The sequence below is a fragment of the Nesoenas mayeri genome (genome assembly GCF_963082525.1).
Source record: "Nesoenas mayeri genome assembly, chromosome: 3".
Lineage (NCBI taxonomy): Eukaryota > Metazoa > Chordata > Aves > Columbiformes > Columbidae > Nesoenas > Nesoenas mayeri.
In genome coordinates, this window is record NC_137544.1 from 104,212,135 (window position 1) to 104,284,223 (window position 72,089).

The following is a 72,089-nucleotide window of genomic DNA, read 5'->3' on the forward strand; positions in this document are numbered from 1 at the left end:
CCAGGCTTGTAGGATCTGGTTTATACCCATTTACCAGCTGTGATGGGCTGCTTTGCCGGTGGAGGACAATGGCTGTTGTTTTCTTTTGCTCAGGCACTGTTCCTCCCTGCACACCCAGGAGACCCCGCTGCAGCAGAGCTCACTGGCCAAGGAGTTTGCCAACGCTGGCCATGTTTTCTGCTGACCAGTTTCACTGCTTTCCAGCTTGGCTTCCTCTGCTGGCACAGGGTTGCTGCGCTGTGGCTGAGATGCCCACAGGAAAGTGAGATCGTACCTGCCAGTCCAGCTCGGGTCCCTGGGCTCAGTGCAGCCAGGCCCAGCCTGGGAAGGCACCTCCTGACACGCCTTCCACCCAGCCCTGGATGCTCTCAGAAAGGTGTATTTTATTACCTCTGAACATCCACCTCTCCACCACCAAAACAGGGATAACAGCAATCCCTGTTTCCAATCACTCTGCTGCTCATCACAGCCTAGAGCACTGCAAAAATAGAGAAATAGTGCTAAAATTAGCTTTTGTCCTTTGCAAAGGGGAGCTCAGCTCCAGCACAGCTGTTCACCTGCATGGCTTTGGGATGGCCAACAGCAATCAGCTGGGGCTCACTCTACTGAAATTGTAGAAATAGAAATCAGCTGCTTGCGGCTTTGACTGAAGAGTGAAACAGGCTTATTAGTTCAGATCATTGCTAATCTCTTAAAAGAATTGTGAAAATTATTTCCTAGTCTTCAGGGCTTGTGTGTTTCTGGTTGATGTTCAGTTTGTCACTTAGGTTGGCTCTATCTGCAGTTCATTATCTCCCACCTCTCCTAAAAGACACCAATCTTCTGTTATGAATTCTGTCTAGGTATGATCTTTATTCAAATGGAGAAATTTCATCTGGGAAATGGTTTGTAACACATCTAGTCTCTAGGGAACAGATGACCCTTATTGCATTTGACAAGCAGTGGAAAGAAACCTCCATAACTATAAGTCAGGGTGGTTTTGGGAAAGTCTCTTGTGGCTGTAGGGGTAAAGTGCCTTGTCTGCCTTTGCTGGGTGAACCTCATGGAGTTCAACAAGGTCAAGGGCAAGGTCCTGCACGTGAGTTGAGGCAATTCCAAGCACAAATATAGGCTGGGCACAGGATGGATTGAGAGCAGCACTGAGGAGAAAGACTTGGGGGTGTTAGTTGATGAGAAACTCAACATGACCCAGCAATGTACACTTCAAGCCTCCAAAACCAACTGTATCCTGGGCTGAATCAAAAGAATTGTGACCAGCAGACCAGGGGAGGTGATTCTCTCCCTCTACTCTACTCTACTCTACTCTACTCTACTCTACTCTACTCTACTCTACTCTACTCTACTCTACTCTCATGAAACCTGAGTTGCAGGGTTGCATCCAGCTCTGGGGCCCCCAACATAAGAAGGACATGAACCTCTTGGAGAAGGTCCAGAGGAGGGCCATGAAAATGATCAGAGAGCTGGAACACCTCTCCTATGAAGACAGGCTGAGACAGTTGAGGTTGTTCAACCTGGAGAAGAGAAGGCTCCGGGAAGACCTTATAGCAGCCTTCTAATACCTAAAAAGGACCTACAAGAAAACTAGAGAGGGACTTTTTACAAGGGTATTTAGTGATAGGACAAGAGGTAATGGCTTTAAACTGAAAGAGGGTAGACTGAGATTAGATGTAAGGAAGTGAGGGTGGTAAGGCAATGGAACAGGCTGCCCAGAAAAGCTGTGGATTCCCTGAAGTGTTCAAGGTCTGGTTGGATGGGACTTTGAGCAACCTCGTCTAGTGAAGCTGTACCTGCCCATGGCAGGGAGGTTGGAACTAGATGATCTTTAAGGTGCCTTTTGACCCAAACCATTCTATGATTCCATGAGATGGTACTTGACACCTTTGGTTACTGAATCAAGGGATGCTGTTCTCAGCATCTCCTGCAGTCAAGTGTATCCCCAAATACAGTGTGCTGCTTTGCAACCTAAATTCCTCTGGTTTTAGCACTGTAGAATTGGATAGAGAAACAGGGATAGGATGAGGTCAGTGGAGAGCTTCCACTGCAACAGTACAAATGGAAAACTACAGGGTTTTCACTTCATATACCACAGTCTGCTCAGTGTTGCTGCTGTGGGAGTTAGTAGCAAAACTTGCATCTATTTGAATAGAGCAGGACAAGGTCACCATGCACCCCTGTGATGTTTTATTTATCATTTCCTCGTGTACTGAAAACACCGCCCTGAAGCCTTTGGGACTGAGTGTGATCCTACACGTGAAGGCTGAGGTGTGGGGCTGCAGCAGCCCTGCCCAGGCTCTTGCTGTGGGGGGACTGGCACAGCACAGAGACCACCACTGAAAGCATCTCAATTACACATCAGTCGTTAATTAGGCACCAGGAGAGCTGCTGTGTACCAGACACCTTTATAACCGCTGCACTCTTAATCTGCCTGTTTCTCCCTGACTTCGTGGCTATTGCCTGTCTTCTTTATCTCATCACTACCTGTCTCTCACTGTCTTCCCTTCGCCGTGTGGAGACAGTGTAGATGTTGGTCAGGAACAGAGGCTGGTGATGAGGGAAGCACCTGCTGCAGCTGGTGGGAGAGGAACAGGCTGTGATTTTTGGATGCCCTTCACATGGTCCTCTAGAAAGGCCAAACAAATAAAAAAGAAAAAGGTTTTTTTCCCTCAGAAATAGTCCAATTTATTATTTTTAAAAAATGTCTACACTAGCAAAGTCTTTTAATTCCAGCTAACGAGGAAAGTGGCTGCAAAGATCAATGCTCCTGAACGTGTGCAGGCAGAACACCTTTGGGACCTGGACGGCAGAAAACTTGATACAATCAGGTTGTGTTGCACCTGCTAAAATATTCACGTTTCTAGAAACGCAATCAGGAAAAATTTAGGCTTGAGATGATGTTTGGAATAGGTGACCTGAAGGCTGTGTGGATACACAGAGGTTAACCTGTTCCTCAGATGCCTTCACATTTCCTCAGTGGGTGGGTTAGAATGAAAAGCCAGCAGGAAACCTGTTATTTTAAGAGACTTGTGTGGCCTGTTAAAAATCACTTACAATCACCCCATAAGATGTAATAGTAATATAACCATGGCAGAATATTGGGTGTTTATGTAAGCTTAGCATAAATGCCTCCTCATTTTTAGCTTATGTTGACACTCTTGACTGAGAGTTAGGAAATGCTTGGAAAAACTAATATGTATTTTAAAAACATAAAGATTAATATATAGATAAAAATATATTAAATTCATGTTTCTAGGGACAACTTTCTGAAAATAATCTTTCCCCCCTGCCCCATTCTTCACCCTCCTGCCTTGTCATGTTAAAAATGTACACATTAGCAGACAAGCTGTGATAAATAAGGATGAGCCCCGATGGCAGAGCATGAGCTCAGCTGGGGTAAACCCAGCTCTGCTTGTAGTGGTTTCAGAGGGACCAGCCAGAAACCAGCCTAACAAATGTTCTCAGCTTCATTGTTCCCTGAATGTCAGCAGTTCCCACTTTAAAATGGACTGAGTGGCCAAAAATGCTGGAAAAACTGTTTAGGAAGATGTTGGTCTTTACCCAATTCACAGTGGAAAAGTACATGGATCCAAACAGGTGTCCTTGTTGATGTCCTGAAAGGAGATGGGCTCTTTGCTTCCCCCCCAGGCAGGACCAGTCACTGCTGTGGGTGACAGCACCTTTCAATAGGACCACTTGGGTGTCAAACTCACCCTCATATTCAGCCCCTCTGTGGGGACAGCAGCAGTTATTATAACCTGTATTTTTAGTAGCTTGCAGCTCTGTGTACTCTCCAGGTAGAAGTGCCCATCAATAATATATTAGGATGTGAAAGACTGAATTTATTGAGCAGCAGAGGAAGGAAATCCGTGTGGGGACATGTCACTTTGCTCTCCTGGGGGCAGCTTCATGGTCCGTGGTGTTTAACTGCAGCGGGGAAAACCTTTGTGGTTTGAATTAAACACCACACCACTCAAAAGGTGAATATTATTTACTCAGAGTCTCTCCTCGTGTCCTCAGCATCTGCCTTGCAGGTGCTGTAATGATGTTCACAACAAATTTCCTGCCCACATGAGAAAGCACTGAACCAGGCGGGGACAAGCTTCCTGAAGAATGATGCTCCCAGAGCTGCAGACATGGTGCATTAAACATTAATGGGGTACTAAAAAGATACTGGAGGGTATAGGGCTGGTGCTAATAATACCCAGCTACACTTTCTGGAGTTTTAAAAGACTTTAGAGCAAAGATGATGGACAATGCTGAATGGTGCAGTGGACACATCGTCTCCTGACTGTGTGGGGTGCTACTGGTGCTGCCTTGGGCATATCCAAATCAGCTCCAGCACTGGGAAACCTTTTCTTTGGCCCTGGGCGTTTGTGGGTACCCACAGTGGATTGGAATGATTCGCTTTGTGGAGGTTGTTTCCTTCCTGGCAGGTCATGGAGAGCACTCATCTCATGGCATCAGGTCTTCGTCAAAAGTGGGAGATGTGGGGACGGTGCCTGCTGCTGAGCCAAAAGGCTGATAGGCAAAGAGCTGCTGTGAGCAGCAGTGTCACCCTGAACACCAGGGTCCTGCCAATGAACCAGCCCTCTCGCCTCTTGTCCGGCAGAGACAATTTCTTTAAATCTCTTTAATCAAATTACATTCTTAGAAAAAACAGCTCCTGAGTCTCCTCTGCTGGAGTTGTTATGTATTTATTTGCTTGAAGGGCATCCAGGAGCAATTATCTGGGCACCAGTGCCAAACCATCTTCTGCTTACAAATGGGATGGGTGCTGATGGTGTTCTGGATGCTGCCCCAGGGCTTGCAGTGGAGCTGAGCAGTGATATAGCTCCTTTGCAAAGTGTTTGGGCTTCTCAGCCCCAAGAGCCATGGTCTGTGCCCTGCGGTGCTGCAGGTGACACAGATGCTCAGGAGCCAGGCTGAGAAGGAGACCTGGGCATCATTCTTGTGAGACCACCTGGAGTCTCGTGTCCAGCTCTGGAGCCCTCAGCACAGGACAGACATGGACCTGTTGGAGAGGGGCCAGAGGAGCCACAGAAATGATCAGAGGCTGGAACAGCTCTGCTGTGAGGACAGGCTGAGAGAGTTGGGGCTGTTCAGCCTGGAGAAGAGAAGGCTCCAGGGAGATCTTATAGCGGCCTTCCAGTACCTAAAGGGGGCCTACAAGAAAGATGAGGACAGACTTATTAGCAGGGCCTATTGTGATACTACCAGGGATAATGATTTAAAACTAAAAGAGGGGAGATATAAGGAAGAAATTTTTTACAATGAGGGTGGTAAACACTGGCCCAGGTTGCCCAGAGAGGTGGTAGATGCCCCATCCCTGGAAACATTCCAGGCCAGGCTGGATGGGGCTCTGAGCAACCTGATCTAGTTGAAGATGTCCCTGCTCATTGCAGGGGGTTGGACTGGATGACCTGTGGTGGTCCCTTCCAACCCAAACTATTTTATGATTCTATAATCATGGTGGCACCTGTTCACCTGCTCAGGGTTTTGGTCCTGAGGTGACCTGCAGATTTGATCAAAGTGAGGGAAAGGGAGAGATGAGTAAAACACCCCAGCTAATGTGCTGAGACCTCCACAATGCTCCTGTCCCTCTCTGCTAGGTCTGTGCAGGAGCAGCCATAGGAGAAGAGGCTGCTGAGAGGGACCCTGGAGAGCCCTCAAATTCAGCCCAAATCCCCTCAGAGGCATCTGTGTCTCCCCACATTTACCTTAAGGAGATCTAAATATCAGGAGGTGCACAGCCATGTGTATGATGCCCAGGGATGCTTTGGGCATCCAATCCCCGCATATTGCAATGCACAGTGAGCGTGTCACCCCTCGCCTGCATTAGCTGTTACCTCTGCCTGTCTAAAGCTGCATCTTCTGCTGTGGAGGTGCGAGGAGTGCGTATGAGCCCTCTCTGACGGTACTTTCTCCCTGCATCACTCTTTAGCATCTCTGTGGAAAAGCATGTAAAAGCACCCATGACTTGAGGCAGAATTTTGCACTGGTGATTTTTCCACTGGCTTTGGAAAATAAACTAATGTGCTCTAGCAGGAAAGTGGTTATGATATTTCTGAGGACTTCCAGTGGTGTCTGTCTGTGGCCCCGGATTTCTTTGTCATCTCTTTCATAGGTGAAACCATCCAAAAAAAAGTGAACAATCCCTCACAGTTGTTTTCACGTGCACTTTTGAAGTAACATTTTTACAGCAAAGCAGTGTAGATCAAAATGCTTTCAGGTTGGGAGGTGATACCAAAATAAACTTCTAAAAAGTTAGCTCATCAACTTTTCAATGCTTGGGTGCAAAGCAAAACTACAGTAATTCTTAGGAGAGCTTTTAAAATTGCTGAGAGATGCAGCTGTCTTTTCACTGGCAGTTTCAAAACCTAGAGCTAGGCTTTTTTTAGACTACTTTGATAAATGGATGTTTTGTTAAAATCCCACTGAGCTGAGCTGCTTTCTGACTTCCTAATTCTGATACCTGTGTGATGGGAGAATTCGTCCCCATAAGCTTTATGCATGGCAACATCTGCTTTCAGCTCTTTCATTTGCCTTTAAGAACACTCTCAAGTTTTCAGTGGTGTGGCCTGATACTTGCTTTTACCAGCTTTCTGCGCACAAGGGAAGCAGTTTGGGAAAAAATTTCGAAAATGCCAAATACTCTCCATTTCTGTTGGAGCCAAGGTGGTCAAGATTTGCAGGGCTGAGAGTCTCATCCTCATAATCTTCACAAGAAACCACATGGAAAAAAATGCTGCCTACAGCATTGGTCTGGGATTGGATCTGCTGTTAATTCTTGCACAGATCTCCATGCTATCATGGAAGAGTCCTTGCCTCTCCAGTGTCTGAGTTTCTGCATATAGAATCATAAAATCACAGAATCATTTAGGCTGGAAAAGACCCTTAAGATCATAGAGAAACATATATGAAATGGGGATGCCAAAAGCTTCTCATTCAGAGACCTGAGGATAAGCTTATGGCTTGTCATGAGACACTTGGAAATCATGGGCAGTAGAAGTACCAGAGACAGAAAGGAGCAAAGACAGAGTATTTAGATCATCCATGAGCTCCTTGTCACTGATAATGCTCTGAGGAGTTAGAAGAAAGGTGATTGCACTTCAGATGGGAACAGTCACTAAAAAATTATTCTTGATGGTTCATTTTTTTCTTTAAAGGGATGTGGATACAGCCTGTAACTGCCTATAATCCGTTTTTAATATAATGTAATTCCTGCTTAAATGATCTTGCAGATCTCAAGGATATGCTAACATTTACCATCATCTATTAGATCTACATTGGAATATTTCATTTATTCTGTAATAGCACAGCTGATGCTTATGAGAGGTTGCTTAATTATACCTACATTTTGGAAGATTAAAGATAAAAATAAATATTGGTACAAATCAAGATTTTACTTGCAATCATGAAGAGCCAAGAGCAAAGATTCAACATAATTATATGGGTATGAACAATCTTGTCCAATATTGGTTTGTTCCTTTCTAATTACTCATGGGTTTTACCTGATTTGCAGAGATTTCGGAGCGAGTGTTTCTCTCCTTGTATATTGCAAATGAATTGGTTTGATTTTACATTGCCAACCCAGCTCCTGTAACGAGACATGGACTGTTGCAGCTCCTGGCATGGACATGTCTTTGGCCAGGAGTGCAGGAGAAGACTTCAGACCTGGACTGACCAGGGTAGGAGTGAGCTGGGGAGAGCCCAAAGCACACAGATAGGGCAAAGTGTCCCTTTCACGTTACTCCAGAGGACTCCTGCTGGGTTTGGTCCCTCCATTAATTTCATCACTTATTTTGTCACGTAATTAAGCTGCTCTAGCTTGTCAGGCTAAACAGTTTTCGTTTTCTAGACATCACAGCTTAGCAGAAATTCCTCATTTGAAAGATGCTTACCGTCAAATCCTCACGTATTTCCTACTGAAAGAGCAGAGACTTGCAGTCAGTTATCCCATACAGTTTCCCAGGAAGGGGCAGAGGTGGTCACTGGTCCATGGCTCAGCAAGGATGGAGAGTTTATCACTGGTAACAGACAGAAGATCTGAGGAACAGCACAGAACTCATGTGCCAGAAGGACTGGCACACTTTTATTGGTCTGTCAGTATCCAAGTGTCTCCAGCGCACATGCCTGCTCTCAGTGTAAGATGTGATAGAAGATCAAACCATACTGAAACCAGAGAGATGTAGTTAGATGGCTACTCCTGTCCAAGCAAACCCAAGCACATCCGTTAGATCCACTCCACTGGATGTTTCATTATTCTTTTCTGTAGTTTACTGGGAGCATAAGAAGATCAGAAAAATTTCCTTGGCCAAGAGAGCTGTGGTATTTTGCCAACTGATTGACATTTCAGTTGTGACGGACATACGGACATAAAATTTTGCACAACATGCATCCACCTGCAATAACTGCAGCTCCTGGGGTGAGGGAAGTGGGCTGCCTCTCCTGTTACTGCAAACATGCCCAAAGAGAAAGTATCCCAAATCATTTGCCATCACTCCAGGGCTGAATCACTCAGGAAGCCATCTCTCTTGGTGTCAACATGATGTGTTGTGTTAGAGGCAATCAGCAGTTTTCACATGGAAGACTGCATAGGAAATAAGTTTTCCCTGCAAGCACATCTCCCCTGAGGCATGCAAATGTGTTGCTTCAGGTTCTGCTCACTTAGTTTACAATTAAAATGGAATAACACTATGAAAGAAAGCAGTTTGTAACTCTGGGAAGGTGAAACTTAGGGCCAACTCTCCTCAATTTTGACGGCACCTGACACCTTTTTTGTAGGGTCTCTCACACACATTCACTGGCCATTTGGGGATGCAGCAGATGACGTCTCTCCTGGAAAGGGACCTTATGTCTGTGCAAGACCTCATGGGTTGCAGGGAGACCAGCAGCCTCCAAGTCAATGCAGCAGTATAGCTGTGATTATAGACACCCAAATGTCAACAAATTCCAAAATAAAGGCTTAAAAACTTCATACATTAACCATTTTGAATGACTGGAAGTTGACGATCTAAATATAAATCTTTTTTTTTTTTTTAGCTGATTTCAGGCACATATGTACAGCTTTGGCTGACTTTCAAGAGAAGTCTGTGGGAACATCTGACAGCAAAATTAAGTTATATGTTTCTTGTGGGAGTTAGTTTCCTACGAAAACTGTAAGCGCCTTGTTTCCCTGGCACTCAGATTTTTAAACCTAATCCTAACAGGGTATGAACTGCTTTTAATTACCCCCAGTGACAGTATTTCGTCCTTTGAAGGAATCTGCAAGGGAGCAGAGGGGAGCAGGGAGGTTTAGTGCAAATGCGAGGGTGTGATTTATTTTTAGAGCTGGTGTGATGATCAGATCAGCTGCAGAGGTTTTGTCACCGATTTTAGCAGGTCACAAATTCACACATTATTTTTGAATTAGTTTGGGAGAATAAAGCAGTGGGAAGGAAACCGGAGACCTAGAAGCAGGCAGAGGAATAAATGAGGTAAGAGACCAATTAAACCGGACAAAAGCAAAGAGACAAACAGGGAGCATGGTGAGGGCTTTAATGACTTCCGCAGTACATTTCAAGGGTATTTCTCAGGTGAAACCTTTTTTGGCTTGCTCATTTATATAGCCTAATTTCTACCAAAATAACTAGTTACATGACTAAGGTGAGCAAGATTTTAATGTTCATGTAATCATCCTGTATAAATGAAATAGTTGTACTAATGCGCTTTCCAGATAGGGTGTAGACTTGGGAAGGAGGTGATGGAGTATTTCTTGGTGTGTGATCCAATGCCCACTGGAAGTGGAAGGAGAATCACAGAATCACAGAATCGACTGGGTTGGAAAAGACCTCAGAGATCATCAAGTCCAACCCTTGGTCCATCTCCAGTCCATTTACTAGATCATGGCACTAAGTGCCATGTCCAATCTCAGTTTAAAAACCTCCAGGGATGGCGAGTCCACCACCTCCCTGGGCAGCCATTCCAATGCCTGACCACTCTCTCTGTAAAGAATTTCTTTCTAATATCCAGCCTAAATTTCCCCTGGCAGAGTTTAAGCCCATGCCCCCTTGTCCTATTGCTGACTGCCTGGGAGAAGAGACCAATCCCCACCTGGCTATAACTGCCCTTCAGGTAGTTATAGAGAGTGATGAGGTCACCTCTAAGCCTCCTCTTCTCCAGACTAAACAACCCCAGCTCCCTCAGCCTCACCCCATAGGTCTTGTGCTCAAGTCCCTCACCAGTTGTGTTGCTCTTCTCTGGACCCGCTCCAGCACTTCAATGTCTTTCCTGAACTGAGGGGCCCAGAACTGAACACAGTACTCCAGGTGTGGCCTCACCAATGCAGAGTACAGGGGAAGGATCACTGCCTTTGTCCTGCTGACCACGCTATTTTTGATACAGGACAGGATACCGTTGGCCTTCTTGGCCACCTGGGCACACTGATGGCTCATGTTGAGCTTCCTGTCAATTAGTACCCCCAGGTCCCTTTCTGCCTGACTGCTCTCCAGCCACTCTGCGCCCAGCCTGGAGCGCTGCAGGGGGTTGTTGTGACCAAAGTGCAGCACCCGGCACTTGGCCTTATTGAACTTCATCCCATTGGAATCAGCCCATTTTTCCAGTCTATCCAGATCCCTCTGCAGGGCCCTCCTGCCTTCCAGCAGGTCGACACTAGGAAACTCGGACCCAGGAAAACGCAACAGCTATCATCTTAATCCAATGGAGTTTGCAGCTTGGTGGCTGAAACCACCAAAAAATGTAATACATCATTAAACATCAAATCATGCTGCACAGGGTCTAAGGAATCATCTCGAATTGCCTCATCATGTATATATCACCCTCTGTGCAGGATTGTGCCCACTGTGCTCACTGCTCTTGAAATTAAGGCCATGTCTCCTGCCATGCCTCAGTGAGCTGGGAACAGGGTGGGGGTGTCAAAAATGCACATGTGCCCATTGCAGTGGGTGCTGGGAGGGAGGGAAGCCAGAGCAGCACAGCGGTGAGATGCCGGCGGACAGCCCGATGCCAGGCTGGTACCAGTACATGTGTATGATAAGATCCCAGCAACACATTTGTGAACTTGAGGTGGCCCCATCATCGCTGTATTGTAAATGCCTTGCAGTGTAACACAATGTTAATAAAAATAAAAGTGGTGTTCCCCAGGGCTCAGTGTTGCGGCCAGTTCTGTTTAATCTCTATCAATGATCTGGATGAGGGGATTGAATGCACCCTCAGTCATTTTGCAGATGACACCACATTGGGTGGGAGTGTTGATCTGCTGGAGGGTAGGAAGGCCATACAGAGGGATCTGGACTGGCTGGATTGTTGCGCTGACGCCAATTGTATGAAGTTCAGCAAGGCCAAGTGCCACATCCTGCACTGTGGTCACAACAACCCCAGGCAGCACTACAGGCTCGGGGAAGAGTGGCTGGAAAGTGCCTGGCAGAGGCAGGATTGAGCGTGTTGAGTATGAGTTTGAGCCTAGTTACAATGGTTTCAAATTAACGGTCCAAAACTGCAATTACTTTTGCACCAACCAAATATAAATGTAATGTAAACATAAACATAAATGTAAATGTAACATAAACATAAATGTAAATGTAACCATAGACATAAATATAAATATAAATAATATAAATATAAATATAAATAATATAAATATAAATATAAATATAAATATAAATATAAATATAAATATAAATATAAATATAAATATAAATATAAATATAAATGCAGCCCTTACCTGATGGCTGGATCCTGCTGCAATAAGTTGGATGAAGGGCTGTTTTTACACTCCTGCCCCTGGAAAGCATTTTGGGGGGCTGGAGGCAGATGCATGCCCCAGCTGTGTGCCAGCACCGTGTCTGCTTCTAGAGGGGTCACCGAGGGGCTGAGCGAGCCAGCCCAGGCTGACCAGAGGGCAGCACAGATGAGCTTTCCCATAGCGACAGAAACAAGGGACATTGGCTCCCAGCGAGCCGGTTGTCTTCTCCCACCTCATGAGATGCACCAAGGACAGATGATTTCACAGTGGCCTTTTGCCTATGCCAGCACAAGCCACTTGAGAGATCTCAGGAGCAGCTGTGGGAGCTCCTGATACTGCCTGTCCATGTGAGTTTTCTCTTCCCCTTATTTGCTTCGCTGCCTTCTTGGAGAGAAGAGCTCAGTACATTTTCTTTTTTGTTTGTTTTTCTCATTAGGAGATGTGCTGAAGTATCTGGCGGCTCCTCCAGGAAGGGATAATATCAAAATATAAATGTAAATGTAAATGTAAATGTAAATCAGTAATATCAAAATGGAGTGGTGTAGAGAGTGTAATTGTTATTTAAAAAAAAAGAAAAGTGTTTCTGTGAGTTTGAATATCCATCATATTAGGATAGGGAGGGTTTCCTTGCCCTGTACTCTGATGGAGAATTTTCTGGTTTGAATTCTGAATAAAATGAAATCTTCTGTAAATCTTAACTTATTGGAAGCATGGGAGAGATCCCAAATAGATCCCAGGGGAATTGGTACTCCCAATGTCAGCATCTCTGAGGACACCTACAACCAGTGGAGTCAGTGCTAAGCAGCCAAGAGCTTCCCTCTCCCCTTTGCTGCCTGGCCCAGCGTCACGACTGGTGGCTGCAACTCATCAGCCTTTAGACTTCCTGCTGAATCTGTGCGTGTGCTGGCAAGCAGGGGCTGTCACAGCAGTGCTCGCGGGTTGTGTCTGGCTGGGACGCTGTAGCAGCGGGTGCCATGTAGAGCATGCATCCCAGCACCAGCTCTCACTAGGGTTTGTTTCAATTAGCTAAGGAGATTTGGGACAGAAAAATGCGTTTTGGCTGGGTTTATAAACCTGAAAGGTTTGCACTTTGGGTCCATGTTATTTAGCAAGATTAGCAAGCCTCCATGTCTGGTGCAGTGACATTTCTTTGTTTGTAGTGTGATTGATTTTTTTAAGCACCTTTCTAGTCAATACCAGAATTTCCAGGATTTATCTTAATACCTTGGACAGATGGATCCTATTGATTTGAATGGGAGCTGGGGAGAGGGGATATACAGGGAGTTCTTTATAACTGTTTACAGAGCAAACAGTTTCCATCTGCTCTTGTATTTTACTGTAAAGCAAAGGATCAGTCAGCTGCAGACTTTAATAGATGACCATCATGTACATTAGAAGCATGTCGCACTAGTTATTATCCTCCCCAGCTCTGCTTGACCGTACATGGTTTAGTCAGCATCTGGGGGGGCTGTGGGGTCTCCCCTTACAGCTCCCTGGTCTCCAAGCCCACATGTTTCAGAGAGGATCTCATAGTCAGGAGGTGCTTCTGCCTTACCCCCTGTTCCCCATGTTCAGAAAAGAAAAGTACTTGCATACACATCCCAGGCAACGTTTTTTTTCTCCTGTTTATTTCAAAAGTCTTTGTAATAGCTTAATTGCAACAATCTGAATGTCACCTAGAATTTGACATCCTCCCAGATGTACAGAACTCAGACTCGGTTGTGTATCACAGCATTAAAACCACACAGGAATGTACCCTGAACACCATCAGTGAGTTCTTCCATGGTCTCATGAACTACCAGCTCTACACATCCTCCACCAACACCTCTGTGTCGCTTTGCAATGCGGCTGCGCATCAGATGTCTCTGCATCCCATAACTGTGCTTCTGTGAATGAAGGGGTGCCAAGTCAAAAATATCCATTTTTGTTTGCAAGCTGTATATAACATACTAGTAGAAATGTGATCTGTATTTAATTGGCTTAGTATATGGCTTTTAGTCCTCTTCATTCAAAGATCTTAGAGTGGAAATATCCTGAGCTGACATCAAAAACGGGACCATTTCATTAAAAGCACTTACAATTATGGTACGTGCTGGAGGCAAGGTTCCTGTCAACACAGAATTAAAGCATTTTAAAAGATGCCACTTGATTAAATAGATTTTAATCTTGAAATTTATTCCAGTTTGATGTTTTGCTGGGAAACAACATCTGAAAGAGTAAAAATCTATGCTTTCTAATCAATGATTTACCGGAATTTATGCCGCTTCATTTCATTTCTTGACTCAGTAAACACAACTGAAATTGTGCTGGAAAAATACATGCAGCTCCTTTTGACTTCTAGCAAGCATTTAAAAGTCATTACATCTGCTTAATTAGGCTATTTACTACCTGCAATTCAACTGAGTTATTCCAGACTCAGGCAACGGCAGCATTTATTTCATAGAACCTACCGGCTCTTTCAGCTTGTTTAGGTAATTTCTGTACCATTCAACCCTTTGGGAATATGTTGAGTGATGCCAGGCACTGGAACCTGCCGTGGCTGTTGCTGGCCAGAGAAATGCCATTTTTTCTGATTCAGCTGAGATTCCTCTTGAGTGTTACGATAGTCCCTGGCTAATGCCCATATCCACCAGTGACACTAAAAATCTTATGTAAGACTTGCTACCGTCCTCTGATTTCAGTTCTGGAGATTTCCCGAACAGTGTAGAAATAGCTGCAGAAACTTGTTCAGAAAGTGCCAGCTTTGGTGCTGCAGCTGTTCGCAGGGCAATGTTCAGCACCCCAAACATCCACCTGCTGCTCTCCCGAACCCAGGTTTCTCCCACTGCTGGGGAAGCAGCTGGCTGCTGCAAACAGAGGCAGCTCTGCTCACAGCTTTTGCATTTGAGCTCATTATGGCCTCATTTAGGATTATTTTTGCTTTTCTGATACGCTAATATTGGGCGTTTTGCTTTGTTTTGGTTTTTTTCCCTCTTTTTTTTTTAGAAAAACCATGACCACTTGAAGGTCAACTGTCAAATGGATTGAATGATCTGCATAGGAAAATCGAAAATTATGACATCTTGTGTGTAGGCTGTGAATAATGGGCAACACCATTTTGATCATTAAAATAGAAAATGCTCTCTATACTTTCTGATGTTTTTAGCCCATTAAGAAGGCATGGACACGACCGCACTGCTGATGATTTGCACCACTTTCCTGGCAGAACATTTGCTGGCTGCAGGCCAGGGGCTGGCGGTGGGATGGGTCCCATGCCCCAGGACACTTGGCCGGAGGAGGCAGCTGCAGGTTGCCATGACATTTGGCTCCTCTCCAAAAACCACAGACACCCTGAGGCAGGTCCATTTTCTGCTGGGGACTGGACCAGTATTCAGGGTCCCTTCACAGAATCACAGAATCACAGAATCGACTGGGTTGGTAAAGACCTCAGAGATCATCGAGTCCAACCCTTGGTCCAACTTTAGTCCGTTTATTAGATCATGGCACTAAGTGCCATGTCCAATCTCAGTTTAAAAACCTCCAGGGATGGCGAGTCCACCACCTCCCTGGGCAGCCATTCCAATGCCTGACCACTCTCTCTGTAAAGAATTTCTTTCTAATATCCAGCCTAAATTTCCCCTGGCAGAGTTTAAGCCCATGCCCCCTTGTCCTATTGCTGACTGCCTGGGAGAAGAGACCAATCCCCACCTGGCTATAACTTCCCTTCAGGTAGTTATAGAGAGTGATGAGGTCACCTCTACCACGGGCGCGCTTACATTTGAGGATGGAGGCAACTCCATCGCTGAGCACTATTCAGACCGAGGCATGTCCTCAAATACAGTTTGATTGCATACAGTGAAGAAAATATAACTCTTGACTACCCCAGTGGTGTCAGAAACAGAGGCTTTCCCCTTGAGATGCAGGTGCATGGAGAATTAGAAACAAATGCTACAGTAATTTTGTGGGGTGTGCCTGAGCTTTGGGGCCCAGTTGTGTATTTTAGCACCTTACTTTCAGATCAGAGCAGCACTTTTGTTGCTTCACTGTACTTGTAGGATGGTAAGGTAATTTTTTCCCTTTTTTACTGATAAAGATCTCTTAGCAAATAAAACCAGAACTGGTAACTGATTCATCATGTAATATTTATATGTGCTGTCATCATACAGAAGTCCTAAACAAATCTCTCTATAGATTTTATGAAGAAAGCAGGATCACAGCATTACTGCTTTGCCAGCGCAGAGGCTGAAGATAAAATAAGTTGATAACTGCACCTGGGTCCCAAACACTCCTGTGCTGGGAACAAACTGAGGTTCAAAGGTGGCCAGGAACAGTCTAGCACAGGCTACAGCACTATGATGTGCGTTTCAAGAGTGGCTCAATATAACGTCAGTCTTTTTTCTCTTTTACCTTTTCCAATAGCACAGTTGCCAGCAGTCGTAGCTGTGTACCAATGGTTAGTGGTGAGTGGGGCTCTATCATTTATGTTTCTTTGCCTGAATTAGAATTGCATGCCCTTAGTTTGCAATTGCCAAACAGGTTTGGAAGGTCTGTACATATAATTGTGTTTGCAGCAATCTGGTAGCCTCAGTTTTAATCCTTCTAGAAGTCTGATTCATAGGAGTGAGCATACAGCATAGGGCGTTTTCCAAGTGGGATTTTTATCCTTCTGACTATCTTTTATTTTTTTAAAACAAATTAGATAAAATGGGCAAATAAAATAGGAAGGTCTTTTCACTTAAAACTCAATCTTTAGCATCTTTCATTGGGTTCATGTCAAGGATTTCTGTTGGAAGGAAAAATTATCTATCTTCCAATTCCAACCACAACAAGTAATTTACACTCAGACTTGACAAAACAATTTTTAAACCTAAAATGTTCAGAAAAGTGTCTAATTTTGATGTGTCTGGGAAGATTTGCTGATTTATTTGCTAGTGTTAATATTTCAGCTGCTTGTAATCAATGCAAACGCTAAAGTGATACCAAGCAGAAATTAGCAGAACACTGATCATTCATTTTGTAATTCACACCTAGTAGAATACAGAAGTAAGCAAACACCAAAACCAGTAGAATCAACTGCAGAAGTAAAATTCTTGATGTTTGTAATAGGAGATAATAATGCCAGCTCAGATGAAGATATCTACCAAGCTGTGCCCCTTTAAAAAGAAATAATATAAGCAGGAATACTTTTGAGGAGATAAATTGTAATTAAAGTATTTTAAATTGGCTTGAAATTTTAAACTAATATTTTTGTACAGGGTATACAACAAAGTAGTATTCTAGTGAGCTATAAGGGTGTCTATATATGTAGAGAAATCGAATTTTTAATTTTTGTAAATAAATAATGCCTATATACACACAAAACTATTTTTTTTTTCACATGTTGTGCTTTTGATACTGCAGTTTTACAATAAAATTGGAACTTAATTTTTGCACTGCCTGTACAGCCCATGGGTGTTACTACAGGAAAAAAATTTCTAGACATCATTTTACTTTCAGGGAATAAAACTGATTCACTAGTACAAAAATTAGGAAATGACAGCCATTGAGACAAAACTTGGAGTTTGAATGGCACACTGTCAGAAATATCAGTATTTTTTTTTCATGTTGTTTATTGCGTATTATTATAAAAGCATTAATTTTGCGTTGACTCACTGGCTTTACAAAGTACTCTTACAGTCTGCAAAGTACAAAGAGGTTACAGGAACACCTTTGTACTTCTCAGACGGTCTGATAAAGCGTCAACTGCTGGAGGCCTAAGCCTGAAAACACATGGGATGATGATGTTACACAATTTCAAATCCACTCACATCTTCATGGTGAGCCCAGGCTTGTAAGCTGGCTGGGACACACCTGGGCATGGCGTGGCCTTGGGGCTGGGGGGACTAGGGACATGAGAATCTGCACCTACAATGGACCCAAAATATTGTTCATCACGCAAGGGATCAGCATGGCTGCTCTTCCAGTCGTAGGCTGGGTGATCTTCTTCCCAAAATCAGCCCTTGACAGTGTTCACCTCCTAAATGAAGTGTGGATGGTGAGTGCAAGCAGGTGGTCCTTCTCTCTTCCCCCTGTATCTCACAAAATACTGCATGTTCCAGACAAGGTATCTGAGCCTCTGTGCCACGAGAGCTACTTGGGGCTGTGACAGTGTCTCACCATTTTGTGACGGGGCATCATGCACATGCATATGGAGAGCAAAGCAAGTATTTGGTTTTCTGCTGGATTTGTTGGAAAACACTCCCGAGCCTTTCCCTTTCCCCACACTTCCCATTCCTTGATAACAGTACACTCGCTGTACCTTAGGAAAAGCTTGTATCTTTTTTCCCCTCATGCTAAATTGTCAGGCTATTGTGTACTCTGCTATAAACCGTATCCATATTTACTGTCTCTTTCCTATCCCAAGGAAGGACTAAATACAACAAACAGAAAGACTGTAGGTTTGCAACCACACTTCAAAGTAAAACTACACCATGTTGGTTCCTGAGAGTTGAAAGTTTGGATTTGATGCTATATCTCTTTTTGGCTATGCAATATTTAGGGAATTGCCTTTTTTGGGGTTTTTTTTGATAGCCAAAGGTATATTCTAATTCAAGGGTGGATATTACCTATTTAATAAACAAAAAGATTAAGAAAAAAGGCATGTGTCTTTATTGATAGCTGCATTCAGACTGTGGCCGTGTAAACTGAAGTAGTCCTTCCCCTGTGCCATTGCTTCACAACATATTTACAATGCATAATGAATCACTTGCTGTGCATATCCTATGTGTCAGATCTCAGCGGAATTGGCTACACCTTCCTGCATCTTCTAAAATGTAATGCTTCTGTTTTCCTTGCATGAGCATTCACAAAAGCAATATATGAGCTCAAATGTGGATGTATTCACAAAAGAGAAATCGCATATTGGTTGTACAATGCGTAATGCACACTTCATTAGTTATTTTGTGTGAGTCAAGTATTAATATGCCCTAACTGAATTTATTATGTAACGTAACATTTATTGTATAATTTAAATATAACATTGAAAATGTGTGTTGGTTTGGAAAGGCACATTAGTAATCCAGTTAGAGCAGAAGCCATATCCATAGATTTGCTAGCAATCAGCAAAGTATGATTTTGTTTAGATTAGCTCTGAACATTCATTGTAATAATTAGTCACTGAATATTTTTCAAGTTAAAGGTTAGAGAAACACAAAAAAATGAGAACAGTCTCATTGTTACAGCTAATTTCCATATGATTATAAATTCAGCCCACATGGGCAATCAGGTTCATAGCAAGTCCAGGTGCCTGGCTATATGGCCTCCACTGCTGCTGAAGTCCTCCGTTCAGTAGCAAGTCAAGACATGACTGAAATATAGGTAAATGGTCATAGTATACCCGAATTTTCACCCACAGAAAGCTGGGAGAAGTGACTATGGTCCAGGGCTGAAGCTGTGCGGGGATACCAGCGCTACAGCAATGGGCAGCAACCCTGTGCATCTCTGGGTAACCCCAGCATGGCATGGGGTGGTCACTGAGAGCTTTAGTGTGGTTTTGTTGCCTTTCCTCTCTTCCATGAATAAATTTTGCTGCAAGCAGAGCTGGCAACTGGGTTATCAGTTAGCATGTACATGTCAAAGAGGTACAGATATCCTTCATAACAGACCTTCTTCTTTCCATTTTCAGTTGTGCCTACTGCTGCATGGCCCCCCAACCACTGCCTAAAGTACCTTTGTACATCTTGCTAGCAGTAATGGAGTTATTTGTGCAATGCTTCTTCCATAGGGTGACAGGGAAACTATAGCCTCATCCTTCAGAAACGTCTATCTGCAACTGAGGTCAGTGAGATTGCTCCCCTGAACATCTATGGCATCTGAAGGACATCCTTCGCATTGCAAGGAAATAAAAAGTGACCTGAATTTTTTGCACAAAATGAGAATTGTGTTTGCAGATGGGAAGAAACCAAAGAGAATCAGGTGACATCTCTGTGCAACTCCAAACTTTGTCCAAGACACACATAGGGAAGACCAACCCCAAGAAGTAAATGTAGCAACTTGCCAAACACTACAGGTTTCACAAGCAAATTGTTCCCTCTAACCATTCTGCCCTGAGTTCCAGGGGAAAGATAAGATGTTGATTGAATTTGGTCATTGTCCCTTATAAATTTTTACTTAAATTTTAATTCTCATCTGCAAGGTATTAGCACATGGGCCAGGTGAAAACAGTATCTCCTCCCTTCTTGTTGGAGGTTGGAGCAGCTCATGCCTGTGCAATCGTTGCTCTCACTAGGGCCTGGCTCACAGAGAAGTCCTGAGTCCTGCAGCTTTCTCCTGCTCCTGGATGCTCTTCTCAGGCTCAGACAGCAAAAGTCCAATGAGGGACATGGGATCTGAGCTCCCATCTGTGCTGCCCACCTGCTCAGAGCGCAATTGGGATGTCTGGGTCTGTGCCAGGTAGGAGTCTCTGCTGCTGTGTTGCAGGGTGGTGCAGAGGGGGTAGTATCAGGGAAGATGAACTTTTAAGTCCTAAATTGCACTCTTTCGAGGCTGTCCAAAAATAAAACCTGGAAAAAAGAAAGTTTCAAGAATGTAATACAATTCCCAAGTTACCTTAAAAGAAAGTGCAATCTAGTGCAGTGTGCTTTCACTGTCCCACTCTCTTCCTTCAGTTTCCTTCTGATTTCTTGTGCTCCAGCCTGTGTCTGGGTATTGCAGGTATCTGTTTTGTCTGTGAAAATGAAACACCAGGAGGAATTGGACTTGGTGCAGCTGGTGCATGTTTAGCATTGAATCCACAAAAGGAGTAGGCTGCCCCAGGGAATCCTGAGCTGGACCATGCACAATCAAAGAGACGAGTTCAGTGCCCAAGTCTGGCAAGTTTAAAGACAAGTTGTCATAAAAAAAAAAGCTAAAGAAAGAGCAGGGAGGACTAGGAAAGACTGATCTCTAATCTCCTACATCATCTTGGCTCATGTACTCAAGCACACGGGTGATGGTTAGCAGGCAGAAGAGTAGAGATTTGGAGCTTGGTTTTCACTCATCCTTGAAAGATAACTTGCCTACTGAATGTAAGGCCACCCCTTGTAAGATGCTCCCCAGTGAGAACAAGCTCATTAACGATGCTCTGTACCCTCTCATAAACTGGCCTTGCTGAGCCACATGGGTTTGGGGATTTGTTATGGGGGCCCATATATAAACTGGGCTTCACTGTGGTTGAGTTGTGTCAGCTTCTGGAGATACATGCACTGCAAGAAACAGGGGCACTGGTAGACACTTAGGCATGCCTTTTATATATCTATGAGGCTAAGGTGGTGCAGAATGGAGTTTATCAATGATCTTGGGAGTAAAGAAACCTTAGACTTAAGTGCACAGAATAGCAAACAGATGCCCAAATCCCTTGGGGAACCCAGCCCTAGGAGCTAATCCAACTCCTCTTGGAGTCTATAGGAACTACAAAGGGTCCTGCAATGGCACCACTGTGACCAATGGTACCAAAAAGGCTCGGAAACATTCAAATTGTATTACACCAGATAGCATGTCTGCCTTTGACTGGACTCAGAATAAGTACAGAAATAGCAGAGGAGGTATGTACAATTTTGTATTACTACACTGTATTTCCAGGCAGGAATAGGTAGTTTGAAAACAATTTATAAACATTTAAACAGGTCCCTATCATAGTTATAATATTTATCCTTTAAAAACAGCTTACTGAAAAAATAAAACCCCTTAATTTGCAAACTTGTTATCATAAAAATATAGTTCTTGAGTTCACAGAATGTTAATGCATTTGAACATGTTTATGAGTAAAATAATAAACCTAAGTAATTCTGCTGTGACCTGGGGTCCTATCTCTTCAAACTCCTAAGTCCTTCGGGACAGAGTCTGTCTGCCTTCATTTGCAAAGCGCTTCACATAGCGGCATCCATTCTAATGAGTAATAGTCTCCGTAATGGCAAATATACCAAGGCACAACCCTAAGAGATGTCTTGCTGCAAAAAGAGAATAGGGCCCCATTCAACCTCTTAAGAAACAAACATATAAATCTTCATCATTAAAGAGATTTATCCTTGTGGGTAATCCTGAGGGAAAAGAACAAATTTTCATTCCCTGTCCCTGCGGTTCTAAAGATGTTTCCTGCATCTCTGGAAGAAGCCTTCTTGAACTGGGTCTTTGTGGTCAGTCTTTGAGTCTTTCCCAAACCATGACCTGCCCCTACACATCCCGCTTAAATTTAGCCTTCATTGGGCTTCAAATTAGGATCACCAAACACTTTGACCTCTGTCTGATTCTTCAAAGGGCCAGACAAATGTAGCATCTGAGATAGAGGCACTCAGACACATGGACCTTAGGGAGTCTCTGCCACCAAGGAAGCTCCTGCCAGATGAACATCTCTCGAATGCTGTCTCTGCCATACCACATACTCTTAAATATGAATCTGTATCAGCTACAAACAGAACACAAACATCATTGAGTGTTTCTGGCCAAACGCATCTTGATAAAAGCTGTGACTATGTTTATAGTATGATGCAGATCCAGGTGTGATGGTTTATCTGCTGCTCTGATTCCATCTTCCTTAGGCAAAAGATACAATCACTGCCATACTTCAGCGGGCAGGCGCAAGTGTGCAAGACCTCAAATGAAAAGTCAGTTTTCCAAGGTTAAATTCCAAAATGTTTTCCACTACTGCAAATTTAAAGGAAAGCAAAAAGATGGATCCCCCAAACCCATGCAAAACAAAGTAAAGTAAGTAAACGGAGTAAAACATCTATGTGAAACTTCATGGAAATATTTTCAAACATTTCCAATATTCCTAGTTTGTTTGCATCAACTTTTTCAATGTATTCAGCAATCAACCTAGTACTCATGGTCTTGTCTATAATTTCCCAAGCAGTTTTCAGAAGCAGGCAATTGTGGCTTCTCAGACTTTAAGCTTAAGTTTTATTTCTTGCTGGAATCAATAGAAGCCTTTTCATTACCTTCACAGCATTAAAGGAGTGGCATAGTATAGAGAACTTAGAGAAACGATCCAGAGCTGTGCATGTATTTCTGAAGGAGATTTGCAGCAATTCCTCTGCACCTGTTGGTCATGCTAAAGTAGACACTTAGACCAGGTTTGCTTCAGTGGTTTGGGCTGACACAGGTTAAATATGACTTAAGACAGAAGCAACAGCCTAAGGACAATTTATGACAACAGCTATGTTTTGGTGGAAGCCAGCTTCTAGGGGAGCTCCAAAGCAATGCTCTTTCTACACAATGTGGGAAACAAGTACAGGGTTGGGGCCCCCAAAGAACTGCAAGGAAATAATTTCTGTGAATCTCTGCAGCAATATTGCAGAAGTAAAAGATGCAAATTTAGGATAACATTACATTCATTTTAGCTACTTATTTTCATGTAAAAGAAATGATTTGACACCAGACGTGCATACTGGCTTCTCCTGCATTAAATGAAGTCAGTACTGAAGTTGACAATTGCCTGTTTTCAGTAACTCAGTAGGTAGGAAGAGTTTTGCACATTCTAACATTGTTCTTGATAATCCCCTGGCTTTTAAGAGTTAGGTAGCAGGTAGCGTTTCAGACAAGACTGGCTAAAGCCCATCATTTCTAGCCAGGGGAATTCAGCCCATTCAATCCTCTACTATTGAAATCAGTAGGATTATTCAAGTGAAGCACAGTCACCCTAAAGCTGGTGTAACTGCAGTCACCTACGTGTATGTTATAATACAAGCCTGCTATGAGGAATTGCTGAAGAGTATTGAGCACAAAGTTCAGGGCCAGATCCAGACTTCAACAAACTGTGAGATACTGGTTTAGCCAAACCTTATTAACCCCAAGTTTGAATCTGGAGCCAAAATTGCCCATTTAATCTATTTTAACAGAGTTTGTGTTCAGGTTATGTTCTGGAGAAGAGCATGTTGGTTTTGACACCATCCTAACCATGCACACCATCCTTCTACAATTGCATCATATTCTGCATCAAAGACATGCAAGTCTCTTCCAAAAACCCCTTTGGGGAAAATTGTAACATTACAGTAAAGATGTTACTGCATATTAGAGAAGACTTATAAAACCCCCAGAAACTAAAATGCTGAACACCCAAAGAATACCAAGACTGTCTCTGAATTTAAAACTTTCCAGTAGCTTACAGTGACAATTCCAGCCTAATCACCGTTTTATTTTTATTAAATAAACAAAACGCATTTCAAAAACTCTACCTAGAGTCACTTGTTTCTGCCAAGCGGTTGTTCATGATGGCCAGAGCACCCACCCCTGCAGAGAAACCGTTCTGTCTCGTGTTGATACAAACGTTCCTTGGGTAGCCATTGGCTGTCTCGGACAACTGCTTTTGCAAAATGGCCAGGGAGACTTTATTTGATGCCGTGAGCTCCCTCATGGAGATCATCTCTCCAGAGAGCCTCCTCCCCTCCGTGTCACTGTCGTACTGTCCATCAGCATCCACTGAGATGTTATGCCGACGCAGGCGGGCTCCTGGAGTGATGGCATTGCGACGTCCGAGGCGGGCACTTGATTTATGGCACTTTGGGCAACATCTGCATTCAAATTTTTTCAACACCCAGTTCAAAACTTGTTTGATTACGATTGAGATGACGTTAAAAAGAGAGTATATGCAACATACCCCCATTAATATAAATACGAAGTTTCCGAATCTGTATAATCCCTGATTTTGATACGCAGCATTTTGGCTGCTTACAAAATCTCCAAAGCCGATGGTGCTGAATGTGACAAAGCAATAATACAAGGAGTCAACGTAGTTCCATCCTTCCACCGCTGTGTACATGGCAGAGGCGCAGCATGAAAGGGTGATAGCAAAAATTCCCAGAATCAGCATTACGTGGTAAACGGATGGCTTCCAGCCCACAAGGCTGCCCACCCCCGACACAGCCGGGCCCCTTCGGAAGTTGGGAGGTAGGAGGCCACTTCTTCGCAGCTGTCTTTCATGGCACGCCTTCATGATAAACGCCAGGAGGGAGATAATGCGCTCCAAGAAGAGGTTGAAGAAAAGGATAGTTCCGGCACACCCGAAGAGGCCATAAACGATTAGAAATACTTTTCCAGCCACGGTTGCTGGTGTGGTCATTCCAAAACCTAAGATGTGGAGATAAATGGGTAATGTTAATGACATATAGTTTTTCATTTGTAAACCCAGGACATACGTAACTTAACAAAGGTCCTATCTCACTGGACAGGGAGCGCTATCTCTAAGTCAGCTTAGGCCAGCACGAAACCAAGTTTTGTAAAGAACGAAGAAGGCACCAGAAAGCTCAATGAGATGACTAAATCCCAAGAACGGGCAAAAAATCCTCGCAGAGATGAAAAGCAGCACATTAACAGAGCAACAGGACTCTGTAAATGCAGGTGGAAGCATTCCTGAGCCCAAACCCCTTTGTGGTGGGATGAGGTGAAGAGGCCACTTCCCTGCTCCGCGTGTGTGAGCCAGCATGGCCTGACGGAAAGTTTAAGCTCTCTGTTCACAAGCTGTAACCCAGCATAACGCTTCTGTTATCCAGGTCTGATTATACCATTCCTGCTGAGAAGACAAAGTTTTCTGGTTGTGTAACAGGAAAAAAACAAAACAAACAAACAAACCAACTCCCAAGCAAACAAAACCAACCAAACACCCCCCACTCAACCGCTGACCAACTAAACCCCAAACCTCGCAAATATTGAATATTGTTTTAAAAATAACAGCACTTTAAAGTGTTAACCAAATCCCAGCTGCAACCAGCCCACCTGACACCATCACAGAAGGAAGGCACAACCATCAGTGAGATACCCCAGCTGCAGACTGGCAGCACTAGAATCTTGCAGACTAAGTACAGCAGGGAAAAACACTGCTGCACAGTTAAATAGAAAAAGTAGAGTATACAATCCCTGGAAAGATCCACCAGCAATATTAATTCACCTCTTCTTTACAAGAATTGTCTTTTGACATTACTCATACACATAATCTTATACATAAACAGCAATGCCTTGTGGCTACAGATGCTTAAATAACAGCAAAAGTGATCTTAAATTTGCACGCAAATAAATACAGTAAGTTTGTTCCATGTTACATGCTGATGCCAATTACTTTATGAAAAAGAATGACATATATTTCACATACTAACAGGAAGATTCTTCTGAAACTCAATTTTGTAGGTATTGCCCGTGTTCTGCTATTGTTCGCTGTTAAAATGCTCAGTAGTTCAGTCAAAAAGCATATTGATGGGATTGAGGTAACTGCTCACGTCCCACGAATAAATAACCACATCTAATCTAAATTAATGGTTTGTGAAAAATCCACACGATGAAATTTCTTTACTTTGTTGTTCCACAAAAATGCTGAGTGAGTAGCATTCAGGGAGGTAAATATCAACATCAGACCACATCAAGGAAAGTTTGCAAAGAAAAAGGCAATTTTAGCATAGAGCATAATGAAATAATTAAATCAAATTTATTATTGTGACACACCTTTAAACAGCAACAGGAAAATATTCTCTATGATAATGAGTTGAGATTGCTGCTTGAAATCTATTAATTTATTTTCGTAATGGCTGTATTTTTCTGGGTAATTTATTTCTGCTACCTTCATACTTCATCGATATAGAATTTTGCATTTGTTAATAAAAGGATTTAAATGCTCTTGACAAGTAAACTTGGAAATATCTTTCAAATGACACAAAGGTGTGTAAGGAAAGAGGTGGTCCCACTCTCACAAGAGATTTGGAATGCTTGGAAGCATCTGCATGCCAGCAATTTGGACTGCACTGCATCATCAGTACAGTCAGTAGAAGCAGTCTCTTCTCTAAATGACAGTGAAAAACTTACATGGTTCTACCAGAAAATAAAATTACCAAATGGGTCAGTGTATTTTGTTCTCTGGACCCACAGTCTCTCCATTTTGTTGTGTGAGAAGACCACCTTTGAGCAGATCTCACAACGCTGACCTTGGGGCACCAGGCCTACCCCAGGGGAATGGGAAGCTCCTCTCAGTTCCTCCTCCTCTATGGGGTGAAGCTGTTATCTGGGTCGGGATGGCTGCTCATGGGAACCTGCTCATTTGGTGATGAATACCCATTAGTGCCTGGTCCCCAGAAGAAGCTGGGGAGCCTGTTGCAGTTGCTAGCTAGTGACAGCCAGCCAGCTTGTTATGGAGAAGGCATCTGTTCACCCATGCCTTGTCAGCAAAGCATCTGAACATGTGCTTCACAGCAAGCATGCGAACATCACCATCAAAATAAATGGGTTTATTGTCACACATATGGCTAGACACACTTATTAATTAAAAAAAAAAAAAAAAAAAGAGAGATAGTGACAGTTTGGATTAAGTTGTAAATGTGCTGAAGCTTTTTTAGTACTTTCTGGTGATCATTCATGAGATGTGGTGAAGTTTTACATTTTTGATGCGGTTTGTTTAAGAAGATTTCTGAGGCATAATTTTACCAAAATTTGGTACATAGCTATGCATTGTGAAAGGACCCATCACAGCAATGAGAGCGTTAAGACTTAAATAAAACAGGCAGAAGAGTACGACCAAGGCAGACACCGTAACTTCATTCAGCAGCGAGCAGACAGAAGTGCACTTGTACTCTCTGTACAGCATCTTCCTTTGCCAGCTGCGTTTGTCCCTGCGGCACCACCTGGACCACGAGTGGTTAGTCCTGGTGTGTTCTGTACCACACGCCTGAGCTCAGCCCCTGCTCAAGGCTAAGTACATCCTGACACCTGTGTGAAACAAATTCATCCAGCACTGCCTGTGCTTCGGAGACAGAACAAGAAAAGAACCACGACGACGCTTTGCATTTTTCATAGCCCTGACACATACTGTACAGGTACTTTGGGGTTGATTTTGTGTGACTCAGACACAATATTTCAATATTTCAACCTCCCTCATGCTAATTCAGACCCACTCTGACCCACCACTTCAGATACAAACTCTGTGGCAGCATTAATTTCAGCTGTTTGATACATCTCCTCAAACACACGGAATTAGTAGAGCTGAGTTGATAAAAACTCTCAGACAGCATTTATCCTTCAGCAGCCTCTCACGAGTAAGTGCTGGCAATTAATGAGTCACTCATCCTCACTTGTATAATATATTTTGTGGTTACTACTGTGCTGATCTGGATTTTTAATTTACTTAAACTGGTGACAGATTCAACAGGTGGTGCAACTGGGCAAACTTGGGAAGGCTTATGTGCCTTCTAATTGCTCTTCCATTCTTTTATTTTACCCTTTTTTTTTTATGGTTAAAAGAGATGGTTGGTGCCAGAAACCAAAAAGGAACAGCAACTTTAGTACCTGTGAATTCTTCTCTCAGACCTATCGATGTGGCAATTACCTTGTCTTACCATATCTTGAGATTAAAGGAGGTGACAGTTTTCAAGTGAAGATGTATTTACCCAGAGATGGCAGAAAGTTTTGGTCATCTCAAAAACTGAACACAAGAAAGACTTCCCGCCTTTAGCACGGCATCGCATGTCCCTGCTTCTTTCAGCCTGCCTCTCAGCTCTTATGCAGATGTCCTGCCATAGTGTTGCTTCACACGGCAAGTCAGCACAACTGAGCAATGATTTATAACCCCAGAGCGTAACAGCACTTAGATCAAGAGAGCAGCATCACCTTTATCACCTCGTAATAATGCTATTATACTTAAAGGAATCAAAAGAAACTAAAATTGTTGAATATAACTTCTTAAACAAATGATTTCTCAAAATAAGCAAAACTCCTGCAAACCAGAATGGTGCTTCCAGAAGGAAAGAATCTCTTGCGATATGAAGTCTAAGCTCTTGAAGGGTATATCCCCGAGAGATGGGGTTTACAGAACGCAGATAAACTAAGATTAGCTAATTTTGTTTTATGTCTGTTCCACACTTGCTTTACTTCATGGCTTTCCACAGTCTTACATAGTCTTTATGGACTAACACGTATACTGCACCAGGGAAGACTATCATAATCAGAAATTTGAGACTGAAATTCCCTATTTGCGTTCCGGCGCTCCCTTCAACCCCTATTCCACCTGTTAGCATTTCATCTTTATTGCCTCTGACAGAGTCATACCTGTATACTTCACAACTACCTCTCATTTATTCTATAGCTCCTTACCACCTAACATCCTGAAACAGTTGCCTTGGATACAGGGTCACAGCTCAGAGACGACAAAACCACCACAGACTGAAACCCTCTGCTGCATCCAGCGCTTTCACTCAAGGAGTGAGAATATGAGGCCACTCTTCCACCGAGCTTTGCATTTTCAGACTATGAATAAAAAAGCTACTTTCCCTTTAACAATTGTCACAATGCTTTATTAAAATACCCTTCTTTGGGCTTAAACTAATTTTTTTTAGAGCTTTTCCACTGCTAGAGCCAATATAAATGTTGCTGTACAATCACATTTAGTTTCAATTAGGTTAGGATCTGGAAACAGAGCTCCTGGAAACAGTCTGTCCAGCATGGTGTGCATTAAGACACTTTAAGTTAGACTCAGCTGAGTCTGAAGACACGAGATGCCACTGCAGCTTTTAGGGCTGGCCTAACCTGTATTGCACACAAGCTTGCAGTCCTCTGTGACCCACCTACGGGACCAGATATCCCATGGAGAAAATAACAAGTAACAATGCAACCAAACACTGACTTCCTATATATAAATATATATATATATACTTGGTAATACATGCACCACTTCAAGCTGAAACAGGAGGCTGCTTCTGGCATTTCCTAACTTATCTTGTAACTTTAATAACATTCTTTTAACATGGACTTGTTCCCCCAAAGCCTACAGTAAATAGATGGTCAATGGTGCTGTAAATTTGCTTTGTTGAATCAAGGTGGGCTAAAATAGGTTTGTTGGGTTTTTTTTTGCTAACTCCCATGACTGTTCAGTACATAAAATGTGCATATGTGCACCCAATCCACCACAGAATGCCAGAAAAGATGCCCAGTCTGCTCTGAGACCTGAAAGAGCACCATGATAAACTTAATAAATGTAGTTAAAAACCATGCAGGTCATTGCTGTTGCTCGTTGTTACGTCTCCACTGGTGAAACATTAGCCAGGTGTTTGAGACAACTGCTACTTGAAAGGAGCCATACTGGCAGAACGGAGCCAAGAGATGATTAATTGAACATTAATGAGTTTCAAGGAGCTGCAGGCAATTATTAAAGGCTTTCTAGAGTAGCAATTTTATTGTGTTTATGCACAACTGTGATCAGGTTATCAGTTATCCAAAACACTGCTACGCATAACATCAGTGAACAGCAGAATCAATCAATCACCCTCAGCATTTCTCTGCTGGCTGTGATTTACACCACAGCCTAAAAGGTCATGGACACATTTTCATTCTTCTTTAAAGTACATTCTTTTTAAAAACAGTTGATAGAATAGCCAGCCTAAGATAATCTATGATTCCTTGACAAAAATGTGATTAAGTTGGCAACAATGACAATAAATAACTAAAAGGTAAAGCTAATATATAGTTGTTAGTTACGAGGTGCATGTGGAGGGCATATAAAGAGACTGAGCGGTACCAATATTTTTCAGTAGAGGGTCATGACAAAGATGAGCCTAAAATAATGTGAAACAGTGACTGGGGTGAGGATGAGAGACAGGGCTGGGCAGCAGCTCCAGGGCTGGGAGGCAGCAGGGCAGCTCCATTAGGGCAGTGATGCTGGGACTCTCCAGCTCCTCTGGCAACCTTGATTTCTGCTCATGGGCAAGGGGTTTGCGCTCCCATGGGCATCCCCAGAGAGCAGCAGGATGCTGTGTGATGGAGAAGGTTATGGAGGTAACCAGAGGTGCTGGTGGCTGTGATCCTGGGGTTGAAGAGAGTACTCGGGTGCTCTGGAGAGGAAATTTTGGAGTGGAGAAGGTGGCAAAGGATCTCCTCTGCCAAGAAGGGTACAGATGAGATGGTCAGGGGCTAAGAAACTGCAAGAAACCTCTGTCTTGTGAAATCCCCTGAAGATGGGAATATGAAGCCTGGCCCCAGATACAGGGTTCTTGCACATGGAGGTGCTGCCATGTGCAGCTGGTATCTGGCCACGTCAGCAGGCAGGTGAGGAGGGGACCCCGTGTCCTATGGAGGTGTCATGTGTGATAGAGCTGGAGCAACGTATTTAGGGTGAAGCATATGCCAGACCTGAGAGGAGTAAAGGGTGAGGTTTCTTCAAAGAAACTTCAAGTGTTACCAGCTTGACAGGAGTCTAAGGTATTAGAGGTACTCCCTACTAAGATGCCTCAGGAAAGACAAAAGGAATAAAAAACCCTGCTCGCATTCGTTTACCTTCTCCTCACAGCCAGTTTCCCAAGTGTGTTTTTCTATGCTGACAGCTTCTAGTCGAGCTTTCCAAGAAAGATCTTCAGTTTCTAGTGAGTGCTCAGCAGGGACATTTATCAGCTCAAGTGGTCTAACTTGTAAATTTGAGTGATAAATGACCCTTAAAATGAGAAACACTGGAGCTTCAATTTCAGCAGCAGTCCTCTTGCTCTATTCATTTACCAGAAGCAGGCAAGCTTTTTTTTTGGAGTTGTACTGCATGTTGCCCTTTTTGTGTACAGTATGAGAAGAAAGTACATACCAAAGACTAACCAAAAAAACCCCACCCTTGCTCACTACTAAATGACATTATTGTAAACACGTAGCCCAATAAATACAGAAGGAGGCTGATCACCTGGTCTGGCCAAGCTGCTTTGGCGCAGAACCAAGGCAAGGAAGAAGCAGAAGTGTCTCTAAATCAGTTTTACAGTTCCCTGGCCGGGACTGGCTGCTCCTCTATGCCCCTTGTACAAGCAAACGGGGACTGATCTGTGCCAAGCCACCAGTGTCACCAGCTAACCAGCAGCTCTGGCCCCAGGTCTCGCTAAGCAGGCCCCTGAAGAGGGAACACATGGGCAGAGTCAGGGGCTTGAGGCTGGAAATCTTTCTAATGATGGACAGGGTCCCTCTCCTAAAGGAGATGACGGAGAATGAAGTTCAGAGGAATATGAAAATCAGAGGAGTATGAATTCAAATCGCACACAGGAAAAGAAAGCTGGGACCTACAAGCTGGCATTATTCTTGCTGACTTTCAGCTGTAAAGGAATGGAGGTGCCCTATGGTGTGACAGTCTTCCTTAACTTCTCCATCAACATATTGTTCAAAAATAAAACTTCCAGTGCTTCAGGTTTTCTTGCTCTTATAAATAATATAATCTTCTTTTCTGCTAAACTCTTGGGGCCAGACTGTTTTACAGTCATAAAATTTAAGACTGAAACAATTTTCTTCATTTTATGTTACCTTTCCTGGGCAAATCTCAAGCAAGATACTAAACCCCCATTGTTTTGTCAGTAATTCTGCCCCTTGGGACAGCTGGAGTGCTCTGATAGCTTGTTAAAATTGAAAGAATACAAGTTAATCTTGGCCAAATTAGCACTAAACCATCTTGCAAAGGAAAACTGCCAGAAAAAAGGATGAAATTGGGATGTTCTTTCTTTTGGTTGCAGCCTGACTCCTTGTGAATTGACCTAAGCTGGTCCAGAGCTGCTTCTCATGGCTGTCTCCACACCTGATGATCAGGGAGTCCTATTTCTGGTTTGTTTTCTTTCCCTATTTTATTACAACAGCTGGGTGAAAGCCACTTTGTTATAGTCGTGTCTGAAATGGTGGTGGTGTTAATAATGGAAAAATATAGTCCACAAACTCCTCAGTTATTTAAGTTATATTACCGTGGAAAACCACTTCCTTGCACTAGAGGCTAATGGTCTTTAAAATCCTGCCTTAATGACCATCAGGGCCGTATCAAACCAAGGTGTGTGCAGAAGCATCTGCCTTGGCTCCCTGCACTGCCGAACCTTGGCTAAAGCACTGAGGTTTCTGAGACGCTATCAGACAGAAGAAACATGCCTGAATTTAGAGTAACTATTTTAAAAAATCTGCAGAAAACAAAAGTATGACAACCAAGAAATGCATAAAGTCCATCTCAGTAACCAGGGACACACATGAAGGCGTAGCTCATGGACCCCAGGAGCAGCCACGTCCTTTTCTCTCTTGAGATGTGTCCAATATCTGAAGCCACACACTGTCACCTCCTCTGACCTTCCTACAGTCCTCATGTAGCTGACGACATGATTCCAGGTGAATATTGTTGCAAAACTTGATTTCTCTTGCTATCTTATTTTTTCATCCTTTAAAGCTGCTTCTACTCTTATTTTCTTCCTGTGGTTTTGAGAATATTTTTTGTGTGGATAATTGTGTATCTAAGCAACACCCTAACAGGAAAAAGCTTATGCCCTGTTGTTTTAAATGGAGTATTTCAAACATTAGCACTCACACCCGCTTTTGCTGTTTATTGAAACTTGCAGTTGCATTTCAGATGCGTGAGTGGACCCTGGGTTGTGCAAGATTGTTTTCTGAGCTGTGAGAAGAAAAATGCATCTAAATTTTGTTATATTCTTAAGACATTATGGGCTTTGAAAGAGTACTTGCACATGTACTGCCACCCCAGTGCCAGTTCAGCTCACGGTACTTCTCCTTTCAGGCTAAGAAATAGCATTATCTGAATTTCACAAGTGATCCTGGGTGTGTGTCATATCTCCCCGCAGGAGAAGTCTCCTAAAACTCGGTGTCGCTCCTGGCCTTTCTAACCCTTATGAATGGGAAAGGCTGTCAAATGGTTATCAGCTTATCTTTTGACTGGATAAAACAACAGACTTGCAGCATTATTTTCTGCCATTGGTGTTTGTGCAGGTACTCAGAGAACATTTATTTCTTGGAAGGTCTCTCAGCTCTCCTGCTTTACAAAGAGTCAGTCTATAAAGACCGATCTGTAGGACAAAAAGAACGCAAACATACTGGGCAGAATCTTTTATGCTGTTTGGCCACTTTTTTCCTGAATTTCTTTTCAAACTCCTATAGTTAGGATCTAATGAAAGAAACCTCACCAATCTACCTCAACTTTTTAATGGTTTAAATAAGCTTCCTAAGTCCCTTATTTCAAAAAATTCCAGCAGAAAGAAAAGAAGCAAATTCTTAAGTATGTTTTAGCTCAGGTAGCTCTTCTAATTCATTCATAAAGGCACACAGACCTGATTTTAAGTAACTGTAAGAGAAATACAGGGTGACAGGACTGCTGAATCAGCAGTTATTTCTCATTTTCTATTTCTGCATTTAATTTTTTCTTCCTTAGTATGCATTACCCTTGACTACTTTTAAATTTAATGATACTGAACAACTTTGCCACTTTATCGAGATCATTTTGAGCTTTCAATTTAATCTGAGACTTTTTTGGTCCTCACAGCTCCAGCAGCAGTTTTTATAAACAGACAAACCATTTTATCACACAAGTCTTTCCCCAACTCGCCGTGAAAATCACCATACTCTAGTTGAACCTGCTGTAGCATGTGGGTTGGACTGGATGATCTCCAGGTCCCTTCCAACCCAAACCATTCTGTGATTCTGTGATCTTTGCACCGCAGTAACTTCCATTATCAAAGGCTTAAAGTAGGCTCAACTCCATACACATTGAGCATGAGTGTCACTATATTTTTTATTTATTCTCATGAAATAAATATATTGCTTGCACAATATTCGGCCTGAGTGAAGAGATGACAGAATATTCAATAGTGAATAACTACAAGGATTCTATCCAGTTTTCTTTTAATTGTAATTTACTGAATTAGTCTCTCACGCAGGCAAATTTCTCCTAATTGTTGTTGCTGCCTTGATTAAATTTGCCTGCCTAAGACTTGAGAACAGATGTGAATATTTGGCGCATCATTTCTAAGTTTGAAGTTCATTGAGTAATCACTGTGGGGTTATATTTGTTATCAAGGTACTATCACTTTTTTTATTAATTACTAAGGAGAACTTACTGTGGATTTTTAAACACAAGCAATAGTGGTGCCTCACCTACATGTTAACATCAAACCGTTCAGTTGCTTATCTTATTGCACTCCAAAGCTTTAATTACCTGAAAAGGCTGCTAATGCTTTGCTTCATCTCATGCAATTAGATTTAATTTTCATTCTGCTTCTGTTGGTTTAAGAAAGATTGTATTGAAACCGGCTGCTGTCTATAGCCAGGTTTGCTGCCCACTGCCACGAACAGACCCACCGAGCTCAGGGATGTATCACTTAACAGTCACATCCTGCACCAGTACGTGCTGGCAACATCACACCCACAGCTCTTTTATAAACCCAGCGTGCTAATACAATGAGTCAGGTGGGATATCCTAAAGCTCTGTAGACTGGTCTACTGTTGACTTCAGCAGAAGCAGTCTATTGAGGAAACACAAAATTAAACATATGTGATTTGTCTGGATTTCTACGCAATTGCCCCTTTGGTTATAATTCTGTTCGTAATTTAAGTGTTTCTATTCACCAAATGTTTTATTATCACTTATAAAATTTACTGCACTCAGGAGGACTTTCATGTTTCAAATGTTTACCAGCATGAACCCTAATCTTTGTCCTCACCTACCTTCTCCCAAAATTCACTCAGATATGCATGTGGTGCTGATACACTATGCAGACTGTCTCTTTTGATAAAGGTAAGCAAGCCTCATATGGATCATGAGTACAGGCTATATTTCCAATAATATCAGGCTGTCTTCATACTAAAAATTGCAGATTAAATGTTCCAGTTTTGTTTTCTCTTGCTCTAAGCCTGATGCTACAGCAGCAAAAAGTACAATTCTCATTGACTTCAACAGCTGCAAAGATAAAGCGATATTGTATTCATTAATATAAAGAAATTACATCGTATTTTCCAGCACAACACCAGGAGCGGACATTGTTACATGAAGGCAAACAAATCTATCCTATAATTGTTTTCCCCTTCTCTCCATGATGAAAAGCAACTAAAGTTTGCTGACAAGCAAGAAAGTGTTCTTGCAAAGATGACCCATCTGCAAAAGTGAGAAAAAACTATGAAGTGTATATGATCTGTGTCAAACTGAAGACAATCAGAGAAGGGAGAAAGATTTAAGACTAAAAAAAGAAATGAAGGTCAATAACAGAATTAACACTAGAGAAGAGGGACAGGTGTGATGAGAAGCAGAAACAAACTGTAAAGCTTTACTTTTGACTTCTCTGGTAGTTACTAGCCTGAAAGACTACAATGATGTGAAACAAATATTCAATGTTTAATCAAGCAAACAAATCACCTGTAGAGGAGGGCAAGCTAATTGGGAGGAGAGCAAAGGGGAATGGCTCTTGTAAATACATAGAGTGCTGAAATACAGGTATTTGCTGCCCAGCAGAAACAGCACTGAAGATCAAACTGAATGTTGTGCTAAGTGGGAAATACGTACCCACTAAGTAGACATTGTTCTTTCATTTATCCGAGCTAGAGGGACCCAGAAAGCTGCAAAAACGGAGAATCCTTGATCATAAATTCCAGTTTGTCTTTGTTTCAAACCTGAACCAGCACACAGTAAGTCAATATAAAACTTCACCCAATTTCTGAGATGCGGGATCATATCTCATGTGATGTCAGGCAAATTCTTTATTCCCTGACGTTATAAACAGGCTTTGTTTTTTGAGTGATTGTTCTGAGTTGCTGTGGTGCTCGACATTCAGTTCAGAGACACCAGGTTTCAGTGTTCCACCTGAGCACCCCGAAGTCCAGACCCACAGTGAAAATAAGTGCAATTTGGTCATCCCTTGGCTTAATGTCTCTAGATGCAAAACAACAAACACATCTCCACTGTACTGATGTGTTTTGAAACATAAGGTTCCATAAACATAAGGTTCCAGAGATAGCATTTAATATTTAAGAAACTCCTGGAACTGTTAGGTTAAGTAATCTGAGCTTATGTGCGCTGAAGAAATCACTCAGTTTAGGTGATCAAATGACAGTAAAAGCTTTGCTCTCTGGGTCTGCCATAACCCTACAGGGGCAGGTAAACCCTAAGCAGTACTGAGTGATTAAAACAATGTTTTCAGGATTTTATTTAAAGTACCAGAGTTCCCCCTCCCGCCATCTAGAAAAACAAACCCCACAAATTTAGGATCAAAATTGTTTCATCACAATCCTTCAGCGGGGACACCTCAAGTCACCCACATAATTACATGCAGGTATTCCAAGTAAAGCTTTCTGTTGTTGCTCTCAACTACAAGAAGACAAACTGGGATTTAGAATACTTTCCTGCTCGGAGCACCCAACCTATGCCCACATACTGAGGAAATTCCCACCAGTGGTACCCAAAGAAGTTAATATTCCAATGAAGCTACAGCAAGTAGAAAACACTGCCATGGTGCTGGGTCTTCACCTGCAGAAATCACTGTAGGGTCACTTCACAGAAATATTCTGACCAGGGATTGACTTGCTGACCTTCAAGACTCTTGCTCTCCGTTATGAAGACTGCCAGGGTGAGAAAACAACTTTCAGGTATCAACTGGCACATTGATCAAAACGCCGCGCACCGAAGGAGTCAGATCTGGCCGCAGCAGACCAAGCTGGAACACGCTCGTGCTGGCTGCAGACCGCATACAGGCTGGCAAAGACAAATAACCTGACACTGCAGCTTAATAATACTGCCTGCTCTCCCAACTGCTTTCTCGTTCAGTTTTTGATTGGTTTTTTTTGATTGGTTTTTGTTTTACTTCAAGAAGGTCAGCTCTGGAGGCAATTGCCCCCTAATTTGAACCCTCTGCAAAAGCTGCCTCTACAGGCCTCAGAGAACTGCAGAGCCCAGAGAAGACATAACACTGATGCTGATCAGGTGCACACTCTCATTTGACTGTCGCCTTTTGGTTTGCACCGGCCGTAGAGACAGTGAAATTGCATTGATGGAGAGCAGAGAGCCAGAACCTTCCCCAGCTGCAGCTCAAATTCATATCCTGAAACATACCATTGAAGAAGACAGGGCAAATATATTTTTGCATTAAAGCCTTCAGACCAACTCGGTTATCTGTGGACTTTCTTGCTAAATTACCATGTGAAGCGCCTGCTCTAGGGCAGGCTTGCTCCCTGGCTCCTAGCAGTGCAGCCCAACAGCTGGCCATGAGCTTGCTGAGCTGTCTGACTGCACATCACTTCCATTGAATTATCACCTTCAGCACATCTGTACCTCCAGATTTTCTCAAAAGACTACAACACAGAGCCAGAGGAGATGTTAGAAGTGAGCGGTTACGGTGCCTAAGTTGTGGAGCACAAGCAGAAATGATGTGCTCAGTATGATGGGCCATAGAATCATTTCAGCTGGAAGAGACCCTCATCAAGGATCATCAAGTCCAACCATAACCTAACCTAACTCTGGCACTAAACCATGTCCCTAAGAACCTCATCTAAATGCCTTTTAAACAACTCCAGGGATGGTGACTCCACCACTTCCCTGGGCAGCCTGTTCCAATGTCTCTACAGTGGACCGGAGAGAAGGGGGTCGAACCCAGCCGACATTCTACACAAGGAGACCACAGCTGGCAGGAGCTGGTTAGCTGGTAGAAAACACCAAGCATTACATCTCTCATCATGTGGCCTCCCTTCATATGGGTTCAAAGCCCACCTCACTGCAGGGCTGTGCCTTACCTCTTTGAAATAACAGCAGAGAAGAGCATGCCCCATCCCTTTGGGTAGAGCTGTCAGTACACGCTAATACCAAGTCATTTAATGGGTACCTCAGGGATAAGGAAAGGATGTATAGTCCTGCTCACACCTATACACCATGCCCTAACAACCTGTAACCCTTGCACAGCTGTACAGAGGGAACATCTTTGCACGACTTCTTCCCTTCTCAAAGCACCTATAACCCACACATGCCCCTCCCAAAACAGTCCATCCACAGTAAGGGTGCTTTTTAAAAATCCTAAGTTGAAAGATCACTTTTATGCATTGAACTACTTCTTTTGACCTCAATTTTAAGTGCCTAGTATGGATTGTATCATTTGATTTTCTGACAGATTTTGCAATGTGTACTTACACATAGGAAACTTAAAATCCAAATTTAGTAATAAGTCCATGTCTCAATATGTTTTAATATGTAGGTACATAATGTTTATTCTAACAATTAAGAGGGGAAAAAAAATCTGGACATAGAGTCTAGACTCATAGGCTGAGTCAGAAATCCAGAGCTTCAGGCATCCCAGAGTTGTCTTATGCGCCAGGCAGAATAATTTTGTGCTACTAGAATACGGGGAAAGCTATGATTGATGATGCTGTACTCTGCGGCATTCACCAGGAAGAAAACTAGTCTGAGTTATGCTTTGCTTTCAGTCTTTAACAAAGTGCTGGGAACTATTTGTGATTTGTATTTGGGGAAGGAAGGAAAAAAACTCAACTGAAAAAAAAAGTCTTCTGCCAGTTAGACCAATGAATCAAGAAGAAATTTCACCTAGCTGCTTCTAAAGAAATCGGTATAAGATTAATAATAAATGCCTATAATAAAATACCTCTTGGAGTGCCAAATAATGACTGAATAAATGGTGTAGAATGACAGCAAGCAATCAGAAATTAGACTGAAGAATTTTCTTGTACAGCTTTGAAAATCGCAAAGTGTCTAATGAAAAATAGACTTATCATTTCATTATTCAATCACAAACAATGCAATAATAAAAAAATGAATGCCTAGAGTGCTATCCACAGTGTGTTTTATGGACAGTAAGCCACTTCCTACTGTGGGCTATTCAGGAAAACGCTTTCAGATTAGACTCAACATTTCATTTTAACACTCTCTCCCATTTCTTAAAGACCACACTAACATGTTTCTCACCCAGAGAGTTCGATCACATCCCTGTGTAATTAGGGAAGACACAGAACGGCAGCCAGGGAAGACAAAGCACCTAATGAAGGGGACCTGCTTGGCTCTTTGAAGGCCCTGCTCAAGGAGGTGATGGAGCAGGTTTCTCCAAGCCTGACTGTGCTTAACCCTTGTGGTCACAAAAGGATGAAGAACTGGAGTCTCCTTCCTGCTGTTCAGGTTACACAAACCCTGAAAGAACTTGCAGCCCTATCCCTGGGTGACTGTATTTCAATGAGTACAGATGAAGGATTTTATAGTTTTATTAAAACCGGTGATAGCACTGAGGACTCCAAGAGACCCAGAGAGTTTTCTGTAACTTGGTATCTTCTACCGATTAGAGGCTGAGTAATTTTTGGGTGATTTAACAGACACGGAATCTACTCGCTGTTTGTTAAGCAGTGAGCAAGAAAGTTTTCCCATGCATCGCTAGGATAGGAGCGTGTTTAGCAGCAGTGATAAAGTTGTTTTGACACACGTAACTGATGAAGTTGTTGAAGGAAGGCAAGCTGTTTTGACTCTGTGTGTCTGGTAGCTCTTGGCGAGGCTGAGTAACAACAGCATTCTCCTTGTCAACGAACTGTGACACAAAGGCAAGTGAAATTGCACTGAACCAGGACAATATGGTATTTGAGCTGATGGTGGAATCAAAGGTATCAAGGTAGGTAGGTACAGAAATGAGCTGACTGGGAGGGAACAAAGGGACCAAGAAAGAACAGCTCAGGAACTGCTCCCTCAGGTAACATTTGATGTCTACCACTTGGTTTCTCCCATGGTGCAACTGTGAGCAAGAAAGCCTTGTGCGCGTTTCATTATGAGCACAGCTTTTGGGTTTTAGCTGGACAGCTAGTTAACTTGCAGGGTTGTGGTTTTTTTTTCTTTTGCTTATGCTGGGCAAAATCAGCTGCCAGTAATAAGTGAATGTAACTGTGCAGCAGGAGAAACCTCGCCCATGGAGAAGCTGCTGAGCTCCGCGAGGGCTTTGCCTCTCTACAAGCTGCAGGAGCTTGAAGAGGCGAATGAGAAGTGATGAGGTGGGGCAGCAGGAGCTACACACATAGCTGGTAAAAGCTCTGCTGGGGTGGGGTGCAACAGCTTTGGCATGCCTGTACTCCAGGAGACACTGCTCCTGCCAGGGCTGTGCAGCTTGGCATCCTCAGCACAGCAGCTCTGACACGGCCTTCGCTGTGCCCAAAGGCACAACGCAGCTTCTCCTCGAGCCTCCTCCTACTGCATCTCACCCAGAGCAAAACCTTGCTCTACAGCAGCAGTGCTCAACTCACACTAAGTGCTGTAAGTAATCCAGAAGTACTAGCAGGTAGTAGGCCAAGCGGAGGTACTAGTCAGGAGAACGCTTGGCAGAAATCTGGCCTCTGTTGTAGCTTGGGAAAAACAATCTTCAGCTCCCATCTCGCATGTGAGAGATGTAGACGTTATTTGCTACAAAGAGAAAGTGGTGCCCTGGGTTGTGCTACAGGAATATGAGAAACACAATTCTTGGTTCAGTCATTTACACCTGTCAAGACTGCCAAAAAGAAATGCTGCTGAGCTTCTCATTCCCTCTGCCCAGGCACAAATGACCGCAGACAGGGCGATGAAGTGGAGAGGCAAACAAATGCTTGCAAATGAAGAGGAAAGATTTTACATTTCGATAATCACAGAATGGGTAAACCAGGGTTGGAGGAGAAGAATCACAGAATCACAGAATCGACTGGGTTGGAAAAGACCTCAGAGCTCATCGAGTCCAACCCTTAAGTGGGTTAAGAAGTGAATGGATCTGTGTTTACACATCTCCTGAAGATTTCTATTTGCTACAGCAGGTGTAAGGAAAGAGTGCGTTTGTTAATGTATTGACTTTTTTCTCCATCCACTCAGGTCAGTCCTAATGATCTCTTAAAAATACATGTTCTTGTGATGAAGAAGGCCTAACTTTTAATTAAAATTGTGTTTTAATGACTGAACTGTTCAATGTACTCAAAAAGGAAAAGTTAACTGAATTATTCAATGCAAAATGTAACAATACTTGACAACATTGCTGTAGTCACCATCACGACTCTATTATAGAGATTAGTCACTATTGATAAAACATTTTCTGAACCTAATGAATGTAAGTGCAATAACAAGCTGTGCATTTCTTCCTCTCTAATAAAAGGAAAGCATGACATTTAAGCTCAGAAGCCCCGAGACAATTGGCTTGTTACAAAACTTAAAAACCAGTAGAGAAAATCGGTAAGACCTTGTGTCTGCAGGGAGAGGATTTCTCAAGCAATACTCCCAAAAGCCACAGATAGCCACAGTTTTACTTCAAGTAAATCTCCCACACAACAGTTCTTAATGGTACTTTTAGAGTAAAAGATTTAGAGGTAAAAAAAAATAAAGACATAGTAATTTTAGAGTAAAAGAAAATATATATTTATCCCCCCCACCTCACCACTTGCTCATAAAGTGCTGTTCTTCCTCAGCACCGATCACATACCAAAAACTGCAGTCAGCCGTAGCCAGCAATGTACTGAGAATGTACATTATGGTACAGCGAGAAGACATACAGCTTCGTGTAGTTTATGTCTTCAATCCCATCTGCATCTTAACTTTGCCAGCAGTTAAAACCAGCAGCCAGTCCAGCGGTCAGGCACTGCAGAAGCCTGTCCAGCGACCAGCACCTCCGGTCGCCCGTTGCCTGTCACCCCCCGCGCCGCCTGTCCCGGTGACGAGCGATCCGACCATCAGGCGCGTCCCGCCGCGGGCGGGGAGCGGACAGAGCTGCTCGGGGGCGATCAGCCCCGCTCGCTCCTGCGGGCCAGTTGAAGCCCAACCAAGCAACTGCACAGCCGGCAGCCAAAGTTTGCCGGGGTTTGACGGGAGTCCCGCCGCAGCCGGCCCGGGGCACCGCGGGGGTCAGAGGTCCCGCGGTCCCAGCGGGAGCCGGAGCGCAGCGCCGCGATCCAGCTCCGTGCACCGGGGAGAGCGGGATGGGAGGGCGAGCGCTGTGATCGCCACCCCCCGGGGTGGAGGGTAAAGAAGGGACAGGGACCCGGGACCCCCTCCCCCGGCTGCAAGGCCCCGGTTGCCATAGGAACGCGGCGGCGCCTCGTCCCAAACTTTGGTCGCTATAACGACCTCCCCGGGGCCGCGGCCGCAGCAACCCCGGGCGGGCGCCTCCGCCGCGGGGCCGTCGGGGCGGCGCTCACCTATGGTGGAGACGACGGTGCCCACGAAGTAGAAGGCGCCGGGGAAGTCCCAGCGGGGCCGCAGGGCGTCGACGCGGATACCCGCGGCCATGGCCGCCTCGTAGCTCCGCAGGAAGGCGCGCAGCTCCGGCAGACTGATGTTGAAGATGCGGCTGAAGTTGTGGAGGGTCCGGTTCCAGCGGAGCTGCGCCGCCGCCTCCGACGGGCTCTCGAGGGCCGAGAAGACGGTGGCGCCGGCACTCAGGTACGCCGCGATGAGAGCGGCCAGCAGCAGGAACCGCCCGTTGTCCTCGTTGAGGGGCGCCAGGCGCCGCCGGCGGCAGGAGCCCGCCGCTCCCCGCGGGGGCATTATCCGGTGCGCGGCGCGGCGGGCGCGGCGGGTGGAGCGCGGCCCCCGGCGGGGGACGCGGGCATGGGGCGGCGCGGCGCGGAGCACGGTGCGGCGGCGGCTTCGCTGCAGGGGCCGCGGCTCTGAGTCATCCCCCGGCGGAGCTGTCCGCCCGGCTGGCGGCGGCGCCCCGGGGCCGCCGGCCTCGCCCGCCCGCCCTCAGCCCGACGCCCCGCGCCCCCGGCGCCGTGGGCTGCTGCGGAGCGGCCTCGCCGGCGCGCCCCGGCCGGTTCGCTCTGGCCATGCGGGGCGGCGGCGGCGGCCCCGCCGCGGGGGAGACCGCCGCGGGGAGGCGGAGGCGGAGGCTCCGCGCGGCGCCCGGTGGGCGGAGGGCGGGAGCGTGCGGCGCGGCCCCCGAGGAGCCGCATGCCCGGCGAGAAGGCTCCCCCGGCCCCGCTGCCGCCACCCGGGCCGGGGCGCCGCTGTCGCGCCCCCGGGGTGCCGCCCGACCCGGGGGAGGGACGGGGCGGGGCGGCCCTGCCCTGCCCTGCCGTGCTCTGGCCGCCAGGCCCTGGGACTCCGCTCCCCACCGCCGCACCGGACGGCTGGCGCCCCCCGGGCACGCCCGAGGAGGGGGGACAAGGCGAGCGCGGCTGCCCTCTCGTCACGGGTGCAGTGCGCCTGGTCGGTGCGAAGATTTTTTAGCTTTAAAACCTTTTATCTCTGCCCGCTGCCGAGAGAGGTGCTTTGGAGGGAGCTAGTGGTTTTCGGTAGGGCGCTAATTTGTTAATTTCAGCCATTTCTCGGTGCACAAATTGTTTCTGATCTGACTCCAGTTTCTGGGCTACACAAAGTTAGACTCAAGAAAATTATAAATTTTGTTTTCGGTGCCAAAGGCCCATTCAATCTTAGCTAGAGACTTGAAAGGTGATTTTTTTTTTCCTCCCAAAGCTAGTGGATTCTTTCTCTGCAGTTTGGCTTGGAACAAACACTATATCCTTTCTTATCTGTTAGGCTGCAGTGATAACTGCAGTCCTTTCCTGAGACACTTGTAGTAAATAGTAACATTCTTTTTTTTTTTTTTTTTTTTTGTAGTTTTGTGTGTGATTTTTTTTTTCTTTTTAAGATAATTCACACTGATAAAGTATTGCAAAGAGGATGGTAGGGATACCAGTCCTGCAAACATGGGCAGGAGGCAATAACACATGTAGGAAAGATCTGGACTTCAAAGAGCAAATGCCTCCCACAATTTGCAGTTGCCAATGTCAGTCTCATCTGGATGGGGTTTTGTTCCCCACTTTATGGGAGTTTCTTTAAACCTAGGATTTTTTATTTATTTATTTTTTATACAGGAAAATCCTTGCTGCCTCTAGATAGCTACTTGATGTCTTCTAGCAAATGGATATTTACTGTACTTAGGACTTCTCCATAGCTCTTCCTCACACATCTGTTTCTTATTTTGGATGTGGGAGATTTTGCTCTGCGCTGAGTTTTCATGTTGCTGGCAGTTCTCTTCTGGCCACATTCATAACGGGAGGACTTCCTCCCTTCCTAACTGACTGTTCATACTCACCAGGTGAAGAAACTGGCTTGGGTTTGCACCCATGCTACCAAGTAAGAGGGCTTTCCCAGGAAAAGACCACAGAAAAAATGCAACAACTTAGTTTACAAAATAATTGAATATCATGTTTTGATATTACTAAGACATTTAACTTTGCTTTTTGCTATTATTGCTTTTGTACTAAAGCACTTTATTCAGTGGAGGTGGAATGAAAGTGTCCAGAAGTATCACAGATTTCCATTCTCCTGTTCTGCTCAAGGTGACCGATGTCACATGCAACCCTTAAGAGAAAAAGTGACTTCTGTGTCAGTGTTAGTAGCTGTGTCCTATTATAAATACTAGACTCAAATAAAAATAAAATAATTAAACCAATACATCACAAACTCAATAGCTGTAGGAAGTAATAGCAGACCTCAGCGACAACAGAAATGGAAAAATCCCAGGAAAGTACATCAGACCTAATCAAAAGCCCATCCACTCCCATGGATAGTCAAGGGCTTAATGTAATAGGTCAGATATGGACCATTTAGTGCCAGTGGCTATAGTTAGAAATAATTTCCACTCCAGTAATCCAGGAGCAATTATGTGTAGTTCACTGTTTCAGATGCTGTAAATCTAAGCTAATTTACCTGAATACATGGGAATTATGCTGCTGCAGTTGGATATTGGGGTTTGGATTCCTATTATTCTTGTGTTTGTGGAGGAAATAATTCTGATTTTTTTTTTTTCTGTTGAAAATGTTAAAAAATGAGTGTCAAGTTCTCTGGAGTGCTCAGCAATTTCAGCTACTGTGAAAGGCCGATGATGTTTTTAGTGGGAAGGAGGCAAGAAAAGTTTGTGTAACTCATATTCTCACCGTTGTCCCCTCTTGGGTGGTGGTTTGGGCATAGATGGAGACTGAAAAATTGGCTATTTCCTTCCATGACAGGACTGAACCTTCTCCAAGCAATAGAAGCTGAGTGACTCTGGAGTCTATGGTGACCTTTCTGGAGATGACCTGCCCATGAAAGGATGATGCTGCTAGGAAGCTGATTAGCTTGAAGAGTCATATAAGGGATATGAAAACATACTGGTAACTTTCCATGAAGAAAAAAAGTTAAGCTTAAGGAGCAATGAACATAGTGTAGCTGCTTCAGTAAGGACAAGACAATATTTCAAGCATCACCAAATCATGGCTTCTAAGAATTAGAGCTGTTGACAGATTTTCAAAATGTTTTGACAACTCATTTCACTAAGAGTTTTTTACTTAGAGTCTTGAAAATTTGTCACAATTTTGCAAAAATACTTTTTTGTTGTTGTTGTTTTAAAGCTAGGGGAAAAAAAAAAAAAAGTCTGTCTATTTTTTCCATTAAAGTCTTGCTGAAAATGTATGGCCCTTTCCAAAGTACCTAACTCCTGAAAAAACTCCATGAGCTGGACACAAATCCTCCACAGTTACAGGCTTGAAGGAAGGTCACCATTTTGGTTAATCTGACCTAGATACCTGTCACTGTTTACAGCAGCGTGATGATAAACCATGGCAGATGTTCTCTCTTAACCCCCTACCACCCCCAGCCCTCCCTACCAAGGAAAAGGCAATGGGTGAAAAAGAGAGAGAGACTTAAAAGTTGAAAAAAGTTAAAAACGCTTTACTAATGGTACTAATAAAATAGAGAAAATGATACAAAATATACAAAACCAATCTTGAATTTCCTGGGGTGGCTTGGCATTGCTTGATGGAGCTGGCTGCTCCAGCAGCTGCAGGGCAGGCACCCAGGAGTCCTGGGCTGGACTCTGCAGCAAACTGGAACTGGATTCAGGGATGCAGGGTCTGGAACCAGGCTTTGGATAGCAGGGACGACAGGCAGGATCCTCTTCAGATGTCGGCCATAGTCGAAGAGAGTGAGACCTTCGTGATCTCCTACTTTTATAGGGTATATGACATATATGGGATGGAATACTTAGTTGGTCAATTTTAGTCACCTGTTCTGTTCACCCCTCCTTGCAAATACGTCCCTCTCACCTATGGGACGTGCATTTTTGTCAGCGACCTTACATACCATTCTTTCCGTTTATCAGCTCCTGTCTGCCAAAACGTGCAGCCAAATTCAGAAAAGTGTAGTTACTTAGAAGAACTTAGCCGAACGGAAAATTCACTAAAAGAGAAACTGGTCTTGTTTTTACCAAAACCAAGACAACACCAGAGTTTGTTTGAGGAAATGTACTGAAGCTGCTGCTTGGGGAAAACTCCTAAAGGCAGTCTTTTGGTTAAATGAATAATGTGTTTATCAATTCGCTTGATTCATTGAATCAAATCTCCATGCATTTGGCCAAAATATCAATATCTTTAAAACCGTTTGCCTAGAATTTTTTTTTTTTTTTTTTAAGCTTATGGTCAACCGTAAATCAGGTTTTATGCTAAAATTGGACTCCTCTGCTGTGGCCATGTCGGGGCCCAGCCCCTCTGTTCATATGCACGGTGCCAGCCATTTTGTTTGCCAGAAGGCTGGTGTTCGTGAAAGCAATTATTTTAATAATCAAACAGTGATGTTTACATTATTAGCTTGATTGTTTAGAGTGAAACTCATGCAAAGAAATGAGATGCATTCATTAAATGTATAATTAAACCATTGTCTGAAAATAGGTCATAACACTGAACATCACATCTCATTATTAAAGAATAAAGTTTAATATGGTATTTTAAAACTTAAACAGCCCTGTTACTGTTAATCCTTTCAAAGGAACAGTTCTTTTTTTCATTTGTGTGTAAAATCTTTTAATTCCTCAACCATGGTTTGATTGCGTGACTTACAAGTGAGCAAGACCACTTCTCTTGACTTTGAGGATACCAGAACATCCACGGCTGGATGCTTGGTTTCATCACAAGCTTCACTTGTACACGTCCCCACTGACTTTTCAGCTAGTATCTGCTGAGCAAAAAAGGTCAGCTAGGTAATTTAGGAGCTTTTTACCACTACATTGTCATGGAAATGTCTCAGGTAATTTGTCTCATGCAATTTGAGTGTAAACATGCCATACAGTCCCTGACCTGAATTGTACAGCTGGATTGACGTAGCTGGACATATTTTCTACCTTGACAGTGACCGAAGACGAACCAGAGATTTGTAAATGCCACTGCAGCTGGGATTAGCTTGCAGATGTTTTGTGCTGCTCTTTACACAGCCCAATATGGTTTAGTTTTTCATCTGTAATATGTGCCAAGGAAATTAGTTTTCAATGAGTGGCCTTATGGTTAATCTGGCTGCTTGACAAACTGCACAGGCAATGCGATGGTCCTCTTCTCCACTCTCATCTCCTGCTGGATTTAAGGGGATGATCTCAGCTTTGGTATTACTTTGCAATTATAAAATATAGATGAAGTAGTTTGTAGTCTATGCAGAGTGTTGGTAGCATTGTAAGCAAGGACTTCAGTCAAAATGCATAGAAGTTAGAAGTCTGGATACTTTGAGATGGACGCAAATTCTTCTCAGTACCCAACTTAGTGTGATGACAGATTGAGACAGTGAAAACTATAGTAACTACAAAGTATTAGGGGGAAAGTATGTGTTTCCATGGAGCCTTAGATGTTACTAGTGTCTTCTCATCCTCTCAGAGTCCTCTTGTGGGTTTTGAAGGAAGAGACCAGCCTGGTGACCCAAATGGCCATTTATACTCTCTTGTCTCTCTCTGTCTTGTCTCTCTCTGTCTGTATCAGGGCAACTTTTTGTGGAGGCAAGACAGAAAACAGGAAGGCTTGTAGCTGGTCTTGAAGCTACAAGTAGCCTACTGCAGCCAGCTGGGTTGAAAACCAAGCAGATCATCCATCTTGAGTCTTGGGCTGAAATGGTTGTCAGGCAGCTGGGCTGTGTAAGACCTGGTTACTCTGTCAGTAGTACTCTGGTTTTCATGAGAGCAGAGCTGAAGAAGCTGGTGAGTTAAACTTGGGAGACCCTTGGGAACCCTTTTTTGTACTCCCAAACTCAAAACGAAGTCAGAGTGAGAGGTAGGAGTCAGCCATGTGCAAATTTCGACTTGCCAGGTCTGACTGCCAGGTGATGCTAAGCTGTATTGAAACAGGAGTACTGTAAACTAAAGAGGTGGTTTGACTAGGAGAGTATTTCCACAGGTTTAAGAGAAACAGAAAACAATTGTTGCTTAAATCAAGAGATTCATGCATTTGTCCTGGAAATTTATAAATAGTTATCCAATGGCCTTTTTTTAAAAAAAAAAATTCCTGAGGGCTGGTAATACTCTTAACTGCACTCACTTTCACTGTTCTCACTGAGAAAGAATCATCTAATTAGCTATTCAGCCCTGACAATTACATTCAATTTAAATGTGATGAATAGCCAGTTTCAAAAGGCCTGATCCTGTATAGTTCTCTGAGCTCCCTGAGCCCACTAATGTGTTCTTACTTGCCAGTATGTCAATGGAAACTGAAAGCATCCAGTATGTTGTGCAGTTTGTTTTGTATTCAGATGACTTATTTTCATCTCAGTCTTTGGTGGTATGAAACTGCACCTTTTACGAGCAAACCTTCCACTCTGGTGGGTTATGTTCTCCCTGCATAGATTTGCTAATTTGTTTTCTCTTTTTGCTTTGCACATGGAAGTCTCAGTGTCTTGGCATGCAAAGGTTTTTTTTAATACATTTTAATAATGGAAAGATAGTATTCTACAATTTGGGGAAAAGCAGCTCTGTAATATTTCTGAGACCATACAAAGGATAATTTCTGAATACACAACTCGCTGTCGAGTTTGTGTAGACTATCACAACTCACTGTTGAGTTCATGTAGACTATTAGGCAACAAACCAGTCTCCTTAGGTTTTTTTGGATCTCACTTTGGTCAGCACAACCAGGGCCAGGCCTTCCAGAAGAGATCAGCATCCTTCAGCTCTTCAAGTGGCCGGCTGAATTTTTGAAAGGACCGAATGGCCAATTAGTCAGAAAAAGGGTTCTGTAGCCAGCCATACCTCTTGACAATAATTTGGAGAAGAGAAAGCTCTTTGTAATTCTGTCTGTTAAGGTGACAGAAGTGGTCCTGGTATTCAAAAAGGGGTTGAGTTTCATAGTGCTGCAGAGGGGAGGGATGGATGGATGGGTGCATGGATGGATGGATGGATGCAGGAACCTGCAGAATGGGATTGGTGCAGCACTTGAGAAACCTGCATCCTCCAAATCCATGCTTGCCTGTGTACTAACGAGCTACAGGGAGCTTGCCAGGAAGGGAATTAATTTTAGAGTGTGATCTGAAAAATGTTTCAGTTTAAAAATTGCTATTTTTGAAGGGCTACTTTCAGCTGGGATCCAGTCTCCCACATGTTCCCAGAAGCACTTGCCTTGCTGCAGCAGAGAAATGTCTTTTTTGGAGCTGGGAGCCCTGGACCTCGCACTTCCACAGAGAAAATCATTCATGGGAATGGGTCTTACCGTTTTACCTCCATCCTGCATTTGGCAGGTGAGTGCTTTAACCTATCTAGCTTGATGAACAGGACAAAGGTAACTCTGCACACCCTCCTCAGGGTTCACCCTCCTCAAGGGGATCTGGAAATTGGGCTCCTAGGCAGATGAAGTTTCAAGAGAGGAAAGCCTACTTTATCTTGTTGACATATAAGCCAAGGACAGCTTGAGGAATTTATCAAGCAAAGTTACAAAATGGTGAACACACATCTTTTTCATGCCATCTGAGGACTTACTGTGTGTATTTTACAAACCCCAAGGCTGCTTCTCTCAAATCTTTCCAGCCAGTGGCATTGAAACAAAAGCTGCTCTGCTGATGCTCCCTCTGTCAGGCTGCGGCTTTACAGAAGTGCAGGAGGGGCAGCATTTGGTCACAGCACTGAGGAAAACATCAGCAACCCCTTTGACCTGTCGGATTTGCGCTGCAGATAGTGATCCTGTACTGATCACACCTGTCAGTCATCAACAAACAAGTTAAAATGTCCTTTCCACTCTGGATTTGTTACTCGTGTTTCATTCAGGTAGGTGCTGGGTGTTGTTCCTCTGAGGCCATTTACCCTGCTGAGCTTTTAATAATCGGGTTCCCCTTCTGACAGAGCAACTTCATGCAATTTGATTTGTTCCTAAGGACACGTGAAGTCGAGGTGTGTGGCTGAAGGCTGTGCTCCCGTTCGCATGTGGGTATGAGGACTGCTTGCTAGTGATGGTTTGGGGAGGCACTAGCGTTTATTCCAACCTAAACAATTCTGTGATTCTATCGCCACCATCTCTGACCCAAGGCTCCTGGAACCGACTGTCTGGTGGGTTTCCCAGGCAGTGGACCAAGCCCAGCCGAGACGTGTGTCTGTGTGTGCATGTGTGTGCATAGAATCATGGAATACAATCATAGAATCATTTGCATTGGGAGAGACCCTTAAGATCATGGAGTCCAACCATTAACCTAATACTGGCTCTGAACCACGGCCCTGAGAACCTCATCTATATGTCTTTTAAACACCTCCAGGGATGGTGATTCAACCACTTCCCTGGGCAGCCTGTTCCAATGCCTGCATGCAGATACAAAACAAGGGAATAATTTTTTTTTAAATGAAAGAAAAAGCTGAGCCTGCCGTTGATTGATTATCAATATATCCTGCATTATGGCAGTATTGTTAGATATATGGGTAAGTTTATCCACTGAAAGGGCACAGAGGACCACTGTGTTACTGGCCTCACTGAACGACTTGTCCCCGTGATATTGGAGATTCATCTCACTTCATTAAGTGACCAACTCTACACAAGGTCTCATTTTCACCCGTGCCTCTCTTGCTTTTGTCAAGCATTGCTAGGAAATAGAAGCATGGATCATTTTCCAAGTTGCTTCCCCACTCCTGCTAACCTTCTGACTTGCAACAAATGAGTAGCCCAGTCCCTCACTTGCTCGCCTTGCATCCAGCAGAGAGATTGCTCACTCTTCCACAGTGGTAGCCAGGCTTCACACTGTACATTGAGACTGTGATTCACTGTGAAAGAGGGGAAGAAATGATGGGAAAAGGGTGGTGGATTCTGTAACTGGGAGAATGAGGAACATATAAGGAAAACAACATATCTTTTGAACAAAAGCTAAACTTCTGCTACGAAGCAGAAGGTGAAGAAAGAACATGATGTTGAGGAGAGCTGCCTTTTACAGCTGTGCATTCCTGCTTCAAATGTAGTGAGAAAACATAAGAATGTATCAAGCTTTCAAAAAGGTAAAATAAAAAATATCCCAGTTTGCTATGTAGAGGGTTTTAAAGGACTTTTCTTTACAGATTAAGATTTTTCCATTATTTATAGCCACATAAAAGATGTTTTATGTATAATACCAGTACGTTCTTTGTGCTTGTAGTGAAAGACAACTGCTGTGCCACAGAGCATGCAAAAATGTGTCAGAGGCAACAGGCAAACCTGCATTCAGGACCAGATTCAGTTTCATCTGTGGTCTTAGCCTGGAAATGAGCTTCAACATCCCTAGTTTTCCTATTTTTAGAGTTGGCCACTGCCTGTGTTCACCTGGGCATGAAAGGCAAATTGAATGAAGCTGTTTGGCAGCATTTCACAGTCATTTTACAAATGATCAGTCAAAGTGGTGGAAAGGGAAAGCAATTAATTTTTTACAGTGGACTTAATCCATTGTAGGTGTACTGTGACCAATGCTGTCACTTTGGTTTTAGAGCACTGGGGTATGATTTAGCCTATAACAAGCACTTATCTGGTGAAAATGCATCAGTGGAAACATAAAAAAGAAAAATGAACAGTGAAGAACATGCAACACTGGAACCTAGCTTGTGCTTCAGCTAGTAAAGACCTTAGAGAAGGAACAAAGTGAATGTAAAATATTGGGATGAAAGATACCTGAAAGGGGATACTTCAGATGCAAAGTAAATAATGGTAACTCTGTGAACTTACATCTGTAGCTCTGCATCTGTGAGAAGTGCAGGACAGAGGGATGGAGACTAGAAAGGAGTACAGGCTTTCTTAAAAAGATTTCTGAAAGCTCCATCAGCCTCACAGTCCTCTTGAAAGATTTCCTCCCAGCTGCATGATCTCCATGCTAGCCCTTTGGGTTTGTTAACTTCTAGTTAGATTAGCTAGTTGTTGTGGATGAGACGGACAAACGACATAGATCAAGTTCTTCCAGGATGAAAGTAGTAGATGCCATTTATTGCCACAAGTGCATTTTTATACAGTTTTACCAATTCATGTGTCTCTTCACTCTTGGTTACAAGTTACAGCAGTAACATCTCCTTAGCTATTTGTGCTGTCATCGATGTTACGCTTTTACTCCCTTCTCTCTCACGGGTACATCCTTAACATCTCTGGATACTCCTTTACTCCCATCTTTCTCATGTGTAGGCCTTCATATCTTCAAGGCTAATTTCTGTTGCCATGCCCTCCATCAGGGAACCCAAGGACCCACCATAGTCCCCCACAGCTAGTCAGCACGGTCTAATGCAGAGGTTGAAAGGTTTTCAAGCATTGCTGGATGAGCTGTATTTTTCTTTTCTAAATCAAATGTTCAGTAGGCTAATAGACAACATTTTTGAGATACCAGATCTGCCCCTCAAACTGCTGCTGAGCAGCCAAGTGTTGTGCCCCTGGTGGGCAGGGGCTGCTGGCTTCCCTTGTGCTCTCAGCTGCATCTGAAGATGCCACCATCGTTTTTGTTGCATCTGTGTCACTCAGGCTCATCCAATGTGCCACCCGCTGCCAGCATGCTGTCAGCTGCTGCCTCCTGGTCTAACGGCCAAGTCGCCTGATTCACGCTTAGAAAATGTGGGGTTTCTCACCAGCTCTAAGCCGATACATTACATAACCTTGAGCCAACAATTTCTCTTCCACTTGCCTTACTTACCCTGCTGACCTTGGTCTTGTTCCTCTCCTTATGTTGAGAAATGTTCCGGAATAGAATTTATTTTATTTTAATGCATTATCATAGCTCCACCGTATGCACAATGGCTGGGATTATGGCAAGCTTCCCACCATCCACAACGGAAACAAAGAGTAACCTGCTGGTGTGAGAACCAGTGTACTAGGGACACCTTGTCATGCTGATAATGATATAAGGGTATAAAACTCTGCTGGGAAAAAGATGTGTGCTCTAGCAAGCAGGCTTCATTGCTGTCCAAATGTGAGTGCAGCTCATTATTTTCTAATGAAATTAAATATATTCATACTCTCTGAAGTAGACTGTGTTGATACAATTTGTGTTTTATGATCAAGATTCTAGATTTCATGTCTTCTATGTTTATAAGTAGTGAGCAGGGATTTAGCTACATGAGACCCATTAACATGAATACAGCTAACTCCCCATGCCCTTCTTTAAAGACTATTTTATACATAGCAACATGGAATTTCACCTCTCCATATTTCTCTCAGTCTCTGCAGGAAAAAACAGTGATAGCTAATCTGAAGACAAGCACACATTTTATTATTGCTCCCAAAGCAATAAACATTTTAAGTACTCTGAATTTTTCCTGCTGACAAACAACAGCCAGTATATAACACAGAAATCAAATAGCTGCTATTTTTTGTGGGCTGGATTGGGGAAAGTAACAGGACAATCTCAGGCAAGAAATCACAGATTAATATTTATTTTATGTCATTTCAGTGTGCTGCCTTTTGAGTTTTTTGCATTAGATAACTGGTATTCACTAAATTGGGGAGATACTTCTCCAGTGTGAAATATTATTAGAAAAGGAATGTTCACCTTTCTAGATAAAATTTTCTGGGTTTCCTTTCTTCCTCACATATGAATAAAAATGATAGATCCAATTTCTGTTGAGAATGAGAATAGGGAAAAAAGACATGTTTTCCAAGCGAAAGATGTGAACTTGATTCTTTCATTGTCCTTACAAACCATGTATTCTGACTTTCATCTCAGCCACTAAATTTGTCTCTCTGTGCCTCACATTACTGAAAGACAAAATTAATATCTTAAACATTTGTTATTCATCTTGTCACTATCCAGGTGAATGGAACAATCTGAGGACAGTCCTGTATGACCTTGAGTTTTTTTCAGCAGAAGGAAAGACCTGTCAGCATCACCTGAGAACTGTCGGTGGGTCTTAGACATGACAAGATCATAGAACCATAGAATGTCCTGAATTGGAAGGGACCCACAAGGATCATCAAGTCCAACTCCTGTCCCTGCATGTGACAACCCCACAGTTCACACCATGTGTCTGAGGGTGTTGTCCAGTCTCTTCTTGAACACTGTCAGGCCTGGGGCTGTGACACCTCCCTGGGGAGCCTGTTCCAGTGCTCCAGCACCCTCTGGGTGAAGAACCTTTTCCTAATGTCCAACCTGAACCTCCCCTGGCACATCTTCCTGCCGTTCCCTTGGGTTCTGTCATTGGTCACCAGAGAGAAGAGGTCAGCACCTGTCCCTCCTCCTCCCCTTGTGAAGAAGCTGTAGCCACCATGAGGTCTCCTCTGAATCTCCTGTAGGCTGAACAAACCAAGTGACTTTAGCTGCTCTTCATATGGCTGCCTCTCCAAACCCTCCCCCAGCTTTGTAGCCCTCTTCTGGACACTCTCTAGTAGTTTAATATCTTTTTTATACTGTGGCACCCAGAACTGCACACAGTGCTCCAGGTGAGAATGTACTATTTGAGCTCAGCTTGGTGAGAACTCTTGCCAGAACAGGGTCTGTTCTGCAGGATGAACCAGCTGGCTGAACATGCAGCGTGCTGTACACTTTGTAGGAGCTATATGTGGATTGCACCTGCGTTGTGCTTGCCCTCAAGTAAGAAAATGTTACATTTGTCAAAGTTTAGTCTTCCTAAAATTAGGCTTTCCTGATTCAACCCGTGAGTCAGATATAAAAAAATGCAGTTTATTCTGATGGCACTTCACAAAGATTGGACTCATGGTGGCCCAGTCACAATTTTCCCTGGTTTGGTATTACAAAACATTATCTTTGTTCTGAATTTAAATTTTTGCAAGCATAGAGCATCCCCAGTCACCTGCATTTCTGGTCATGAAGAAGATGGAGCACTACACCAGTGATTGATACCGTGTGTATTAATTCCATGAAGCAAATTCTCCCACCTGTGATCAAGAGCTAAATTTGAAGGGGGCCAATGCAATACAGAAACTGTCACCTTGATGTCAGTTTGTGGAAACTTATGGTGTGACAACCTTGAAGCACTCCCCCATGCTTAGCAGAACAAAGACCTTGTTATGCCTTAAATGTCTGGTTTTTGTTACTTTGGGAGGAAGAGATAGATGGCATCTCATCTTCTCTTTCCTGAAGTTTTATGGCCATGAAGGCAGACACCTTGGAAGATAAGGACAATTAACAGTGTTGCTATGAAAGGCCTCATGGCCTAATTGGGATGATAGAGATGAACCATCTGTCAGACAACCAACTACCAGAAGAAACCACGAACCAACAGCTACCCCTGACAGGCAAGACAGCTCACTTCTGGTCAGTACCGTGAACTTTACCCTAGTTTGAAGACCCCAGACCCATTTCCAGAAGAGTCTTCCTAATTAGCATGAAGAGCGAGCAGAGGGAGGAGATGAACCACCTTCTCCTATCTCGCATGTAAATGAACTGGGTTATAAAACAACCTCACGTACGATACAGGTTGGCGGCGTGTAAACTTTCAGCGCGTCCCCCTCTCTGGAGGTCGTCACGGGATCGATGTACCTGTGGAGTGGTGATATCTTACTCTCCCTCTCTGTCTCTCTCTCTCTGCCTTTTTCTGATATCTTAGTTTTCCTCTTCTCTCTCTTCCTTTCTCTTAAACATATAAAGTAATATAATTTTAAGTTCTGCTGCTAAATTCTTGTAAAGTTTTGCATTACAGTTTACTAATTGTTGCCAATCCACCGTTTTTAGAAGGGTTTTTGCTGTCAATGTATTGGTAAGTTTTGTGGTACTATAACATACTTTTGCCAAGTCACTGATTGCTGTAATTTGTATACTACCATGTGCTTTTAGTAAATTCACAATTGGACCCCTGGAGTGATTGTCTGTCATTCACTTCGCATTGCCACACAGAATTACCCGGAGTTAACTCACACCTGATCCCATCTGTTGAGTCAGGGCACGTGTCGCCTTCAGAGTTAGCTCATCCCTCATCCCACCTGTTGAGACGGGACATATGGGCTTCAGCCTAATAACAAAACGAATCTGTAAATAGAGAGAGAGGGATAATCAGCGGAAAATGAATGAGGAGACAAGTGTCTGGATTTTATCAGTTGAGTATTGAGTAATTATGAGCTGCCAGTGTGGATGCCCAGGTCTCACATACACTGGAAGCATGTAGCTGATAAGAGATGAAGCTCAGGAGTTCATTATTTGACAGCTATGGGGGTTATGAATCCCAGGGACTGCCTGAATTTAGGATGCTCTTATACTTCTAGGCTGCGTCATGTTTAAATAGATGAGACCGGATTCCTTAGGACTGGTGTCTGTACATGGATCGGAGGATGAAGATCAAGGAAAAAAAAAGCTACGTTTAACCTAAAGAATATAGTGCTGACCCAAGAGCAAATGAGTGTTTAATGCCTATGAATACACTGAGAAGGTTCTTAGCTGTTAAAGTAATCAACAATTTGAACAGTCTTCCACTAGGAAGAATGAGAGCAAAAAGCTGGACTGTCTGTGAGGTCGAGTCCCAAGTGTTTTATGAAAAATGATGTCTGCAATAGCAGAAAACAAAATGTAATGGCTAAAGTGCTCCTAAACATCGTCAGATACTTTAAAGTAGATAACACACAGGCCTCATTGTAGATGGTAGCTCTTCCTGATCACTGCTAAAATGGATGTCCCACTTCTACGCTCTTTTCCCTGCAATAAATGTTGACTTTTGGAAGTCAAATAACTATTGTAGGGTGGCTGGGGAAGGCAGTTAGAAAGAAAGGCTTAGTACGATTTTGCTAGAAGTGTAAACAAAAAGAAAAAATAAAAATGCCTGTTATATTTTACCAACGCAAAGGCTCCTCAAGGTCTCCACCATTCAGAACTCAGCAGGAATTTTCCAACTGAGGAGGAGAAAGAGAAATGTTTGCTAAAAGACAGATCGCAAACATCAAACTGTCTGTTCTTTAATTGATCTTTTACACTGGGAATATTCAGGAGATCTATACTTATGGTTAGACTGTTATTTGGAAAGTCAGTAAAATACATTCTGCTGAAAACTGCTCCATATTAAGCCTGCAACCCAGGGATCTTTTAGAACACAGCATTTGTCTAGAATGTTCATCTCAAGGCAGGCACTGGTCTGTACACTTAAAGCAATTATTTATCCTTCAGACCCACTGGGGGTTGGTTTCTGCTTGATTAAGAAGCATAAGAAATAACACAAAGTAGAAAAAATGGATATTAGGTAGGTTTTTGTTAAATGCAACGCAAGTTCCTTCCTGAGCAAGAAAGGCAAAAATCCCAGGGAGACTCCAGTGAAAACCCTAATTCTAAAGATCAGACGGTCCTGAATTTTTGCAGGTGTGATTCTGCTGCACTAACATACAAATTTTATCAGAACACGTGCAATTAGAGTCATGATGTAGCTTTCTAAAATAAGCCTGATCTGGCACCTCTACGCTTGAAAGTCTGGAAGGTAAGTGCAAATGTTCTCGAGTAGCCAAGCTGCCAAGTTCAGTCCGTGGGGCTGCACCTAGTTCAATGAAACATGATGGGAAAGTCCAAAAATGGAGGGATGATGGTCACGTGCAATAGATATTTGCTGAACAACTGTATTGCGGGTTTTAGGAGAGGCACTATTACACTTAGTCATATTGACCTTTAGTTTCTTATCACTGCAGATAGATTAATCTCCTCTTTTGTGGTCTTTTCCAGACTCTTCAATTAGTATCTTTTTGATGAGAAGATGACTAGTAATTAGAAGATTAGGTTCTGCTTGAAACATGTTTGAATCTTTATCAGTTACACTCACAGAAAAGAGATTTAATGTTTACTGCTACACTTCCCATCTGGTAACATGAAGCTACCTCCCTATCTCCTAGGTTCTTATCTAGTACTCGTGCACAAACCTGCTGTCTTCTATGTAGCAGCGAAGCTTTGCTAGAAAAGCAGAGGATGAACAACTCTGTGGTGTCTCCGTCCTTCCAGCACTTGCAGTACCACACTGCATTCAGCCTGTTCCATCACTTCTGTAAGTCTCGAATCCTCTGCAATAAATCATCTTTCACAGTAATTTCCCATCAGAGATGTGATATCCATAAGCGATCTCCTTGTCTCTGCTATTAAATTCCCTGTTACTAATGGATTATGGCCTTCAGTGTCATTGATATGATTAAGAACTAAACTGTTACACAGGAACTCAATCAACCCTCACATTTTACACTAACTGTTAAAGAGTTGTTCCCTTGGCAGCTCAAAAGGGAGCAAATATCCTGGATTCATTAAAATATCTCAGACATAGAACACACCAAGTAATGATTGGCAGTCCTTGTTTTCCCTTCATCCACAACCAGAAGCAGATAATTAGAAAATAAAATAAGTAAAGACACTGGTGGAATAAAAGGGGATATAGAATCATAGAATCATTTCAGTTGGAAGAGACCCTCAGGATCATCCAGTCCAACCATAACCTAACTTTCACAATAAATCATGTCCCTAAGAACCTCATCTAAATGCCTTTTAAACACCTTCAGGGATGGTGACTGAATCACTTCCCTGGGCAGTCTGTTCCAGTGCTTCACTACCCACTCTGTGAAGAAGTTTTTCCTAGTACCCTACCTGAAATCCCCTGGTGCAACTTGAGGCCATTTCCTCTTGTCCTATCACTTGTTACGTGGGAGAAGAGCCCAGCACTCTCCATGCTACAACCTCCTTTCAGGTAGTTGCAGACAGCGATAAGGTCTCCTCTCAGCCTCCTTTTCTCCAGGCTAAACACCTCCAGTTCCCTCAGCCACTCCTCATCAGACTTGTCCTCCAGACCCCTCACATGCTTCGTCACCCTTCTCTGAAATCTCTCTAATACCTCAAGGTCGTTCCCATGATTCAAGATGGGGCCTCACCAATGCCCAGTACAGTGGCACGATCACGTCTCTAGTCCTCCTGGCCACACTATTCCTGATACAAACCAGGATACTGGTGGACTTTTTGGCCACCTGGTCACACAGCTCATGTTCAACCTCTGTCAATCAACACCCCCAGGTCCCTTTCTGCCGGGAAGATTTCTAGCCACTCTTCCCTGAGCCTGTAGCACTGCCTGGGATTTTTGTGACACAAGGGCAAGACCCAGCACTTGGCCTTGTTGAACCTCATACAACTGCACTCAGCCCAATGATCCTGTCAATCCAGATCCCTCTATATGGCCTTCCTACCCTCCAGCAGATCAAAACTCCCACCCAACTTGGTGTCGTCTGGAAACTTAGTAAAGGTGTACTCAATCCCCTCGTCCAGATCATTGATAAAGATGGCACTCTGAAGGACTTGGGGACTTCCTGAGTGTGCACTCAATCCCCTCATCCAGATCATTGATAAAGAGATTAAACAGAACTGACCCCAATACTGAGCCCTGGGGAACACCACTCGTGACCGGCCACCAACTGGATTTGGCTCTGTTCACCACAACTTTTTGGGCTCGGCCATCCAGCCGGTTCTTGATCCATCGGAGATGGCAGCCATCCAGGTCATGAGCTGCCAGCTTCTCCGGGAGAACGCTGTGGGACAGGGTGTCAAAGTCTAAGTACACACCATCCACAGGCTTTCCCTCATCTACTAGGTGGCTCACCTTGTCTTAGAAGGAGATCAGGTTGGTCAAGCAAGACCCACCTTTCATAAACCAGTGTTGGCTGGGCCTGATGGCTTGTTTGCCTTGTATGTGCCATGCGATGGCACTCAGGATGATCTGCTCCGTGATGTTGCCTGGCACAGGGGTCAGACTGACTGGCCTGTAATTCCCTGCATCCTCCTTCCAGCCCTTGTTGTAGATGGGCATCACACAGGGATTGCTGATAGATAATGGAAAGTGGCCGAGTGATCACCTTCGTCAGCTCCCTCAGCACCCTTGGATGTATCCCGTCTGACACCATAGACTTGTGGGTGTTTAAGTGGTGTGTCATGTTGCTAACCACTTCCCCTTGAATTATTGGAGCTTCATTCTGCTCCCCATCCCTTTCTTCCAGCTCAGGGGGCTGGGTACCTGAAGCACAACTCTTCTGACTGTTAAAGACTGAGGCAAAGAAGGCATTTGGTACCTCAGCCTTTCCCTCATCTTCTGTCACTATGTTTCCCCTGACATGCATCAGGGGATGGAAATTCTCCTTAGCCGTCCTTTTGTTGCTGATCTGTTTCTAGAAACATTTTGTGTTGCCTTTTGGAGCGGTGGCCAAGCTCAGCTCTAGTTGGGCTTTGACCCTTCTGATTTTCTCCCTGCATAACTTTGCAGCATTCTTGTGTTCCTCTAGAGCGGCCTGCCTCTCCTTCCAGAGGTTATAAATTCTCCTTCTATTCCTGACTTCCAGCCGCAGCTCTGTATTCGGCCAGGCGGGTCTTTTTCCTCGCAAGCTGGCCTTTCGGCACATGGGGACAGCCTGCTCCTGCGCCTCAAAGGTGGCGTTCTTGAAGAGAGACCATCCTTCCTGGAATCCTTTGTCCTTCGGGTCTGCCTCTCAAGGGACTCTGCCAACCAGGCTTCTGACAGGGTCAAAGTCTGCCCTTCAGAAGTCCAAAGTAGCAGTTCTGCTGACCGCTCTTTTAATTTCTCCAAGAACAGAAATCTCAATCATTTCATGACCACTATGCGACCTCCAACAGACACGTTGCCCATGGGTCCTTCTCTAGGTACTTTGATGGCACCAGTGCCGGGCTTGGTCACACCAGAGCTCAGTTGTTGCTGGTGGCAGCTTTGCTGTTGGGGACATGACTCTCCAGCAGCCCATGAACCCCACTGGTGCCCAGTGCCCCGACCTCTGCAAGTGGGACCCGATCTGTGCACAGGGACCCCCTGCCCCCCCGGTGGCCGTGCCAGCACCCCCAGCTGCCTCCAGTCCCGGGAAGCCAGAGCAAGCGGCATCCACAATCCAGCAAATACAAGAAAAAGACAGAGAGCTCAGGTCTGAGAGAACAGAAATGTATATATTTACAGAAAAATCCCCAACTAAATATAACAAACCAAAAACCTACCCCCAGTAAGGCCCCCCCCATCCCATCCCATCCCACCCCATCCCATCCCATCCCATCCCACCCCATCCCAACCCACCCCCCTATCCCACCTCCCACCCCATCCCATCCCATCCCACTGCACCCCACCCACCCCACCCCACCCAACATCCACAGCAATGCAGCTATCCGTCAACTTCCATGTCTTCATCCCTCTCTATATCCACATCCATGTCTTCGTCCCCCTCTATATCAATGTCCATGTCTTCATCCCCCTCTATATCAACGTCCATGTCTTCATCCCCCTCTGTATCAACTTCCATGTCTTCGTCCTTTGCTATATCAACTTCCATCTCTGTTGCCTCCTCCATCATCTTTTGCACTCTCCTCCTCTTCATTGGTTGCACCATTCAAACAGCCGTCTCTGCAGCCCGCGACACAAGGTGGTGTATCGTGAGGGAAAAGCCAAGCAGAAAAGTTCATTGGTCCTGCCCTGGGCAGCCCAGCAGACCCGTGGGATGGGGGTCTCGGCACCCCTGCCCCCTCTTGCCGCCCAGGAAGAGCCGTGGGATGATGGGGCCCCTGGGCATGTCCCCCAGCAGGAGTGGCCTGGAGGCTTGGCAGCTCCTGGGCCACCAGCACCCGCAGGACAGCGCCTGCAGATGGAAGATCCTGCGCTCCCATGTGCCTCAGCAACGTCGGGAGTGGAGCATTCTTGCGGATCTCCTGGAGCAGAGAGGCCAGGGGTAGGCAGCCATGTCTCTGCCCTGTGGGGGGTCCCGGGCACAGCCCCCAGCCCCCAACCTGCCTCAGTGCCTAGAATCCCCTGACCCTACACAGGTGGCTTTAGGCTACGCGCTGCTCTGCAGGCAGGGCTGGGCTGCCCTGGCTCCAGCCTGGAGAGGGGCAGAGGAGGTACCAGCTCAGGCAGCACCAGCTGCTCCTGGCGAGCATCCCTCCAGCACGAGCCCAGGGCACCACAGGCTCTGCTGGGCGTGTGTCCGCCCAGGCAGGAATGCTGGATTTCAGCAGGGGAGCAGCAGCCCAGAAGGGCTTCTTCCAGCCCTTGGCCTTGCAGGGCTGGGTGGAGAGGGTGAGCCAAGCTCCCGGCCCCCTGAGCGCCCTAGAGCAGGGTCCCCACCCCGTGCCATCCCCACGATGCCTGCTCCATCCTGCCCGGGCAATGCGCCTGCCCACCGCCATGGAGCGGGGCTGTACCTGCAACAGCACAGGTGTTCTCTTGCTCTGGATCTTTGTGATTGAGAAGAACAACAGCAGAGGCAAGGTGCGGCTGAGGTGGTGGGATCGGATGCAGAAGGTTGGGTTGAATGGCCGAGGTACTGGGAGCAGGAGAGAAGGGCTGGAGTGGGAGCAGGACAAACGAGAAGGCGGCAAGAAGGTAAGGCAAGACGGGCTGAGGTGCGAGGTGGGGAAGAAGCGGCTGTGTTGTGCCCGTTGCCGGGGACCAGCGTTGCAGGTGGAACACGGGCGCTGACATCACACCTCTGTGACGCGGTGTCCTGGTTTTATTAAAAACAAGTTTCTCTTTTAGTGATTTTGCCTGTCAGCTAAAGCCTTCATATTAGCTGCATTTTCCTGGAGAACCAGACACATGTTTTGGTAAACCTAGCAATGGAATGCAAACTTATTGATAAGCACGGATGGACATCTCGTGAGAGGGGCGACGAGAAACCGGTGACCAAGAAACTGACCAACGGTGTATAACATTCCATTCACGTGAGTACTTCATATAAAAGTGGGAGATCACGAGGATCTCGTCCCTTTTTGCCTTTTCCCTTTCCCTTTTCCATTCTGCTTATGGCCGACATTAGGAGAGGACCTTGCTAGTCGTCCCTGCGAACCGAGGCCTAGTGAGAGACTGAATCCAGCTCCGGTTGGCTGGAGAGTCTAATCCAGGACTTTGGTTGCCGGCTCAGCTAAATATAACAAATAAAAAAACTGCCCCCATTAAGGCCCCCCCATCCCACCCCACCCCATCCCAAGTCCCATCCCATCCCATCCCACCTCACCCCATCCCGCCCCACCTCCCACTTTAAAGTGAAGGGCTCAGGCACAGTGTCCAAAGTGGCAATGCTCACGCCACCACATCCAACTGAGGAATAAGCCAGGCCAACCAGAGCAGCGAGAAATGTTCCTGATCCGCATCCCAAGATGAGACCCAAAAGGCCAACCACCTCCACGATATGTATGGCTATGGTGGATCCTTCTACGTCCCTCATGGGAATCCTGCATGCTTGATTACTTCTCTGTACAGCAACGCACGCAGCATGGGGAACAAAGAGGAAGAATTAGAGATCTGTGTGTGGTTGCAGGGCCATGATCTCTTTGCAATTACAGACACATGGTGGGACAGCTCACGTGATTGACAGGCTGTCATGGGAGGCTCTGCACTTTTTAAGAGAGACAGACCAGCGAGGCGAGGTGGAGCCATTGCTCTTTATAGCAGAGATCAATTTGAATGTATCAAACTCTGCCTGGGGTGATAAGAAACAAGTCAAGAGCTTATGGGTAAAAATTAAGGGGCAGGGTAACAGGTGTGACATGCTGTGTGTGTTTCCTACAGATGAAAAACAAGTCAAGAGCTCATGGGTAAAAATTAAGGGACAGGTTCAAAAGGGTGACATGTGGTGGGTGTTAAATATAGGCCACCTGATCAGGAAGAGGAAGTCAATGAGGTATTCTACAGACAGCTGGAGGTAGCCTCCCCATCACAGGCTCTGGTTCTCATGGGGGTCCCCAACCACCCTGGTATCTGCTGGGAAGACAACACAGCTAAGCACACACAGTCCAGGAGGTTTCTGCAGGGCACCAATGATAACTTTTTGGCGCAGGTGGTAGATGCTCCAACATGGAGAAGTGTGCTTCTGGACTTCGTCCAAACAGTATCTTTAATAACTTTATCAATGACCTGAATGAGGGGATTGAGTGCAGCCTCAGTAAGTTCGCAGATTACTTGTATCAGTAGTAGTGTGGCCAGCAGGACTAGCAGAGTGACTGTCCCCCTGTACTCAGCACTGGTGAGGCCCCACCTCGAATCCTGTGCTGAGTTTTGGGCCCCTCACTACAGGAAAGACATTGAGGTGCTGGAGAGAGTTCAGAGAAGGGCAACGAAGCTGGTGAGGGGTCTGGAGCACAAGTCTGATGGGGAACGGCTGAGGGAACTGGGGCTGTTCAGCCTGGAGAAAAGGAGGCTGAGGGGAGACCTGATCGCTGTCTGCAACCGCCTGAAAGGAGGTTGTAGCGTGGAGGGTGTTGGGCTCTTTTCCTGTGTTGGTGGACAACAGCTTGACTATGAATCAGCCATGTGCCTTTGTGGCCAAGAAGACCAAGGGTATCCTGGGGTGCATTAGGAATAGTGTGACCAGTAGGTCAAGGCAGGTTATCTTGCCTCACTGTTCTACCCTGGTGAGGCTACAACTGGAGCACTGGGTCTTGTTCTGGGCTACCCAGTTTAAGAAGGATAAGGAATTACTGGAGAGAGTCCAGCGGAGTGCTACAAAGTTGGTAAGGCCTATGGAATTTCTTTCTTACAAGGAAAAGCTGAGAGAGCCGGGTCTGTTCAGCTCAGAGAAGAGAAGGCTGAGAGGGATCTTATTTATGCTTATAAATGGGTGGGTGTCAAAAGGATGGGACCAGACTCTTTTCAGTAGTGCCCAATGACAGGATGAGGTGCAACCGGCTCAGACTGAAGCACTGGAAGTTCCATCTAAACATGATGAGAAACTTCTTTACTTGCAGGATGCCAGAGCACTGGAACAGGCCGCCCAGTGAGGCTGTGGAGTCTCCTTCTCTGTAGACATTCAAAACCCTCCTGGATGCCATCCTGTGTTATCTGCCCTGGGTGAACCTGTGTTAGCAGGTGGGTTGGACTAGATGATTTCCAGAGGTCCCTTCCAAAGCCAACCACTCCGTGATTCTGTGTTGACTCTCTTGAGGGACAAGGGGCCTTGCAGAGGGATCTGGGTAGACTGGAGCATTGGGCAACGATGGATGGGCTGAAGTGTAATAAGCCTGAATGTTGGGTTCTGCCCCTGGAAGGGGGTAGCAGCAGGCACAAGTCTAAATGGGGAGAGGAGCAGCTGGAGAGCAGCTCAGCAGAAAGGGATCTGGGGTGCTGGGGGGCAGCAGCTCAAGAGAATCCAGCAGTGTGCCCGGGTCCTGAGAGGGCAAACCATGTCCTGGGAATATCAAACACAACCGGAGCAGCTGGCGAAGAGAGGGGATTGTCCCATTGGGTCTTGGGTTGGTGTGGTCTCACTGGAGCACTGTGTGCTGGGCTGGGCCCCACCATTTGAGAAGGATGTGAAGGTCCTTGAATGCATCCAGAGGAGGGCAACAGCTCCCACTGGTTCCAGCCCAGCTGCTTCTGCCAGGTGGCAGCAGCAATAGTCCTGACACCAGCCTGGTGGGGGGCAGCTCAAAAGCCCTGAGTATGTGTAGGTTCAGAGTCTAAAACATCAGCACCAACAGCTGCAAATCTTCTCCCCTTGTCATGGCACCAGCCATTCCCAAGGCTCTCATGGGTTTCTCGAGGGTAGTCAGGATTTTCAACATTCATGGTTTGATCCCAGCTCTTCATGATGAGTCCCCATTCTTTTTCTCCACCAGGAAGGGCTTGGTCGTGTCAAAGCTCACTCACTGCTGGTGGCAGCTTTGCTGTTGGGGACATCAGTCTCCAGCAGCCCATGAACCCCACTGATGCCCAGCGCCCTGACCTCTGCCAGTGGGACCTCCTCTGTGCACAGGGACTCCCAGCCCCCGGGAGGTTGTGCCAGCACCCCCAGGTGCCTCCAGCCCCAGGAACTGAGAGAAAGCAGAAACCACAGCTCTGCAAACACAAGAAAAAGACAGACAGCTTGGGTCTGAAAAAGCATAAGTAAATTATTTACAGAAAAAAGCAACTAAATACAACAAACCACAAAACTCTCTCTTCTAATGTCAATCCCACTCCACCAAGCCCCACAATATCATCAGGACTTCAAGAAAAAGCAGCAGTGTGGCTCTTTGCCTGATGAGCAGCTGCTTGCCAGGCAGATGTGGGGGTTCAAGGACCAGCTCAAGAGCAGCTGCTTTGTGTTCTGTTTGCCCTCATGGACATGAAATTTGCTGCAGCTCTGGGACATGCTGGGGACAGGGCAACTCTCCTCTCAGCCTCCTTTTCTCCAGGCTAAACACCCCCAGTTCCCTCAGCCACTCCTCATCAGACTTGTCCTCCAGACCCCTCACATGCTTCGTCACCCTTCTCTGAAATCTCTCTAATACCTCAAGGTCGTTCCCATGATTCAAGATGGAGCCTCACCAATGCCCAGTACAGTGGCACGATCACGTCTCTAGTCCTCCTGGCCACACTATTCCTGATACAAACCAGGATACTGGTGGACTTTTTGGCCACCTGGTCACACAGCTCGTGTTCAACCTCTGTCAATCAACACCCCCAGGTCCCTTTCTGCCGGGAAGATTTCTAGCCACTCTTCCCTGAGCCTGTAGCACTGCCTGGGATTTTTGTGACACAAGGGCAAGACCCAGCACTTGGCCTTGTTGAACCTCATACAACTGCACTCAGCCCAATGATCCTGTCAATCCAGATCCCTCTATATGGCCTTCCTACCCTCCAGCAGATCAAAACTCCCACCCAACTTGGTGTCATCTGGAAACTTAGTAAAGGTGTACTCAATCCCCTCGTCCAGATCATTGATAAAGATGGCACTCTGAAGGACTTGGGGACTTCCTGAGTGTGCACTCAATCCCCTCATCCAGATCATTGATAAAGAGATTAAACAGAACTGACCCCAATACTGAGCCCTGGGGAACACCACTCGTGACTGGCCACCAACTGGATTTGGCTCTGTTCACCACAACTTTTTGGGCTCGGCCATCCAGCCGGTTCTTGATCCATCGGAGATGGCAGCCATCCAGGTCATGAGCTGCCAGCTTCTCCGGGAGAACGCTGTGGGACAGGGTGTCAAAGTCTAAGTACACACCATCCACAGGCTTTCCCTCATCTACTAGGTGGCTCACCTTGTCGTAGAAGGAGATCAGGTTGGTCAAGCAAGACCCACCTTTCATAAACCAGTGTTGGCTGGGCCTGATGGCTTGTTTGCCTTGTATGTGCCGTGCGGTGGCACTCAGGATGATCTGCCTCTTGACCTTGCCTGGCACAGGGGTCAGACTGACTGGCCTGTAATTCCCTGCATCCTCCTTCCAGCCCTTGTTGTAGATGGGCATCACACAGGGATTGCTGATAGATAATGGAAAGTGGCGTAGTGATCACCTTCGTCAGCTCCCTCAGCACCCTTGGATGTATCCCGTCTGACACCATAGACTTGTGGGTGTTTAAGTGGTGTGTCATGTTGCTAACCACTTCCCCTTGAATTATTGGAGCTTCATTCTGCTCCCCATCCCTTTCTTCCAGCTCAGGGGGCTGGGTACCTGAAGCACAACTCTTCTGACTGTTAAAGACTGAGGCAAAGAAGGCATTTGGTACCTCAGCCTTTCCCTCATCTTCTGTCACTATGTTTCCCCTGACACGCATCAGGGGATGGAAATTCTCCTTAGCCGTCCTTTTGTTGCTGATCTGTTTCTAGAAACATTTTGTGTTGCCTTTTGGAGTGGTGGCCAGGCTCAGCTCTAGTTGGGCTTTGACCCTTCTGATTTTCTCCCTGCATAACTTTGCAGCATTCTTGTGTTCCTCTAGAGCGGCCTGCCTCTCCTTCCAGAGGTTATAAATTCTCCTTCTATTCCTGACTTCCAGCCGCAGCTCTGTATTCGGCCAGGCGGGTCTTTTTCCTCGCAAGCTGGCCTTTCGGCACATGGGGACAGCCTGCTCCTGCGCCTCAAAGGTGGCGTTCTTGAAGAGAGACCATCCTTCCTGGAATCCTTTGTCCTTCGGGTCTGCCTCTCAAGGGACTCTGCCAACCAGGCTTCTGACAGGGTCAAAGTCTGCCCTTCAGAAGTCCAAAGTAGCAGTTCTGCTGACCGCTCTTTTAATTTCTCCAAGAACAGAAATCTCAATCATTTCATGACCACTATGCGACCTCCAACAGACACGTTGCCCATGGGTCCTTCTCTAGGTACTTTGATGGCACCAGTGCCGGGCTTGGTCACACCAGAGCTCAGTTGTTGCTGGTGGCAGCTTTGCTGTTGGGGACATGACTCTTCAGCAGCCCATGAACCCCACTGGTGCCCAGTGCCCCGACCTCTGCAAGTGGGACCCGATCTGTGCACAGGGACCCCCTGTCTCTCCGGTGGCCGTGCCAGCACCCCCAGCTGCCTCCAGTCCCGGGAACCCAGAGCAAGCGGCATCCACAATCCAGCAAATACAAGAAAAAGACAGAGAGCTCAGGTCTGAGAGAACAGAAATGTATATATTTACAGAAAAATCCCCAACTAAATATAACAAACCAAAAACCTACCCCCAGTAAGGCCCCCCCCATCCCATCCCATCCCACCCCATCCCATCCCATCCCATCCCACCCCATCCCAACCCACCCCCCTATCCCACCTCCCACCCCATCCCATCCCATCCCACTGCACCCCACCCACCCCACCCCACCCAACATCCACAGCAATGCAGCTATCCGTCAACTTCCATGTCTTCATCCCTCTCTATATCCACATCCATGTCTTCGTCCCCCTCTATATCAATGTCCATGTCTTCATCCCCCTCTATATCAACGTCCATGTCTTCATCCCCCTCTGTATCAACTTCCATGTCTTCGTCCTTTGCTATATCAACTTCCATCTCTGTTGCCTCCTCCATCATCTTTTGCACTCTCCTCCTCTTCATTGGTTGCACCATTCAAACAGCCGTCTCTGCAGCCCGCGACACAAGGTGGTGTATCGTGAGGGAAAAGCCAAGCAGAAAAGTTCATTGGTCCTGCCCTGGGCAGCCCAGCAGACCCGTGGGATGGGGGTCTCGGCACCCCTGCCCCCTCTTGCCGCCCAGGAAGAGCCGTGGGATGATGGGGCCCCTGGGCATGTCCCCCAGCAGGAGTGGCCTGGAGGCTTGGCAGCTCCTGGGCCACCAGCACCCGCAGGACAGCGCCTGCAGATGGAAGATCCTGCGCTCCCATGTGCCTCAGCAACGTCGGGAGTGGAGCATTCTTGCGGATCTCCTGGAGCAGAGAGGCCAGGGGTAGGCAGCCATGTCTCTGCCCTGTGGGGGGTCCCGGGCACAGCCCCCAGCCCCCAACCTGCCTCAGTGCCTAGAATCCCCTGACCCTACACAGGTGGCTTTAGGCTACGCGCTGCTCTGCAGGCAGGGCTGGGCTGCCCTGGCTCCAGCCTGGAGAGGGGCAGAGGAGGTACCAGCTCAGGCAGCACCAGCTGCTCCTGGCGAGCATCCCTCCAGCACGAGCCCAGGGCACCACAGGCTCTGCTGGGCGTGTGTCCGCCCAGGCAGGAATGCTGGATTTCAGCAGGGGAGCAGCAGCCCAGAAGGGCTTCTTCCAGCCCTTGGCCTTGCAGGGCTGGGTGGAGAGGGTGAGCCAAGCTCCCGGCCCCCTGAGCGCCCTAGAGCAGGGTCCCCACCCCGTGCCATCCCCACGATGCCTGCTCCATCCTGCCCGGGCAATGCGCCTGCCCACCGCCATGGAGCGGGGCTGTACCTGCAACAGCACAGGTGTTCTCTTGCTCTGGATCTTTGTGATTGAGAAGAACAACAGCAGAGGCAAGGTGCGGCTGAGGTGGTGGGATCGGATGCAGAAGGTTGGGTTGAATGGCCGAGGTACTGGGAGCAGGAGAGAAGGGCTGGAGTGGGAGCAGGACAAACGAGAAGGCGGCAAGAAGGTAAGGCAAGACGGGCTGAGGTGCGAGGTGGGGAAGAAGCGGCTGTGTTGTGCCCGTTGCCGGGGACCAGCGTTGCAGGTGGAACACGGGCGCTGACATCACACCTCTGTGACGCGGTGTCCTGGTTTTATTAAAAACAAGTTTCTCTTTTAGTGATTTTGCCTGTCAGCTAAAGCCTTCATATTAGCTGCATTTTCCTGGAGAACCAGACACATGTTTTGGTAAACCTAGCAATGGAATGCAAACTTATTGATAAGCACGGATGGACATCTCGTGAGAGGGGCGACGAGAAACCGGTGACCAAGAAACTGACCAACGGTGTATAACATTCCATTCACGTGAGTACTTCATATAAAAGTGGGAGATCACGAGGATCTCGTCCCTTTTTGCCTTTTCCCTTTCCCTTTTCCATTCTGCTTATGGCCGACATTAGGAGAGGACCTTGCTAGTCGTCCCTGCGAACCGAGGCCTAGTGAGAGACTGAATCCAGCTCCGGTTGGCTGGAGAGTCTAATCCAGGACTTTGGTTGCCGGCTCAGCTAAATATAACAAATAAAAAAACTGCCCCCATTAAGGCCCCCCCATCCCACCCCACCCCATCCCAAGTCCCATCCCATCCCATCCCACCTCACCCCATCCCGCCCCACCTCCCACTTTAAAGTGAAGGGCTCAGGCACAGTGTCCAAAGTGGCAATGCTCACGCCACCACATCCAACTGAGGAATAAGCCAGGCCAACCAGAGCAGCGAGAAATGTTCCTGATCCGCATCCCAAGATGAGACCCAAAAGGCCAACCACCTCCACGATATGTATGGCTATGGTGGATCCTTCTACGTCCCTCATGGGAATCCTGCATGCTTGATTACTTCTCTGTACAGCAACGCACGCAGCATGGGGAACAAAGAGGAAGAATTAGAGATCTGTGTGTGGTTGCAGGGCCATGATCTCTTTGCAATTACAGACACATGGTGGGACAGCTCACGTGATTGACAGGCTGTCATGGGAGGCTCTGCACTTTTTAAGAGAGACAGACCAGCGAGGCGAGGTGGAGCCATTGCTCTTTATAGCAGAGATCAATTTGAATGTATCAAACTCTGCCTGGGGTGATAAGAAACAAGTCAAGAGCTTATGGGTAAAAATTAAGGGGCAGGGTAACAGGTGTGACATGCTGTGTGTGTTTCCTACAGATGAAAAACAAGTCAAGAGCTCATGGGTAAAAATTAAGGGACAGGTTCAAAAGGGTGACATGTGGTGGGTGTTAAATATAGGCCACCTGATCAGGAAGAGGAAGTCAATGAGGTATTCTACAGACAGCTGGAGGTAGCCTCCCCATCACAGGCTCTGGTTCTCATGGGGGTCCCCAACCACCCTGGTATCTGCTGGGAAGACAACACAGCTAAGCACACACAGTCCAGGAGGTTTCTGCAGGGCACCAATGATAACTTTTTGGCGCAGGTGGTAGATGCTCCAACATGGAGAAGTGTGCTTCTGGACTTCGTCCAAACAGTATCTTTAATAACTTTATCAATGACCTGAATGAGGGGATTGAGTGCAGCCTCAGTAAGTTCGCAGATTACTTGTATCAGTAGTAGTGTGGCCAGCAGGACTAGCAGAGTGATTGTCCCCCTGTACTCAGCACTGGTGAGGCCCCACCTCGAATCCTGTGCTGAGTTTTGGGCCCCTCACTACAGGAAAGACATTGAGGTGCTGGAGAGAGTTCAGAGAAGGGCAACGAAGCTGGTGAGGGGTCTGGAGCACAA

At 45.3% G+C, this 72,089-nt stretch overlaps 1 protein-coding gene across 1 annotated transcript; it reads right to left on the reverse strand.

Annotated features, from left to right (window-relative positions):
* Window positions 1-23,903: 23,903 nt before the first annotated feature.
* Window positions 23,904-42,941, reverse strand: KCNK12 (potassium two pore domain channel subfamily K member 12; the record flags this gene model as incomplete). Its single annotated transcript, XM_080341856.1, has 2 exons — window positions 23,904-24,799; window positions 42,593-42,941. 2 exons carry the CDS (start codon window positions 42,939-42,941, stop codon window positions 23,904-23,906), a joined length of 1,245 nt encoding a protein of 414 aa, XP_080197982.1.
* Window positions 42,942-72,089: the final 29,148 nt, after the last annotated feature.